The sequence below is a fragment of the Nicotiana attenuata genome, unplaced genomic scaffold (genome assembly GCF_001879085.1).
Source record: "Nicotiana attenuata strain UT unplaced genomic scaffold, NIATTr2, whole genome shotgun sequence".
NCBI classification, from domain to species: Eukaryota; Viridiplantae; Streptophyta; class Magnoliopsida; order Solanales; family Solanaceae; genus Nicotiana; species Nicotiana attenuata.
The window spans coordinates 1,337-73,200 of record NW_017671111.1 but is presented as its reverse complement, the minus strand read 5'-3'; the positions used below and the strand labels follow the sequence as shown (position 1 = coordinate 73,200).

Genomic DNA, 71,864 nt, shown 5'->3' with positions numbered 1-71,864 from the left:
CGGTAAAGCAGAAGCTCAGAAAGTTCAAGCCAGATATGAGTTTTAAAATCAAGGAAGAAGTCACCATGCAGGTCAAGGCCAAGGTTCTCAGGTTAGTAGAATACCCGACATGGTTAGCCAACATCGTGCCTATACCAAAGAAGGACGGGAAGGTCAGAGTCTGTGTCGACTACCGGGATCTCAACCGGGCTAGTCCTAAAGATGACTTCCCCCTGCCAAATATACACATCATGATTGATAATTGCGCCAAGCACGAGTTGAAATCATTTGTAGATTGTTTCGCTGGATATCATCAGATCTGGATGGATGAAGAAGATGCGGAGAAAACGGCTTTCATTAAGCCGTGGGGAATGTACTGCTACAAGATGATGCCATTTGGGTTAAAGAATGCAGGGGCCACCTACAAGAGGGCTATGACTACCATTTTTCATGATATGATACACAAGGAGATCGAAGTGTATGTAGACGACGTTATCATCAAGTCCAAGAAGGCCATTGATCACATGGAAGATTTGAGGAAGTTCTTAAACAGATTGCGAAGATACAACCTAAAGCTGAATCCCGCAAAGTGTGCATTTGGGGTTCCTGCCGGAAATTGCTTGGGTTTATTGTGAGTCGCCGGGGAATAGAACTGGATCCGTCAAAGATCAAAGCCATTCAAGAATTGCCACCGCCAAAGAACGAGAAGGACGTGATGAGTTTCTTGGGGAGACTCAACTACATCAGCCGGTTCATAGCACAATCTATAGTTATCTGTGAGCCGATCTTCAAGATGTTGAAAAAGGATGCCGCCACCAAGTGGACCGATGAATGCCAGAAAGCTTTCGATAGGATCAAGGGATACCTGTCAACACCACCAGTCTTAGTCCCGCCTGATCCAGGTAGGCCTTTGCTACTCTACATCGCAGTGTTAGATGCTGCCTTCGGTTGCGTCCTGGGGCAGCATGATGAAACAGGAAAGAAAGAGTAGGCCATCTATTATCTCAGCAAGAAGTTTACTCCGTACGAAGCCTGGTATTCTCTGTTAGAACGCACCTGTTGTGCTCTAACTTGGGTGGCCCAGAAGCTGAGGCACTACTTCTGTGCCTATACTACATATCCCATATCGAGGATGGATCCTTTGAAGTACATCTTTCAGAAGACCATGCCCGCTGGCAAGCATGCCAAGTGGCAAATCCTATTGAGTGAATTCGACATTGTCTACGTAACTCAGAAAGCGATCAAGGGGCGGGCACTAGCAGATCACCTTGCCGAAAACCCTGTGGATGGAGAATAGGAACCCCTAAAGACGTATTTTCCTAATGAAGAGGTATCATTCATAGGAGAGGACATTGCAGAATCCTATGATGGTTGGAGAATGTTTTTTGACGGAGCAGCAAACTTCAAATGAGTCGGTATAGGAGCAGTCCTAGTATCAGAAACCGGTCAGCATTATTCGGTGTCTGCCAAATTCAGGTTCCCCTGCACCAACAACATGGCCGAGTACGAAGCCTGCATCTTAGGGCTCAAAATGGCTATTGACATGAACATCCAAGAACTGCTAGTAATCGGAGATTCATATTTGCTAATACATCAGGTACGAGGAGAATGGGCAACCAAGAACTCTAAGATACTCCCGTATCTGCATCACGTGTAAGAACTGAGGAAGAGGTTCACGAAGATAGAATTCCAACATGTTCCCAGAATCCAGAATGAGTTCGTCGATGCATTGGCTACCCTGTCATCCATGATACAACATCCAGACAAAAACTTCATTGATCCCATTCCAGTAAAAATCCACGATCAGCCAACTTATTGTGCCCATGTTGAAGAAGAAGCAGATGGAAAGCCTTGGTTTCATGATATCAGGGAATATTTGACGAAAGGAGAACACCTAGAACCTGCCAATCATACTCAGAAGCGCACCCTTCGGAGGTTGTCCAATAATTTCTTCCACGGCGGAGGAATCCTATATAGGAGGACTCCTGACTTGGGGCTACTAAGGTGTGTCGACCCAAAGAAGCATCCAAGATGCTAGAGGAAATCCATGCCGGGACCTGTGGTCCACATATGAACGGCTTTGTCTTAGCCAAGAAGATCCTCCGAGCTGGTTACTTTTGGATGTCTGTGGAGACAGACTGCATCCAGTATGTCCGAAAATGCCACCGCTGCCAGATACATGCAGACATGATAAAGGTACCTCCAAACGAGCTTAATGCAACAAGCTCACCATGGCCTTTCGCTGCTTGGGGAATGGATGTTATTGGTCCAATCGAGCCTGCCGCTTCAAACGGGCATGGGTTTATCCTAGTAGCAATCGACTATTTTACCAAATGGGTCGAAGCAGCATCTTACAAAGCAGTGATTGAGAAATTCGTGGCAGACTTTGTCCGCGACCGTATCGTTTGTCGATTCGGTATTCCAGAGTCAATCATTACTGATAATGGCTCCAATCTCAATAACGACTTGATGAAATCCATGTGTGAAACCTTCAAGATCAAACATAAGAATTCTACAGCCTACAGGCCTTAGATGAACGGAGTCGTAGAAGCCGCCAACAAAAACATCAAGAAGATATTGAGGAAAATGATAGAGAAGCATAAAAAATGGCACGAAAAGCTATCATTTGCGCTATTGGGGTATCGCACCACTGTCCGCACATCAACCGAGGCAACTCCCTATATGTCGATTTATGGTACAGAAGCCGTCATTCCCGCCGAAATAGAAATTCCTTCCTTGAGGATCATACAAAGAGCTGAGCTCGACGACGCAGAATGGGTGAAGAGTCGTTACGAGCAGCTAGCCCTTATAGATGGAAAGAGGCTAAATGCAGTTTGCCACGGTCAGCTTTATCAAACAGAATGTCCAGAGCCTTCAACAAAAGAGTCAAGCCGAGACAGTTCACACCGAGGCAGCTGGTGTTAAAGAAAATTTTCCCGCATCAAGATGAAGCCAAAGGGAAATTCTCTCCCAACTAGAAAGGTCCATACATGGTTCACCGGTTTCTGACAGGAAGAGCCCTTATACTTGCAGAAATGGACGGAGAAGTTTGGCCAAAACCAATCAATTCAGATGCAGTCAAGCGTTACTATGTGTAATCTTATGCTTTCCTATATGATGTAATTTGAACTACGTCTGACCTGATTCCCGTTTAAGAGGGGATACATAGGCAGCCTTATGGGTTCGGTCACAATTCAATAAAATTTTTATTTTCCTCGCAATTGGAAACTAGGGCAGAATTTTGAGGAGGACCCTCAAAATTCCGAAGTAATTTCAGCCAATCATCACAAGCAACCTTCAGAAGCATCAACCCGTTAAACTGGGGAAGAATTTTGAGGAGGACCCTCAAAATTTCGTAACAAGAGAGGTTGCAATGTCTTGAGCCACATCACAGTTGTCGGCTCATCTAAAGTTATTTCTTAAATATATAATTATGCCATATTTTTTACAAATTCATCAAGATCGCCTTGTTCAGCAACGCTACCCCCAATAATACGCACCGTGTCACCAGATCAAAGACGAACAGGTCAAGCAAGGCCAGCGGGGATACGAACTAACCTCCCCTCTGCAAAACTCACGATTTTTCTTAGGATGCAGACACTTGGATTGCGAAAGCATCTGACATACTATACACTCACGAGACGAACGTTGTTCCTGAATACAACTCCCAGGATTGTCGCACTTACCGGTATTTGCCATCCACACACGCCAGTGGTATCCCCTATATCACCATATCCCCAGCGATCCCCGCATCGAAACTTGTTATCAGCTAAGAAACTCTATTACCATCTGCCACTTTATTTTATTTCTGCATTGCATAACGCTACCATTCTGCCTTCCGAGACTAAACATTGTCTCCATCTGCATATTCTGCATTGCATAAGGCTACCATTCTGCCTTCCGAGACTAAACACTGTCTCCATCTGCATATTCTGCATTGCATAAGGCTACCATTCTGCCTTCCGAGACTAAACACTATCTCCGTCTGTATATTCTGCATTGCATAAGGCTACCATTCTGCCTTCTGAGACTAAACATTGTCTCCATCTGCATTGCATGGCTGAAAGATCGCCATTATATTTACGCTTGCATGGCTGAAAGATCGCCACTTTATTTACGCCTGCATGGCTGAAAGATCGCCACTTTATATACGTTTGCACGGCTGAAAGATCGCCACTTTATTTACGCTTGCACGGCTGAAAGATTGCCACTTTATTTACGCTTGCATGGCTGAAAGGTCGCCACCTATTGCATTTCATGGGCTGAAAGATCGCCACCTACTGCATCTCATGGGCTGAAAGATTGCCAAATCATCCGAGGGCGTCATTGTTCGGAGGCACCATTGTCATAGCCCGAGAACACCATATCATGGCCTGAGGACCCCTTTAATTTTTTGCATATCATTATTCAAAGGCATCATGGTTCGGAGGCATCATTCTCATAGCCCGAGAGCATCATTTCATGGCCTGTGAATCCTTTATTATACGCTTCATAGCCCAGGACATCATGGTCTGAGGACGTCATCCTAACCGTCCAAAGACAGCATTCATGGTCCGACGGGAACTTGCATCACATTTAAATTTACGCAATATATGTTGGTATTGCTTATTTGCAGGTAAAACTGGCGAGCAACGGCCATCTCGGTAGGAGCGATTCCGTTCCAGTTCCCGCAACCCTATTAGACCTTAACCATTCCTCCCAACCAGAATATTGCGTCCGTTCTTGAAAGGTCTCCATCGGCATACTCCGCCGACGGATTCCGAACTACATATGGCCCGATTCCTGTAAGACCAAGGATATGTAGGCAGCTCAAAAGCCAGAGCACGGCCAAACCTCTTCAAGCCGTTTCATCCGGTCAAAATCGGTCATCATATCTTTACCCGACAACTCTTTCATCGTTCCCAGGTAAAGAGGGGCAGCTGTTAATACCCAATTTTCCCTGTATTTTTTAAATATGCAAATTACCTTCAAAATAGCCTATATAGGCATATATAAGTACATCCCAAGGTTTTATTATTTTTCCTTAATTTTTCAAAGATTTTTAAACCAATTTACTGCCCTATTTTATCAAGAAAAAACTAATAATTGTCACCAAATTATCATTTTTGGTGAGTCATTTGTTGGGTTCTCATGTTTATATTAAAATATAGCTAAGATATTTTTCACACATTTTTACAAATTTATTTGGTATTTTTTAAGGATAAAATTGCATGATTGCAATATTAGCTATTTTTAGGTTTAAATTCGTCTCATGTTTATAAAATGGGATTTTATATTTTTAAATTGTTAATTATATATTATAAATCATTTTAGTGCTTTTAATTAGTTTTCAGAAATTTATTTACTATTTTTATAAATTAAATGGGAAAAAGGGCTATTTAACTTATAGCCAGATTTTGGCTTTTTAATTTAGCCTAAATTGAACCAACCCATATCCCCTAATTAAACCAGACCAATAGACCCAAGCCCAATTCCAGATCTACTCGACCCAATCTGATTGTATCTTGGCCGTTGATCAATTTTGATCAACGGTCCGGATTCTTTCTTTCCAAATTAAACCAAACGAACCCCCCCCCCCCCCCCCAAACCCCTCTCATTCCTCACTCAACTGACCCTCTCCTCTATCTCTCTATCTCTTGTTCTCTCTAGAACCTTCCCCCTCCCCTTCCGCTCTGATGAGTTTCATTCACCTTCTCCGGCCACCTCCTGGCCTAAATCCATGGTGGCTTCACCACCCACCGGCCCTCTAGGGTTCCTACACACCTGTTCGCTGAGGTTTCATGGTCTGACCACGAAGAAGCTTCATCCAGACCTTGTTGATTCATGTTTTATGGCCATCTCCGGCCTTGCTCCGGCAAGCCATGTCTGTTTCGAGCCTGGCTTCGACCCCTCCTGCTTAGATCAACATCTATCCAAGCCTTTCTCACCGTTTGGTTTCCTTTGAAACCCTAGCTTTTGAGGTTCTTCTATTTTCTTTAGATCTGTTCTAGATCCATGTTTTCCCTGAACTTTTAAACAATCTCTTAGTATTTCTTTCAAAAGTTATGCTCTCAAAACCTTTATATTTTTTTTCGATTTAGGGTTTTCTTTTCTGAGTTATTTAGATATTTCCTCTACTGTGTTCTTTATATGTTTCTTTTTTTTTGAGTTCTTTATATGTTTCTCCTACTATGTTCTTTCTTTGTTTCTTCTACTGTGTTCTTAATAAGTTTCTCCTACCATGTTCTTTGTATGTTTCTCCTGCCGTGTTCTGATTAGTTTTCTTCTACTATGTTTCTTATTAGCTTCTTCTACTATGTTTCTTTGAGTTCTTTTTTCTGTGTCTCGCAATTTGTTCTTTTACTATACTTCTCATGAGTTTCTGCTACTGAAAGAACATGTTAAGGGTCTCAGTTCCTTTCTGAAACCTTTGAACTAGTTTCGATTAGTACCTTTCTTCTTGATTGCTTGCCCTCTCATCTCTGCTCTCAATTGGTGGAAGAAACCCTAGAATTTGGGGGTTCTTCCGAGTTTTGAAACCATTGGCTATGTGAACTGGTTTTATTTCAAAAACCCTAACTCTTTTAGACCTATTTCGAGTTTCTGAACTAAGTTTTGAAATCTCTGTTTCTTTAAGCAATTCTAATTCTCTACTAAAACTCTTCTAAGGTCCTTATACTGGACCCTTTGTATGCTATTTGATACTATCTCTTCTACATTGCTGACCTATGTGACTACCTACTGATTTTGCAATGTGACATTTTTCTTTGCCCTAAATTCAGCTTAGCATGTTTGTGTACTCTTTATACGTGCTGAACTTCCCTCTAAAATGGCTTTCAATTTTGATTGATTTCAGACTTCCTTGTATAAGTTTGATTGATTTCTTTCCTTGTTTGCTGATTTCCCCTGTTACTCGATTTGAGTCAAAAACTTTTCTTAGCCTATTCATGAGCCAGTAATTTCAAACCTCTAACCCCTTGATTTACTGTATATTGATGGATCCTTACCTTATTTGTTTTAACCGTGTATTTCAAAATTCTTCCCTTAATTAAAACCGCTATGTATTTACCCCTAATTGCCTACTTTGCAAGAGATGTTTATTTGATTTCTTTCCTTAAATAGTTTTACCGTGTGAGTATGAATTCCTTAATTAAAGGAAGTATTGTATTGATTAATTTTTTAATTGATATTCAGTTCCTTAATTGTTTCTTTACCTTGTTTCTGCCTGTTCTTCACACTATAAATACACGACCCTTTCATTGACATACACACACAATCACTGGTAGTCTTTCAAAAACCTACACTTACACTCAAAAAGTATTCTCTCTTGTTTGCTTATACTGTGGCCTATTACAAGACCTATTGCTTGCTTTCTCTCTATTTGTTTCTTTGAAACTGGTATGTCTTGATTTATGTTTCAGCACCATAACAATGTGCTTATTTACTGCTTTTTGTATCCCTGTTTATTACTTATGTATAGTTCAACACTCATTCTAGCATGCTGATTTCTTTCTGCATGTTCTATTATGAATCCCAAACCCCTGCCCTCTATGTGTTTAAGCTATGGTTTGAGGCATGGCAATATGCAAGTTATTGTCCATGAATTGAACTTGATCCCCTAGGGATCCTAGCCTCTAACAGTATGTGTTCTGGCCGGCTTATAGGTGTGCTAGCACTCCCCATTGCTGGGCATGCCTAAATTCTGTCTTTGCCTAAGCAACAGGCTCTTTACAATTCCCTATTCCCCTGAACCCCTTTGTGTGTGCTTATCTGTAGTTGGTTCCCTCTCCCTATTCCCTTTTAGCACTCTATTCTGCACTAGCACACTTTCTTAGTCTTTAAGTTCTGCCCCCTCTTGTGAACCTTGCCTTGGGACCCTTTGAGTTCCCTCTGAACTTGGACACTTGAGGGCTGACCCTTCCACACTGCACCTGTCCCAATCTGATAGTACATTTGGGTGTAAGCATTGCCTGGAGTCCCTTTGAGGTTCTTAGGGAACTTTGACACACTCAAATGGGAGAAAGGCTTTGGATCATGATCTCATGGAGTTGGTTTACCTCATATTTCAGACATGAAGTCTGAATCAGGCTCTCCTTAGTTGTACTTTTATTTATATTTTTCTGATGTATTTTTTACTTTATTCTGGGCTGTAATAATTTGTAATAAACTCTTGGGATGGCTAGTGAAACGGGCGGGTAACTATGTATGCCAAAAGGGGTAGATACCATGTCTATAGGTATATTCTTTTAAATATGCATGCGTTAGAAATCATGCCTATAGATTTTCAAATAATTTCTGCACTTAGAAATCATGCCTATAGGTTTTCAAATAATTTCTGCACTTAGAAATCATGCCTATAGGTTTTTCAAACAATTTCTGCACTTAGAAATCATGCCTATAGGTTTTTAAAGCAATTCCTGCACTTAGATATCATGTTCGTAGGTTTTAAAGCAATTCCTGCACTTAGATACCATGTTCATAGGCTTTAAAACGAATTTTCTGCATTTTATACCACGTTCAAAATCAACTACGCGTACAAAGCATGCCTATAGGAACTCTTAATCGAATCTGAGCCGCTTCATTCACATATGGAACTAAAATCAGTAACAACGAGTACCGTTAGCTATAGAACTTATAATCTTCGCTAAAAAACTGGCCTTTCTCTTAACCTGACTACCTTTTTAAACTAGTACGTGTCCAGTTTACTTTAAACCTTGTTATTTCACTGCTTTCTGAATTCAATAGTTACCATGCCTATATGATCCTCGTCCAACACTTAGGCAAGCCTTAAGGAAAAGTTATAAATTGAATAAGTTCTGTTAATAACTACAACCAGCAGGCAAGCCTGAGTCGGGCTTCCTATCTGAAATATGTAATAAATCCGTCTGCCTCAACCTTTAATCTCTTTTATGTTTAGTACTTAATCAGACCTTAACTAGTACGTATAAGTCATGCTAATTATGTGCTTCTTTGTTAAAAGAGGTATATATGAGCTTTGCTTGTTATGTGTTTTCCCCAACTTGCTATACGTGTTTTTTGTATGTCGCCTTAGAATTTTTTTCCTTTAAAACCACAAATAAGCCTAACATCCCTCCCCCTTTAGGATTAGTAGTCCTAAATGCCCCCGGGACTGATAGGAGTGGGACGGGTAATAGCATGCAATAAGTAAACGAGACCATTCCGCGCTTTAATACCTTAACGGGGTGGGAAGGGTAGATATGGATATGATGACCACGCGATAATGCCACGCGTAGCCCCTCATTGAGGAGTGATTACCGGGCATTGTGCGGGGTTATCCATATTACTAATAAACCTAGGACCCCCCTTTCCCTTTATTTCTTTGTTTCTTTTAAAATTTCAAACTCTCTCTTCTAAAATCAGCTTTCTTTGAGTTCTTTCCAACTTTATTTATTTGTAAACCATTATGTGAAAATCCCCTCTTATTTGAAATTTTATTTGCCTACATATTTATTTGCACCTAAATTCACAATAAAGTCTGGCCGGGAACCACACTAGTGGATTCTGAGGGGTGCCTAACACCTTCTCCTTAGAATAATTTCAAGCCCTTACCCTATCTCTGGTTACTCAAATCAAAAATCTCTCTTGGTGTCCTCATGCACCCTAATCATTAGGTGGCGACTCTTTAAATCAAACCCAATTCCCAAAAGGAATGAGTTGTCCTCTCAAATGTCATAAACCCGATTTCGCGAGAAAAAGGGGGCGTGATAGCTGCCACAGACCACCATTACAGGTCATGGACCTTGTTGAACCAGGTTCCTTAACAGTTCCCTTCTTTTGTTTTCTAGACCCTTCTGCAGACTTTCCTTTCCAAATTGCCATCCCCACCGTATTGTCCTTAGATACGACTAGCTCGGTTGAACTCCGTTTAGACTTGCTACTGTACTTCACAGATGACCGTTTGTGTTTCTCGACAGTTTCATCAATGACCCCTTTTATAGATTGTTGAGTTGCCGTAGATCGTTGTACTAAGGAACAAGGTTCCTTTGAGGCATCTTTGTCTACTTGGTTTACTGACCCACTCTTGATGAAATCTTTTGGATTCATTTTCCTCTTTTTCCTTGTCTTGACACTCCTCTTACTTTTCTGAAATGAGGACTGAGAGCTCTCTTGCTGTAGTGACCTGATAGTGAGTGATTTAGAGGAAGACTCTAAGAGCTTGAAGTGAATGGGAGGTACAAGAGTGAGCCTGCATGGAGGAGAAATGGGTTCATTAGAAGGCTTTTCTGGGAATATCTCATGAGCCAAGGACTCGAGGAGTTCTATGGTTCTTGCATTTCCTAGAAGTGAAATTTCTTCCCCCTGATACTCAGACGAGAGATCTTCATCAGACTTTCAGCAGCTATAGCCATGATGTTATGAGCTGCTTCCTTTTCAGGTGACTCCTTGAGAGTCACTAAGTCCAACATGGAGGAGTTTATATACTGGTCAGGATCATCCTCAGGGGCTTCTGACGCCTGAGGAGTAAAACCTTCTTTATGTTCTTTGATGAGATCATAGGATTGATTGGACATAGGGTTCTCAAAATAATGGTAAACAGGGTTTAACAGAAATGGGAAGACAGTAGGAGTGGAGGAGAAACCAGGAGTGGGTAAGGTGGTAAAAGGCATGATATAGTGACGCTCTGGGGTTGATTCAAGGAAAGCGACAAAGTGGGAGCGGTGCTAAAAGTGGTAGACTGAGATGACTGTTCCATCGCCATTAGATGAGCACTTGGCAGACGAGTAGATAAAGAAAGAGAGAGATGAAGATAAAATCCTAAATATACAACAGAGATGAAGGTTCATGACTTGTCGTGAGAGGGAAGCGAACTTTTATTGGAAGAGGAGCTAATGATGACTGGAGAAAGAAACATGTTCTGAATAGTCCTGAAAATGGCGGTAGGTTTGTGGGAAAACGTTACCGTGCAGAGGGGATAAAAGGATTTGAAAGACAAGACATGACATACAGATGTTGCAAAGTCGGATGATGTGGCATTTGAATTTATTTTGTTAAACACACATTTTTTTGTTTTTGAGAGGGCATGTAGAATAAACACATTACTACTAACCTGAGATACAGGAACCTGATGCTGGAGCAATCTTTTGAACAAATTTTTAGTAGCTCTCCTTTCGCATTTCATAGCTGTACCTTTAGCTTCTATGATCGTCATGCGCGTTTACCTACAATGGTATTGAAGTGAGTTAAGCTTGGTTAGAAAACACTTTAGCTACCTTTACCTGACGGTGTCTTAGCCAGCAAATGGAGGATCAGGTTCTGCATAAGATTTTTGTGACCCCATCTTCACCTTGATTTATCCGAAATATTTCTCTACTTGAGGCTTTGATGTAGATATCTGGAGTTTGGTCTTCTTTTCTGCAATGCTTTCCACCGATCAATCCCTTCTTGATATTAAACCTCAGAAGAAAATCTCACCCTTCAATGTGTTTGTAATTTCTCTCCCGTTGTTGATGAGGTCATTTCGTTTTGCTTTCTTATCTCCTAGAAGATAAGGCATGAATCATGATAGGTGCCCTCAGGTTCTTTGTGAGACGTGGAGGATGATGTTGCGTTGTATTTGCCTAGTCTCTTTCATCTTGGTCACTTTATCATCCTCCCTACTTGAAACCTCAGCTATTTCCCAGAGACAGGAATGGTTCATCATATTGATCCTCATCGTTTCTTTCTTGGCAAGGAAGAGTGTTTTGTTGAATACCCCATGATTATTTCCTGTTTGTTGGAGACCTTGTGGCCTTGTTTTGTGGATTGTTTACCAAAAGGATTCCTTTGCTCGTCTTTTTCCATTGAGCTTCCTAAGCTGATCCTTCCTGTTGTCAAGAACAAGACACTTTCTTCCAATTTGCAGCTCCTGGTGAGTTTTGATTTAAGAGGGACCTGGTCCGATACCTGTTTTCAAGGTAGAGAGCAGTATTCATTCCTTTTGCGCAGAGTTTCTTAGTGATTCCAAAGGCGATGAGCACCATCCATGTAGCATTTTTTCCAGTTCCGTTCTTTCTTTCAGCTACGCCAGGTTGTTGTGGAGTCTTTGGTGTTGAGAAATTGTGCATGATTCCTTCTCCCCCTCTTTTATCATTTTTGTGAACTCATGTCCAGATGACACTTGAGTTTGGCAGACCACGGACCAGGTCCGGCTGAGTTAATTTATTCGGAGGTGAGAAGTTTGCATATACCAATCCTTCATGCCATGGTAGCTATTTCACTCATCTCATACTGTCAGCTTTGTGGAGATTAATGATTAGCAGGAGTGACTGTTCTTGTCTCCTTTGTTCACTGAGACTACTTGGATAGTGATCCGATTGGTGACTGCACTTTTTAGGCCATTCACATAGTGATCGTTCCCACTCGAGTGCCAAAGGAACCTTTCTGCCTTTTCGTTCACTGAGAATGTACCCTTTTACTTCCTTCTTAATGATATATTCCCTTCCTGCAGGGCTTTCGGTAAAAAGAAGTTCTCAGCTGCGTGCATTAAGCATCCACTGTCAATAGTCCATCGCAGTCCGCTTCCTCTCACTGCTCGCTGCTCATGCACATCAAGGGTTAGATTTAGGAACCCAAACTAGTTTGGGTCCCTTGTTACTATAAAAAGGATGAATGAGGGATTTCCTAGTCCACGCAGGCAGCATCCACTTTTTGCGAGTGGTACCTGGTCCTTTGCTAGTATTCACTCTATCAGAAAACACCTTGTTCTTCTGAGTAGACTGAGCCCTGCCCTGGCAATTTTCTTTAAAATGCCCATTGTCCTCACAGTGGGTACAAGCCAATTATCAAGTATAGTGACATACTTGTTGTGCGGGTTGTAGGGAGTTTTCTCCCTTTGGAACCCGATGCCATGCTTGCTTCCACTATTGTTGAGATACATGGCAGTGACGGCATCTGATGACCAGGTCCACTTTCAGGATTTTTCAAGATCATTTCTTACTTTCTCCAACTCAGCTTGGAGTTGCTGATTCCTCTCAAGTTCACTGCAGAGATTGGTTTTTACAACAGCTAACTCCTTTTTAAGCAAGATGTAAGACTCACTGGCTACTTCCTTCCCTTTCCCAAGACTTACATTCCTATGTTCTCTATTGACTCCCTCAACGGTTTCCTCTAGATCAGTGGATATTACTAACAGGTCATCCCTTTCCTCTTCAGTAGATGCGACTCTTTCTTCTAACGTGTGCTTCTCATTGCTAAGGCCTTCTATTGTTTCTTTTGGATCAACAACTACTACCATCAAATCATCTCTCCCATTCTCCACACTAGTTATTCTCTCATTCAAGGCTTCCTTCTCTTGTTCAAGATTAGCTATGGTCTCATTTAAGTCCACTACACAGACTACTAGATCATCTCTAGATTGTTCGGCCTCTCCTAGTTCTATGGTCAGGATCTCCTTATCATTTTCAAGACTATAATAGGCATCAATTAGGACATTTGATAAAGACCTTAGCTTCTTAGAAGAGTAGGATTTCAGATTTCTCTTAACAGCCCTAAAGTTTACCTCATTGTCTTCATCTTCATCATCATCATCATCTGACTAGGCCATCAGCGCGAACAATGAATCGTACTTCGTTGCTTCAGTTTCCACTGCCATCATAGAACTATTTTCTGCATCTGATTCCCTTTCGGATTCACTCGAGGAGCCTCCCCAAGCAGCAAGAGCCTGCTTAACGATATTTTCTGCAGCACTTTTTTGATTGAATCTTTTCTCTGGAACCGGGTTCCTTTTACCTGCTTTGTCAGGATTTTGCTTGTATTGCTCATGTTTCATGAGTGGACAGTCTTTGATGAAATGCCCTGATTTTCCACATCTGTGACAGAGATCGTTTTTCCTTGTTTTACTTGAACTGCCCCACTTTGGTATGCCACCATTTCTTCGAACTATTTTTTGAAATCTCTTAGTAAGATAGGCCATGTCACTATCTTCATCACTTGAATCACTACTTTCAACCTTAAGCACCGGGTTCTTTTCCTTCTTAGGCTCTCTTCTTTCACTGTCTTTCTTTCTTTTCATCTCATATGTTTTCAGATTACCAATCAGCTCATCCATGGTCAGAGTCTGTAGATCTTTAGCTTCAGTGATTGCATTTACCTTACTTTCCCAAGACCCAAGTAGAACACTGAGAATTTTCCTGACAAGCTTGTTTCTGGGAATGACATCTCCAAGTGAGTGAAGCTCATTTATGATGGAGGTGAATCTGGTGTGCATATCTTGTATGGACTCATCATCCTTCATCGTGAAGAGCTCATACTCAGTGGTGAGCATGTCGATCTTGGATTGTTTGACCTGAGTAGTTCCTTCGTGTGCGGTTTGTAAAGCTTCCCATATTTTCTTGGCAGTATCACAAGCTGATACTCTGTTGTACTCATCAGGTCCTATACCACACATCAAAATTTTCTTGGCACGATAGTTCTTTTACAGCTTTTCTGTCAATGTCGTTGTACTCTCTTCTCCCTTTGGGTACCAATGGTCCTGTTTCTTCAAGTTTTTTCATGGTAACATGTGGACCATCACAAATGATGTCCCACAGCTCTGAATCTTCTGCCATAATGAAATCATGCATCCTGGTCTTCCACCAGCCGTAGTATTGACCATTGAATCTGGGAGGTCTATAGGTTGATTGTACTTCTTCAAAGCTTGGTGGAGCAGCCATTGAGGATTCTTCCTAGGTGTTAGCCTGATAGGAGAAACCTGCTCTGATACCAATTGTTAGTTTATATGAGTCCACCAAACTATAGAGTACCTGGTCCTCTATGAGATAATACGTAGAATGCAGTAAAGACTGAATGTAAAGAAGGCCTAAGATTTTCTACGTGGAAAAATCCCACACAAGGGGATAAAAAAACCACAACCTACACCTATAGGCTTTAAACTCAACTAACCTGTAATCTACCTTTTACAAGCCACTTTGCAAACACCCTATTGCAAAGACTTCAAACTAACTTGTGATGCACCACCACAAGCCACTCTATAACTCTCCTAGTTACAAAGGATTTAACTTATGACTATCCCTAGTCACAACATAAACTCAGAAGTTTACGAATTTGATTTGTTCCTAACACAACGCTTCTAAGAAAGCAAACTAGGAATTATAATGACGAACAAATAACAATATTACAACTCAACTATGGTTGTACATACAAAGATTTAGAAACTGATCCTTAGTGGAGTTGTCTTATTGTTCTTGACACACCAGTGACTTCAATGCCGGATAAAAGCTTTTTCTTCTTGAGAGAATATCACTGAATGCACAAGTGATAGTGTGTCTTGTACCAGGTTGTTTTATTACAAAAGATAGCACAATGCATAGTGATGTCAACTCTTGGTGTACGCTTCTTCCGAATGAGAAGTGACTGATGTACTGTCTGTACAGCCACTTCTGGGCAGTTGCGTTCCAGCTGGATAGTGGACTTTGTACTTCTGTCAGGACACGTCATAGGACCAGGTCCTAGTTGTGTTCCTCTTTGTGACAGTTTCCTGATGGTCACTTTCTTGTGCTACGTTCCAGCTGTGTACTTGACTTGTACTTTTCTCAGAGAACCCAAAGGGAGCAGGTCCTTGTTGTGTTCCTCGTTATATTAATTTCGTACAGTCACTGATCTGCTATGTATATCATGTGGGCCAGGTTCTCTATCTGGTTCTTCATGACAAGTTTGTTAGATCATTAAAACATAAGACGCATAAGACTAAGTCATTGAAAACCCATCAACCTATTCTATTGTCGGGGTCACTAGCTCGGAGACAGCATCCACCGAAACTACATCTTCGGTGGTCTGACCTTTGGCAACCTAATTTTCGGGGGCCTCTTCCTCCTCGGGAAATTTCTCTTTGTCCTCCCCATTCTCGGAGCCGCTGACAGAATCTTCATTAGTAGAGAGCAATACAACTGCCTCTTTTTCCAAAGCCTTCACCTTCTCAATTTATGCAGAGAGGTCAAAGCCTTTGGCATGCACTTCCTCGAGAGTCTGCTTTCGAGATTCTAGCCGAGCATGATTGACGGCGCAAGATAAATTAAGCTCAGATGCAACAGATATCTCCCTAACCTGAGCATTGGCAGCTGCAACATCGGTTCGATATGAAGATACGAACGCATCGGCTTTGGACTTAACCTTGGACAACTCAGCGGCCATCTCAGTATGAAGCTCCATAAATTTACGACCCTCCTCCTTTGCAATCCGAAGCTGGCTCTCGACCGAGGCTAACTGTTCCCAAAGACTGTCTTTTTCGGAGGCCAAGCAATCCATACTTTGCTTCCACCCGAGGGTTACAGCCTCTTTGGTCTTAAGCTCCTCCCGAAGTTGCTCAGCCAGGTCGGCCTTCTCCTGGAACTACAAAGATGGAACATTAGACGTCAAAAAAACAAGTACAAAATGTGCCGACGAAGGCTATATTACCTTTTCAACAAGCTCGGCTCACTCTTGGGAAGCTTTCGCCAAACTTGCTTGAAGATCATTGAGTTCACACTCTCTTTTGGCATAGAGAGCCTTGAGTCCGTCCATTCTGACATAAGCTTCCTGAGCTCGTCTTCACATCGGGCAAACTCAGCTCGAGACTTGGAAAAATCTTGATCGAAGAGCATCGCAGACTAAACACAAAGGAAGGAGGTCAGAAAAGCAAGAACCTAACTCTAAATGTAGTTATCAAGTCAAAGTTTACCTGCTTTCGAAGCTTTTCGACCTCTTCAAGGATGAACGAGGCATCAAGGTCGGGGCCCTACTTGATCCCGGCAAGGCATTCGCCAAAAATGTCATTCTCCCCGTGGGATGTTCCCACATTAGGAGTCTTCATATCTTGGGCATCCCGTATTTGCCCCTCAAAAAACGATGGGCCTGGTGGAGAGTCGTTCACGTCAATCACCCTGAGCGGCTCAATTAGGGCCTTCTCCTACCTTCGAGGAACCTCAGGGCTGGGTTCTCTGAGTTCATCGACCGAGTGCCCTTCAGGACGGGGCACTTTCTTAGTCGGTTTGAGAACCTTGCTCGAGCTCCCCCCGGGAACTTCCTCAACTTGAGGTTGAACCGCTTCGGTGGCCTCCGACACAGCAGCCTTTGAAGGATCGGTGCCTTCTCCTCTCCAAGTTATTAACGGGCGAGCATCTTCGTCCTCGGCCTTATCTCTCTCTTCGTCCTCAGCACGAAGACGTGTAATAGTTTCCGTAGTCAAGGCCCCCGTATCGGCCCTAGGTTTTGGAAGCTTGTCCCTTTTTGGCTTCGGGGACTCTGCCGGTGACCCTTTCCTTCTTTTCTTTTCCTTGGCAGGTTTTTGGGTCTCTCCCTCGCCAGGTGGGGGCGGCCTCATCGAAACAACATATCCGAGGCCTGCACAAGCGTAAAGTTAAGTGAGAAGTATTTCACTAAGGGATTTAAATATGCAAATAATAAGGACTCACCATGGTTTTTGGCCTCTCATTGGCCTTTGGCTAAATCGTGCCAGACGCGCTCGGCATATGTGGAAGTGGAAGCTAGTTGTCGAACCCAGCCTGCAGAACAAACTTTTAAGCTCTTCAAAACCCATGAACGTGAGTTGGTGAACAAATACAATTATGTTGTTAGCTTGTGGAGAAGAATTTCAACTGTCAGCGGAGAATTGCATTATGTGGATGCCTTGAGACTTCTCCATACCTTAGAGGATGCAGCAAAAGGGTTCGTAAATTATGTTGATACAACTCTAGACAGTCTCCATCCAATACATTGCACCGGGCAGAGGAATGTTAACGTCGAGTTTGACATGACAACAATACCTGCATTCCTAGTTGTGTTCTTTGTTCTTTGGTTTGTGCTAAAGCCTAGAAGAGCCAAGCCTAAGATCAACTGAGAGATTCATGGTGCCGTGCCTTGAAAATACGAGTTAGTTATGATTTACTATCAGATGCCAGGAAAATCTATTGAGCCAATAGAGTTGTCTTATAGAACAGGTGATAAGAGAGCATAGGCAAGACAGGTAGAATAGCTAGGTCAAAATCATATGGTGTTGTACTGTCTTTGGTTGTAAATTATCACCTCACAGTATTGTTACATCTGAGGTTTTGCCCTGTAACCTCAAGTCTTAGTTTTCATGTTGGCAATTATTGTAATTGTGCTCAGTGCATGCATCAATACACTGTACATCCGAACACTGATCTCATTGATTACAAATTTACAATAGCAATCTGAACTTTGCGGCACTTAAAAAAAAAAATAAGGTCCACAACTGCACCTGGATACCAATCAACGGCCGCATCATCAAAAGGGAGTTAGTTCAAAGGAAAGGGAAAATGTCTAAGTAATGTAACATGCTCGATAGGTCTGTACTTATGCTTCGTATTCATTCCTCGGGGAACGACATCTTTTCAACGGGAATCAGGTCGGAGGTCTTGACTTCAACGAAGTGGCTCATCTACCCTCGGTCTTTATCCTCATCGATGCTAGCGAAGAAAGACTTCCGAGATCGACGTTGCAATTTTATCAAACCACCTCGATAGAGACGAGGGCTGTATAATCTGACCAGAAGGTCGAGGGTAAAAGACATCCCCTCAACTTCGCTCGAAAAGTACCTAATTAGGTGAAAAATCCGCCAGAAGGAAGGATAAATTTGGCCGAGTGTCACTTGGTATTGTCGACAGAAATCGAGGATCACTAGGTCCGAAAAGGGCAAAGAAGGATCTATGGGACCTAAGGTAAATGGGTATGTATATACGCTTAGGTACCCCGCTTTGTGAGTAGTAATATCCTCATCAGGTGAAGGGACCTCCACGTGCACTTCATCTCCCCAACGAAAATATGTCTTCACATGTTTGAGTTTGGTTATTAAGCTAATATACTGAGACATGGGTTCATATCGTCCTGGAACCGAAGCAGGCTTGTCGACCTTGAAATCGAAAGACATATCACAAAGCCCGGGGGTATACTCCTCAATGCGAGGAGGTACCACGAGCGTGAAGAGGAAGATGCCTTCTCTTTTTATGGAACTGTCTTAGAAGTTTTTGCCATTTTTGTTGTGAAAATTCAGAAGAAGGAGAAGGAGCTGGTTAATAAATGGGCACAAGGAAGGAATAAGTGCAGACATGATTTGATGATATTGTAATAGTAAAAGTTTGAAGAATGAAGGATTGAAGTATTTATAGAGGCTGTCTAAGCGTGTTGGAGAAGCTAAACGGACGACCAATAGCCGTCTTTCATTGAAGGCTTTTCGAAAATTGTGTAGGCATTACTTTTGCACGACTTTTCAGTCACACGGACCGCTGACCTCACTAGACTCACATCATGATTGTGACATCGAAGGGGAGGGAATCAGATTGTTTCTTATCTTTTCATTCTAAGAAACGCGGGGACTATCTGTATACGGACGAAATCGGAGAGCTAGATTTCGAGGACTTAACGGTACCCCGGGCTCGAGTTCGGGCAGCACGAAGTAAAGACCAAATCTGACTGGAAAATACATACCTCGAGGGGAAAAATCGGAGACCCATCATGATCTGCCTCGAGGACAATACAATTTCGATGACACTCAAGAAAGAGCGGGAATTTCTCTAGGACACGTGGATTAGGGCATAAATTAAGGGATAAGATTTGTACGAAATAGTACGTGAAAAGTGTTATACAACTGTACCAGTAGAATTCTTTAACATAATTGAAAATGTACCATATTAGGGTTTTCCCCTTCTATATAAGGGGGACTCCAATTATTTGTAAAGATCATCTCATTCCCTGCAATAGAACATTCTACTCTGCTTTTCTCGTTTACCGTGCTCCACAATTGTTCTTCAACTTTATTGTTTTTACTTTACTGTTCATACTTTATTTGCTCTTAACTCACCTCGAGGCCCCCGAGATAATCGAGCTCGAGGTCCTCATTGCTCTAACAACACTGGTTTGGTTCATTAATTCCTCTTACTTAAACCTAATATTACTTGTATCTTCACTAGTATTGAAATAAATCATGTATCTTTAAGACCACAAATCACCTTTAATTGTTACTCATATTTTTTGACGTAAACAAGAATCATCACGAGACAACGGTGCATTAAAAACGATAGGAAGCTACAACACAAAGAAAGGAAAAAAAAGGGGTAAAAAATGGAATATAAAAACGAATACGAAAAGACATAGAAAAACAGAAATTCATAACAAGGGGAAAGCGCGTGAATATTAGCTTGTAAATGGGGCAAAAAGAAATGACTCCTCAAGAGTCCTAAATATGTGCTCTTAAACAAACTTATTACTATGAGCCCGTTTGGATTAGCTGATTTGGACTAGCTGATAAGCATTAGGTGCTGAAAAATATTTTTAAGTGCTGAAATTGATTTAATAAATAAGCAGTTACGTGTTGGGTACAAGTGCTGAAATTGATAATAAATTGTTGCAGTATTTGATAAAAAAAGGGCTGATAAGCTCTTTTTCTATTAAAATAACTTAAATAACCTTAGAACTATTTACACTTATAAGGGCGCAATTTGAGGCAGTGAATATCGATGTAGGAGTTTTGTTCTAAAAAGAAATATTTTAAGGATAAAATAGTAAAAATCTTGGTCAAACTTAAAGTGCTTATAAGCTAAAAATTCATAAGCTGGGGGTGACCAGCTTATGACTTTTGGCTTATTTTGGCTTATTTTTGACTTATAAGCACTTTTAACTTTACCAAATGCATAAATAAACCGAAAAGTGCTTATAAGCTAATTTGACCAACTTATAAGGTTAGCCAAACAACCTCTATATCTAATTAACACACACAAACGAAACCCAACCCCCTTTTGCTTATATCCTTATACACTAAGATTTTAGATATGTAAATTCCTTAATTCACTCCCATAATAAAAACAAACGTTCAGTCCATTTGGAACTTTGTCCCTTCTTGGGTCTCTCTGGCTTCTTCGAGCAGAACCAGTTGAAGAAACCAAAGCAACATTTGCAACAAGTGAATCGTCCTTTTGCTACTTCAGTTTTTGAGACAGATATCTGGGTCTGATTCAAGTGAGTTAAAGATGTCTCTTTTATATTGTTTTCAAGATTTTGATTACTGACCGTGTTGGTGATATTTCTCTGCTGTCTGTCTATACTGGAGTCTAGGGTTACTGTGTTCTTTTGCTAGGTTTCTGTTTCTATGTTTTCCCCTTTTGGAGCCGAAATTGGAGAAAAGTTTGCTGCTTTAATATTTTTTTCATCTGCCTTATGTATATAGTATACATGAGTAGAACTGCATGTATTCTGCAATGAGTAACAAAAAATTCGGATTGAGTCAATTTTTGTACATAAGCAAGTGTTTCATTTCCAGTTAGGGATTTATTGTGTATGTATTGGACCTTGTGGATGCAGGTTTGTTCGTTTATAAATTAATTATGGGAGACAAATTTGGACAGCTAAAAGTGACTGTTGTAAAAGGCAGGCGTTTGGTGATTCGGGACTTCAAGAGCAGTGATCCTTATGTCATTCTCAAGCTGGGTAATCAGGTTGTTCCTGACGTTTCTTATATTTTTCTCTGTTCTTTGACCTGTAAAACTAGCTTCACCACTTACCATTCTGAATTGAATCTTAGTACTAACTTGTTTTCGCCATGTCAAAATAAACAATAGAGCTATTAATATTGTATCTCTTTTTCATATATGGACTTTGCGACGTCTCTTTTTTTGACTGTTCTTCACATTTGAAGTTTTCTGTATTCAGTGGCGTATGCAGGATTTATCTTAAGCGGTGTTGGCGTTGCTCCATCAAGCTTTTGCCCATTACGGGAAATTTTCCCACCACTTCCTCCTGACGTTTAAAAAGGAGAATTAATGAATCAATTACGTTGACAAGATCATCTTAATAAACTCATTTGAAATAAATTGGCAGAATTGCCCTCGACGAGTTCTCTTTTTTAGAAATGTATTCATGATACTCTTTTGTCTTCATTCAATTTAATGTACTCTCTTCCTAGAGCATCATGGTCGAACTTGGGGTATCTTCGAATTGCTAACTTTTTTCCCTGGTACAACATTAAAGCATCTCAACTCCTTCATTTTGTCTTTCAAAATGAAACAATTGTTCTGATTGATTGTTATCTCTTCTAAATTAGGTGAACTTTTACCGGTTGAACTTTTTTTAAAAGCTTGGAAGACATAGCAAAACCTGTCTCAATTGGATCTAGAAAGAAATTTTACATTCACATTCCATTCTGAAGAAGTGGTAAAGTAAATCTTTACATTACAAAATCTCAAATTATAGATCCTAAGAACTAATCCCAAAAGATATCTAAAAAAGATAGTTAACTCTTTCATGAAGAGAGAAAAAAAGAAGAAGCTAACATATATTAACTCGTTGGAGAATCGCACGTGATGGATGGCTCGAAACTCAAGGGCGGATCTTGGATTTCGAGAAGAAGGGTGCACTATTACGTCGATGTGGATCTAGAATATAAATTTGACGGGTTCAACCTTTAGGTTCTTTCTATTGAATCCATTACAACTTTGAACCACTTTTTGCAAATATATATATATATATATATATATATATATATATATATATATATATATATATATGTGTGTGTGTGTGTGTGTGTGTGTATCATGTCGAAAATGTTGGATCAGTTGAACCCTTCGGCTATACACTACATCCTCCACTGCTACTTGTTTTGATATATAGATTTGTTTTAATTATTTAAAATTTTGAGATGACAAAAGGAAAATAGGGATTTCAATGTGTTATACCAAAGAAAGAAAGAAAAAGAAGAAATACTTAATTAATGCAAGAAAGGAAAAAAAAAACAAGATATACGTAGGATTTGAACCCCCGACTTCACTTAGAGAGGTTCACCCAATAACTATTGCACCATATGACACTTTGAGCTTGGGTGCGCATGCACACACGTGTATATATATATATACTTTTGAAAAATATAGCATTGCTGTATGGAGGAGAGCTAGGGTGCGCGTAAATCGAGGCCCCCCATCTAGATATGCCACTGCGGAGACTAAAGCGGGAGAGAAGGGAGTGTGGCATCCAAGTTGGAGTAAAAGTTAGAGAGTAGATGAGCGAACAATATGGAGTATTTATGGGAATATATTAAGAAATTAAACAAAAAGAGTTATTGATTTTTGAGATATATAGTCTTTAATAATGAAGTGTCTTTAGAGCCATGATTGATTTTGGAAGGAAAATTAGAGTGATGGTTGTGTTTGTGCTTTCTTTATTTTTTCTTCTTGGATTTCCTTGAATTGTCTTTGTTCGTATAGCCGTTTTGTGTCATTCTGAGGATCTTGTTTGTATGAAAAATTGCATGAAGCACCCATCTACAGAATCGAACTTGTGTCCTTCCGCTTGAAAAGGCACCAGTGTGACCATTGGATAGGGACGCTTCACTTTGCCTAGCGGTGTCATCCTAATCAATTTATCTTCTAATTTCTTTTTTACACATAGTTTTAGTTAATTTTTCAGCCAAGTGGTATCGGATGACACTGCTTGGAGCAACGTGCATCCCCCCTTGTCTGTATTTTCAATACCGAACATAAATCTATTTCATATGCAGGGAATTATTTGATATTTTGTATGTTGTATGTCACGCACTCATGCCTTATATATTTGGCTGGGTGATGTGTAATGCTACTCGTCACGTTCATGGCAGTTATCGAAGTTGATTTCTAGTGCTTATTTTATACTGCATCTATTTGTTGTACCAGACTGCAAAAACCAAGGTCATACATAGCTGCCTTGATCCTGTTTGGAATGAAGAATTTGATTTCTCCTTTTCAGAACCTGCTGAGGTTCTCAAATTGGTATGTGTTTCTACCTTTGAATTTCATGTACTTTATGTTGTTATTCATAGGGTTTAATTAGACATACTGCATGCTTATATTTTCCTAAGTTTGCATATCAACCGGCTTATCTTGGATTGTTACTGGAGCCAGTCTGATTTTCCATGATTAGGCATCATGCGTAAAAGTTACAACTTTGAAGGTTGGGTAAAGGTGTCCATAAGCTCTACATACTTATGATGTTTGTATATCCGAGTAGTAGAATGTGATAAACGGAAATATTGGAATCTAGCTGCGGACTAATTTGGAAAGGGGCCATTTCTTGAGTGTTATCTGAGATATATCCTCAGAATAAGTGTATATATATCATTAAGAACTAAAAAAATAATAATATAATTTTTTTTTCTTAAAGGTATAATTGGATCCTATATGTTTCACTTGGGGAAATGACCAAGAATTACTAACTCTGAGTTAAAAGGCCAAGGACGATAATTAGATAATTGTTGATGCGAGACCAAAAGCTTAATTTTATACATCTGACAGGTAAAAAACCCAGAGAAAATTGAGAAAAGGAGAAAGAAGCTAACGAAGAGAACAACACTCATACCCAGAATATTCTCACAGTGTGGGGGTCTAGGGAGAGTAATGTGTACGTAGATCTTACCCCTATCTTGTGTTTTCGGTAGACCCTTGGCAAAAAAAGTACTCCCTATGTTTCAATTTAGATGAGGTAGTTTGACTCAGCACGGAGTTTAAGAGAAAAGAGGGAGACTTTTGAAACTTGTGGTCTTAAAAGCTTAAGGGGTAAAAACTTTGTGGGGCCATGACGTTTGTGCGGTTATAAAAGCTTCTCATTAAGGGTAAAATGGGTAAAGTGAAAATTTTAAAGTTGAATTATTTTCAATTATAGAAATGTGTCATTCTTTTTGAAACGGACTAATACGGAAAGCGTGTCATCTAAATTGAAATGGAGGGAGTATTAAAGAAGCCATTTTGAAAATAATGAAGACAAGAAAAGTAATGACAACAAAATAGCACGCAATAAGAAAACCGAAATAAGAGAAAACAACTGGTAGTAATAGAAATCAAAGACTAAGATAAAACGAGAACTGTCATAATAATACTACTGATATGGAAACATGAAACAGATACGGTGTCCCAAACTTGACTATCTACTAACCTTCTACCCAATCCTCAACCTCCATATCCTTGTATCAAGGATCATGTCTTCGGTAAGCTAAATATGTGTCATGTCCTGTCTAATCACTTCTCCCGAATACTTCTTCGGCCTATCTCTACCTTTCCTAGACCCACAATAGTCAACCTCTTACACCTCCTTGCTGGGCATCTGTGCATCTCCTCTCCACATGCCCAAACCATCTCAGTCTCGCTTCCCTCGTCTTGTCAACCACGGAGGCCACTCCCACCTTGTCCGAATATCTTCGTTCCTAATCATATCTCTCCTAGTGTTGCCCACACATCAATCTCAGCATCCTCATTTCCGCTACTTTCATTTTCTGAGCGCGAGAGTCCTTGATTGACCAACATTTCGCCCCATACGGCATAGTTGGTCTAACAATTGCTTTATAGAACTTATCCTTAAGTTTTGGTGGCACCTTCTTAGTACACAAGACAACTGATACGAGCTTCCATTTCACCTACCCCACTCTAATACGATGTGTGACATCATCGTCAATCTCCCCATTTCCTTGGATTATTGACCCCAGATAGTTGAAAGTTATCTCTCTTGGGGATGACTTTTGTATCAATACTCACTTCCACATCTGCCTCTTGCGTCACGTCATTGAACTTGCACTTCAAGTACTTCATTTTGGTCCTGCTCAACCTAAAATTTTTGGATTTCAGGGTCTGTCTCCAAACCTCCAGCCTAGCGTTAATAACCACGTTTCTCGTCAATCAATACTATGTCATCCTCAAATAGCACACCATGGCACCTCCCCTTGGATATGCTGCTCAATTCATCCATCACCTAAGCAAATAAAAAATAGGCTAAGAGCTGATACCTGGTGCAACTCCATCACTACTTGGAAGTGCTCCGAGTCTCCTCCAATTGCTCTTATCCGGGTCTTGGCTTCATCATACATGTCCTTAATCGCCCTAATGTATGTCACATGTACACCTCTAGCCTCCAAACATTCCATAGAACCTCCCTCGGAACTTTGTCGTATGTTTTTCTAGGTCCATAAACTAATAAAGAGAACATGAAATGAAATAAATAGAAGAGGGAAAACTAAATTGGAGTGAGTGATTGGAAAGACAAAGAGAAGGGTCTTACAAGAAACAGCACTACTCAAAGTTCCATCTTTTGCAGTGCAGACAAGATTTTAGTACAGTAAGCTGATGCTGTGTGGTCTTTCTCCAATGTACTCGCTAGAGTTTAATAAATTTTCTTCGCACAAATCGAGAAATGGTCCAAACTTTTCCTTATAAAAAAAAGTTTAATAAACTTTCATGACCTGGCAACTTCTCTTTTTGAAGCAAAGGAACGTCTCTGTATAGTATCAAGGCTTCTATTATCTTTCATGTCGAGAGAAGTGATATTAATTTGCTGCTGAGATGTTATAAAGTAGCTTTGTGGGAAAAATTATATTATGAAGAAAGTGCACACGAACTTTTCAATGTTGCTCAAGGTGTACATCTGGTTGAAGCGGCCATGCAATATATTATCATTCATAGGAATCTGTCTCTGGGATTGTCCATGCTCAAGAATTACACCACGATATCGAGTGGACAAGAAAATGTGATGCTTTGAAGTAATTCAATAGGAGTTAACCATGCGTTTGAATGCAAAAATATAAAAGGCACAAAAGGACTATTTTTAGGACGTTAATTTGGTCCTTTTTTGAGAGGTGGCAACCATCAATTTTTTTTGGATAAGGTAAAGTATTTTGTTTAATAAAGTACCAAGATAGTACACAAAAGTACATGAAAGAAGGCTCAAAGACAGCCTATTACAATTTCCTCCCTAGCATCTATAGAAGGTCCAAGTTTCATTCCACGTTTTCCAATATGCTACGCTTACACAAAAAAAAAACAAATTATGTAGACATTTGTTCTTAATTCTAGAGATATGGCTTCCTTGTCCTTCAAAACATGACTTGTTTCCTTCCAACCATAATGACTAAAAGATGCATAGATGGATGATTCTTAAAACTGCTGTTCCCTCTTTACTGTACTTTGGCTCTGCCAGCTCTCCAAGTTACACCGTGAGCATATTGTAACTGTGTGAAAGATTATATAAAGGCAATTCATGAATGGGTGAAAATTAGTGATTAGGCACTTTGGAATAGGTAAACATTACATTACCCATTTCTTACTTAATTTTTCCACCTCTAAGTGGTGATCAGGCAGATAATTTGATGAAACCAAGCAAACGAAACAAATAGAAAAACAATCAAGCAGGGGGGGTGGGGGGGGGGGGTTACAGGGTAGGGGGAGAAGATAATATCAAACCACCCCTTTTAGCTGGTTGTCCAAAAATGTATTCTTCTATACCACGTCGATACCATTTTGTACTAACTTGTTTCTACTTTCATGGTAAAGTTTGTGATTTGGGAGCCGGAGTTATAAGAGGATTTGTCATTGTTACTTATTAAAGAGAAAAAAAAAGGAGATGATCTTCTCATTATAATGATACCATAGTTTTATTTTCTTATTCTAATGTTTGAACAGATAAGTTAGCCGAACAGGTCTTTAGGTTATCCACAATTATATTTAGGGCATTCTACGAAACTAGCTATTACTGAGCTGTTGCTCCACTATTCCGTGATCCTGCTTTGTAGTTGCTGGGCACGCATTTTGCATTTCTATGCTTCCATGATGATTTTCATGTATGTTAAAGATATACTTAGATGTACATAAGGTACTGTTCTATGCTAAAAAAAAAAAAAAATTCTCCCATGGCTTTATGCCTTGTCTTTAGGGTTGTATATTTTTCTACCTGAAATGGGGTCATTTTAATGTCCTGAGCAGCCATTTCAAAACTTTATATAAGCTTCTTTTCAACTTGTGAAATTTTTATTGTTACAGCAAGTGTTTGATAAAGACCGTTTCAAGGCCGATGACAAAATGGGAAATGCTCATCTCAGCCTTCAGCCTTTAGTTGCTTCGGCTAGATTGAGAAAGATTCTTGGGATTGCCAGTGAAGGGACAACACTGAGGAAGGTTATCCCAGAGAGCGATAACTGTCTAGCAGCAGACAGCAGTATCAATTGGGTGAATGGTGAAGTTGTGCAAGATGTTTGGTTGAGGCTCTGTGAGGTGGAGTCTGGGGATATAGAATTGAAGATCAAATTGATCAATCTTCCCTCTGCAGCTCCCTCCAAGTAAGACAGCGGTTGATCTGTTGAAGTTAGGGTTGTTTGAGCTGTGGAAAAGATGCTTTTCTGTTGTAGCTGGAAAAAGATGTCAAAGATTTAGCATGTGTTTATCGTGTGATATGTCCAGTAGCAGAGCCAGAGCTTGTAGCTTCTGTTGGAACTCAAATGTCCATATCTGTAGAATGTACTCGAGAACTAGTTGTGCTCAAGCTAACTCTTCGTCAGAACGTTACTTCTCCTAGTCCTTTACAATAGCTAACGGCAGCCAGATGGAATCAAAACCATTTCTGTGTGCTATCACACTGATTTGGTTCACTTCTCGAAATAGGTTTTGCTATTCTCCATTTTCGTTTAAGGTCATGAAAAATGGTTAAAAGGTTTCATATATGCTCTGTATTTCAATAGCATAGGGAAGGGGTACCTTATCACTTGAAGACCATCCTTTGCGTTTAGTCCTTGTTAAAAAATATAGCTCATTTTAACAATATAAAACAAGAAGATAAGTAATAGAATAGTAGAAGAAGAGATAACTTTCTTATTTCATCGCGAGTTCAAGTCTATCTAATATCAAATTTCATGCCTCTATTTATACCACTGCATCGAAGGTTACAAAAGGGTTGTCTTAACACATGTCGTTAACAATCGAGATAATGGGGGAAGATCATTAGGAGGGGTTATGGAGGTGTGGGAGTTACATTGATGATAGTGATGAGTAGTGGGAGGTTATTTACATTATGGGTGAAAATAATGGGAGTAGTGGACATCCAACCTTTCCTTCGTTAGAGGTCTCAACATGGTAGCCATTTTGGCGAATAGCTTTGAAACTCAACAAGTTTCTTTGACTTACTACAATATAATGCATTAATATTAGTCAATATTGTTCCTCCAGGAAGTAATAAGGTCTCTCTTCCAGAGCCCTTAGTTAATCTTGTACTATCAGATATTGTATTAATATTGGCCTTTTTTTATAACCAAATAAGAGAAAAATTATCCAAAAGACATAAATCTTCATTACTCATCTTGGATCCATTTGAAGACTGAAGAATTTTATTTTTTTGATAAAAAATAAAAGTACACCATAAGAAATACGGAAAGACTAACAACACCAACAACAACATAAGACAACTTAAGTACTACTTGAAAATAAAAACAACTTTAGAACGAGACCGGAAAAAAGTTCTGAAAATAAAATAACAACATAATTGCATTCCACAGTAAAATGATCAAACTTTAGTTTTGATCCCCAAAGAAGTCTTCGACTTCCAAATGAGTAAGATCATCGAGGCCTTCAAAATCATCATCATTCAAAATAAAATTTGCCTCGGCATTATCATCATTTTTGTTTGAAGGCCCTGCCTCAAAATCAGTTTTAAAGGTCAAGTTAGACTCCACTAGGGTATTAGCAGAAGATGCTCCAACAATATTTGCCTTTCTTTTGATAGAGCCTGACAAAATGCTCAGGTGCACGACGTTCAATTTTCCAGCGACCTTTCATGCCACAGCGATAGTAGTTACTGCTTTTTCCTCTTGAAGGATTGTTTTGAGAACCCATAGTATTCTCTCGTTTTCCATGACCACCACGATGACGATTATTATATCGTCTCTTTTCATTGCCTTGTCCACGTACATTTATATGGTCATGATAATTATTCTGTCTTTTTCCAAATTTATCACGTCTCGCTACCATATTCGCTTCAGGAATTGGAGTTGACCCTGTCGGACGGGCTTCATGATTTTTCATCAAAAGGGTATTATGTTGCTTAGCCAGTAGAAGGCATGGGATCGATTCAGAATACTTTTTAAAACCCTTTTCACGGTATCAACCATTTCCGCTAAAGAGTTCTCTATTGCAATAGTTTTTGGCAGGTCACTTTCTTTTGAAAAGAGACTGCTGTAATACCATATTTGAGGCATGAAAAGTCGTAAGAGTCTTTTCCAACAAACCCTCATCATCCATAACATTCCCACATAATTTTAATTGAGAAGTTATTAGGAATACAACAATGTTATACTCACTTAAAGTCTTAAAATTTTGCAATCCTAAGTGCATCCGCTCATATCGAGCCCCTGGCAATACTGTAGCCTTAAGGTGATCATATCTTTCTTTCAAGCCAATCCACAATTCAAGTGGATCTTTCACTGTCAAATATTCAACCTTCAAACATTCATCCAAATGATGATGAAGGAAAATATGGCTTTCGCTTTGTCCTGGCTTGATGCCTCCTTACCCCAAGTAGTGGTGTCACCAAGACCTTTAGCGGCTAATTACTCTTTCCAGAAATGTCAAGTGCCAAGAACTCAAGCTTTGATAAATTTGACATAGTGAACTATCAAAGAAGATAAATAATTAAAAATTATTAGGATAAAAGCGTAAAGAAACGATTGACATAATATCAATTTTTTTTATCTATATACACTAAAAGTGATAATTCCATAGAAAAGAATACTATTTTTTCTTCAAATTATTAATATATCTTTGATGTTAACTAGAACAAAAATGTCTTCTAACTTTTAACATAATTCAATTGCCGAACAACATAAAACAAGTATTCTTCTCTCATTTCATTCTATTAACATGAAAATTAGCAATTTTGACGTGACAATCATGTAAACAACTTAAACTAAATAAACATAGAATTGTCTACTTCTACACATGTTTAGAAATATGAGAAATTATTAAACTGCATATTAAAGACAATAATCATAAAATCAAAATATACAACAAAGAAAACAGAATGAACAAACATACTTGAACAATGAAATGAGCTCAACTTCGTGCTGATAACGTGTTAAAAAATATAGCTCAAAGTAACAATATAAAACAAGAAAATAACTAATAGAATAAGAGAAGAAGAGATAACTTTCTTATCTCATTGAGTGTTCAAGTGTTTCCTATATTACATTTCATGCCTTTATTTATACTATTGCATAGAAGGTTAAATAAGAATTATCTTAAACATGACAATACCTATGAGATGATGGGGAGGAGTTATGGATGTGTTGGAGTTACAATCACAATTTATGTATAATTAAAAGCCAAAGAAAAAGGCACCACATTAAGGAGCCGTTTGGCTTAGCTGATTTAGAGTAGCTGATAAGCATTAGGTGCTGATAAACACTTTAAAGTGCTGAAACTGATTTAAAAAATAAGCAGTTACGTGTTTGGATAAAAGTGCTGAAATTAATAATATGCAGCTGAAGAACTGGGTATACGAAGAGTTTTGTTTTAAAAAGAAGTATTTTAGGGATAGAATAGTAAATATTTTGGTCAAACTTAAAGTGCTTATAAGCTGAAATTTGATAAGTTGGGGGAGACCAACTTATGGCTTTTGGCTTATTTTTGGCTTATAAGCACTTAACTTATAAGCATTTTTAATTTTACCAAACGCGTAGATAAGCCAAAAAGTGCTTATAAGCTAGTTTGACCAGCTTATAAGCTTAGCCAAACACCCTTTAAGCCAAGTGGTAGACTAGAAAAAGCTATATGACATAATTGGTTATTTAGTTAATAGTAAGTTGTTGGTTATTATTTTTGAATTAAAATATCTATAAAATAATAAAATAAAATACTTTGTAATAAAAAACAAAAATTAAAAAGTTGTCCATTTCAAAATTAAAAAACCTGTCCATTTGTTGACTCCATCTGAGTCAAAATACCTTCTAAATTCAAGCAAAGATAATTTTCGATCAAATGGTTCTTCTCAAAATGCTCTCGGCGCACTTAGTTAAACGTACGGTGAGCTTATAGCCATGGCGAGAGGAAGAGGCAGAGGTAGAGGACGACCCCGTAAACATCCACTAACAGCATTAGAGAACCTACTAGCAACAGTTAAGCAACCAATAATGGAGAAAATAGCTCCATTAACCACTCCACCAGCTACAGTTCAGAGCATAGATCCATCTACTGGAGGTACTGCATGTTCAATTGGCTCAACATCGCACCAGTCTAATGTCTCTAAGAAGCTGGATTTGGCATCTCCAGCTCCACTTGGAGCAGTACCAGATCCGATGAAAGTCTTAACCAATGGAATAGTAACCATGCAAAATCCAGCGCAGATCCAAGTCAACTCAGCAGAAGAACCAGTGGAACCAGTGGTAACAAACAAAAAAGCAGAAGAACCTAAACATTCATGGGCAACACTCTTTCAGAAGAACAGATTTGCTACAAATGGTATGTCACTAGATTATATTCCACCGCTAATTGTAGATGGGCAGCCTATAGTTCAATTAGACAAATTAGAGGTGGAAGAGGAAGAGAGCAAGTGGAAATGTGCGTTGATTGCTTACATTTTAGGAGAAGGGCCAGGGTATAATGCGATGAAGAGATACATCAACTTGCATTAGTCACATCTACCAGAACCAGATCTATTCTATCATGATGAAGGTTACTACATAATCAGATTCAAAACTATGGAAGATGCTCACGAAATTCTATGTGCTGGACCTTATTCCATAGCTAATAGACCTATAATTCTGAAGCCGTGGACCCCTGATTTTTATTTCATTGAGGAATTTCCTACTGTTATCCCACTATGGGTTAAATTTCCCAAGCTCCCTATGTCTTGTTGGGGAATGAGATCATTGAGCAGGATAACAGTGTGTTTGGGAGGCCTATTTTTGCTGATGAGTGCACAACCAAACAAACTAGAGTTTCCTATGCTCGGATGCTTATTGAGATTAATGTTACCAAAGAGTTGCCAAGTGAAGTATGGGTGATGGATCCAAGTGGGAAGAAATTCTTGCAAAATGCTACTTACGATTGGAAACCTGCTTTTTGTAAGAAATGTCAAGTAGTAGGACACAGGTGCTCAAACCAAGTGAGACCTATTACACAACAACCTAACCAAATGAAGAAAACTAAAATTACACAGGAATGGAGAACCAAGGCCCCGGTACCTGCAACACCTATTCAAAGAGAAACAACCACAGCTGAATCACAACATGTTACTGTTAATAAGGTAACTGATGTTCAGAGTCCTAAGGAAAGCTATGATCTATCAAGTCTGGTTCCAAATGTTGAAAGGCAGGAAGACAAAGGAAAAGCAGTCCAAAGCCCAGAATTGAACCTCATTAATTTTCCTCCCCTGTCACCCATTCCTGTGAGAAATAGATTTGAAGCAGTGTCCAATAGCAAATATGAAGTGCCACCTTGGGATAGAGGTGGAACAAGTAATCAACAATGAAGTGGTTGTTCTGGAATATTAGAGGTGTAAATAAAAGGTATAAACAGAAGGAAGTTAGGGAGTATATTAGAAGCAATAAAATAAAGTTAGTAGGATCAGTAGAAACTAAGGTAAAAGAAGATAATGCTCAAAGAATTTCAAATTTTCTTGTTCCTGGATGAGGCATGCTAGCTAACTGTAATGAAGCTAGAAATGGTAGGATATGGATTACTGTTACTGGACTTAATGATGATCCTCAAATGATTCATTATCTAGTTAGAAGTATAAGGGGGGGATATAGATTGCTACCTCACTGTTGTTTATGGTTTCAATGGGATAGAGCAAAGAAGATCACTATGGGAAAATTTGCAACAAATTTCAAGAAGTATCACAAATTCATGGTTAGTTGCAGGGGATTTTAATGCATTGTTATATCCCAATGACAGACTATCTTGTAATCCTGCTAGTTATTCAGAGATTCAAGAATTTGGTTACTGTCTTCGGCAAGCAGGGCTATCAGAATTGCCTTGGAAAGGAGATTACGATACTTGGACAAATAAACAACCTGGAGCTGATAGAGTATGTAGCAGGCTAGACAGAGTTTTTGGCAACTATGAGTGGATGATGACTTGAAGCCATGTGGAGACAATTTATGATCTACCTCAAATTTCTGATCATAATCCTATGGTATTGACTCTAGCAGCTTCTTCTTCTTGGAAAGGAAGGGTTCCTTTTAGGTTCTTTAATGTATGGGTTGCTCATGAAGATTTCCATCAGATTGTGGCATCTATCTGGAACTCTTCTAGTAATTCTGGTTCTCTGAAAGCAACATGGACTAAGCTTAAAGCATTGAAAATCCCTCTGAAGGCTTTGAATGCTAAGGATTTCAAGGGCATTACTCAGAGGATTGAAAAAGCTAGATTGGAACTGAAAGAAATACAAAAGCAACTTGCAAGTACCTATTCTGATGGCTTACTACATAAGGAAAAAAAGACATTACTCAACCTTGAAAAGTGGTCTCTAATTGAAGAAAGTGTGTTGCAGCAGAAAGAAAGAGCAAAATGGATTCAACTAGGGGATTTTAACACCAAGTATTTCACTACAGTTATGAAAGAAAGATCACAAAGCAAACAGATTAGAGAAATTACAAATGGCCTAGGTGATAGGGTAACTGATTCTGCAGATATTAAAAGGGAGATTCTGGGATTCTACAAGGCACTCATGTGCTCAATAGCTAAATCTCTTCCTGCTATAAATAGCTTATATATGGCTAATGGTCCTACTCTATCCCAGCAACAAAAAATGGAACTATGTGCAGAAGTAACTGATCAAGAAATCTTGGAGAGTCTTAAAGCCATTGGAGATGATAAAGCTCCAGTAATCGATGGCTATAATGCTGTTTTTTTCAAGAAGGCCTGGAGTATCATCAGCAGCCAAGTTAAAGAAGCTATTAATGAGTTCTTTTTAACTGCCAAGATGTATAAACCAGTGAATTGCTCCAACATCATTCTAGTACCTAAAGTTTCCAAGCCCACCACAGTCAAGGACTACAGACCAATTGCTTGTTGTTCAATGCTGTATAAAATGATATCCAAAATCTTAGCTGCCAGACTACAAAAGGTCATGCCAAGTATAATATGTGAAGCCCAAGATAGTTTTGTTCCTGGCAGAAAGATAGCTGATAATGTAATTCTGGCTCATGAGTTAGTCAAATCCTATACTAGAGCCCATATATCCCCTAAATGCATGATTAAAATTGATCTCCAAAAAGCATATGACTCAGTGGAATGGATTTTTCTACAACAGGTGATGGAGGAGATTGGCTTTCCTACCAGTTTCATTAAATGGACTATGGAGTGTATTAAAACAGTTAGCTATACTGTTCTTGTAAATGGAGAATCTACTTAACCTTTTGAAGCTGCTAAGGGACTCAGACAAGGATATCCTATTTCTCCTTTCTTATTTGCAAGTATAATGGAATATTTGAGTAGATCACTTGCTGAGCTGGGGAAAGAGGCCAAATTCAATACCATCCCAGATGCAAAAAACTGGACATCACTTACATGAGCTTTGCCGATGACCTCCTTCTATTTGCAAGATGAGACTCAGCTTCCATTGCTGCTATGTACCAGTATTTCTCTCAATTCTCTGAGGCCTCAGGACTACAAGCTAACCTAGGTAAAAGCTCAGTTTACTTTGGTGGAGTGAAGCAGGAAGTGAAGAAACAGATTTTAGATCATCTTTGATTTGTACAAGGAGAGCTACCATTTAAATACTTAGGCATTCCTCTATCCACTAAGAAAATTGCTTTGATCCAATGGCAACCTTTAGTTGATAAAATCACAGCCAAGATCTCCTCATGGACTGCTAAGAAGTTATCATATGCTGGTCGAGTGCAACTAGTTCAATCTATGATTTTTGGCATCCAAGCCTACTGGGCTCAGTTGTTCATCCTTCCAGTTAAAGTGATGAAGATGATTGAGGCTATATGTAGAAGCTATATATGGTCTGGCAGCAACACTATCACTAAGAAAGCATATGTGTCTTGGGAAAGAATGTGTACTTCTAAATCTGCTGGTGGTCTGAACCTCATCAACCTTCTTCTATGGAACAAGGCAGCAATTGCAAAAGTGTGTTGGGATTTAGCTCATAAAGAAGACAAGTTTTGGATCAGATGGATTAATGCCTACTATGATAAACAGCAACTGAAGGACATGCCAATCCCAAAACAGGCTAGTTGGATGGTTAGGAGGATAAGTGCTTCAAGGGATATTCTACAACAAGCTCAAAGTTCAAATGATCACATTGGCACCATCAGACAGCTATACTTACAGCTATTAGGAGATCTACCAAGAGTAAGTTGGAAGAATTTGCTTTTCCGGAATTCTGCTCGACCAAAGGCTGTTTTCAACTTATGGTTACTGCTACAAGGAAGATTACCTACCAAGGATAGATTAGTCAACTGGGGATTGAGCATTAACCAACATTGTGTTCTATGCCAAGGACATGTGGAGACAAGAGATCACCTCTTTTTGTTATGCTCATATACAACAATGCTGTGGAAACAAGTAATGAGGTGGATTCAAGAGGATCAATCGAATAATCACAATTGGGATCAACATCTTCAATGGATCATCAACAAAGCCAAAGTGAAGTCAAGTAGGGACAGCATTTTCAGATTGGTGGTCACTGAAGTTTCATATGCATTATGGATGAAAAGGAATACACATTTTATTATGAATATAGATATCGTAGCAGTGAAGTGTTAGCACGAGAAATAGCTTATATATGTAATGTTAGAGTAGTTCCTAGAGCTAGAAAACAAATGCAACAATTTTGATAGTAGAGTAGCTTAGTATAGCTATTTTATAATTTAGTAGATTAGTTGATGATGAGATAGTCAGCAGAGTTTTATGCTGGAATATGGATTTGTAAAGCCTGATCTTTATTGATTAATACAAAAGAAGTTAATTACCAAAAAAGAAAAAGATAATTTTCGATCGCATTATTCTTTTATCATTATTATAAGTCAAGACTAATCTCTATCTCGTACGGAACTTTTAAAATAAAACACATGTTTATAAATGAACCACTTTATGATTTTCTTTACGAATTACACGTAAGAATATCCAGAAGATTGTAAGATTTTTTATATCCATTTAATTATAATGTATTCTTATTCATTTTAAATTAATTTATATTTTCAATTTATTTGAAACAACCTATATAATTGTGATATTTGAGTATCATCTAAAAGTTATTTGATGATTATATGACTAGTTTAATTTAATTATATCGAACTATTACAATAGGGTAGATAAGACAATAATTATAATTTTATTAAAACGTATGATGCAACGTGCTCAAATAAATTAGATCATACTTTGATATGACTAATATTCTTTAATAATATTCGTGCATGGCGTGGATACTAATACTAGTAGTGATGAGTATTGAGAGGTTATTTATATCATAGATAAAAATAGTAGTAGTGGACATCCACATTTACTAATAGTTTTACATCATGACTTTATTTTTCGCATCAATCTGTTTTTGTGGTTAACATGGAATATCGATAGTTAGATCTACTACGCTTTAATATATATATATATATATATATATATATATATATATATATATATATATATATATATATATATATTTGCAAAATTTATTCAACAAGTTAATGCTCAACTAAGAAAATTCCCAATTACTGTGCCATGAGCCGTACATTTTCTGAAGGTTGTCGTTTCTGCGGCCATTTCTCCTGAACTACCATCTGTATGGTGAGCAATGAAGCCATTCTTTTTGCGCTTATTCTGCAAATACCTCTAAAAATTCTTGGAAGGGAAGTGCTGTGTCCAACAAATAATTAAAAGAAAAGAAAACAAGATCTCAAACCTCGTATATTCCTAAAAGTAAAACGGCTGCTTTATGCCATTGCATGATGCAATAAAACACTTTTAGATATATGAACCTCCCTCCTCCTAACCATCTTCGTCTTTTTCCCTTTTTTGCGATTCTTCGTTTTCTTACCGCTATTATCATTTCTCTTCCCAACACAGAGGATTCAAGGGGAGAAAAGACAAGGACCTGAAGTTGCAGCTTTGAATTCTACCACACATCTTACGTATATATAACAACAAAGGCATCTTGACATCATTGAGATACCTATGATAAAACATTAGCCATAATTAAGGCAGTCTGTTGGATCCTGACATCTCCTTCTTTTTAACGAAGAAGTGAGCCACTTGCTAACCTGTCAGGTTCATTTTTACCTTTCCTATATTCCATCTTTTAGTTATATCTGATTTATTGCATTAGTGCAATGTGAACATAACGATCTCATGGTTAGCATTGGACACCATAATCTCGAGTGCATCTCCTTTCTCTCATGGTTGGTTAACCTTATTAGCAGTACAATTTCCATCTGCAGATCTTTCAATTCTTGAATAGGAACATATTGGCTCTGGGAATGGGAAGAGTCAAAATTTTGGAATAATTATTATATTGTATATTGGTTCTAGATGATGAGTTTTTTTTTTTGGTTTGAATCAGAAAACGTAATGACACGGGTTAGAGCCTTGAAGATTGTCAAACTTGTTTTCGATGGTTTTATGATCCATTAGTTTTAAAACTTGGAAACTCATAATTCATTTAACATGCCATGGTATGTTTGATGTTTTGCAGGATTCAGCAGGAGGAATTACAAGAAATACAATGTTGAGAAACCGGCGGCAAAATGGGTCAGGCTCTCCAAGATCTACAACGTCGAGTCCAACAGGTTCGCCGAGAATAATAGTAACTCGAAGCATAGGTGGTTCCCCTAGAAGCGAGGTGGGAGAGATTGATACGAGATCACCTTTCCAATCCGTCAGAGCTGCTGTTAGTTTGTTTGGCGAAGCTGGTACCGGTTCCTCCCCCAAGGCTAAGCCTCTTACCTTTAAGAAATCAAAAACCGCTGAAGAGGTATGTATGCAATAACACGTTTAGGAGTACAGTCAAACCTCTCTATAACTGTATCTCTATATAACAACCATTCACTACAAAAGCCAAGCTTTTTCGGAACTGATTTTTATGTTATGTTATAATATATGTCCTCTATAATAACACTTTACTGTAGCAGCAGAACAAACGAGGCTGTTATAGAGAGGTTTGACTGTACTAGCTATTATATATTAAAGTCAATCTCACATATACTAATAAATAACACGTGACTTGATTGTGGTTTTATAGAAGGAGAGTCAGCTTAACTTGGCCCTCAGAGAACTTGATAGCCTCAAACAACAGATAAGAAGCATAGAAACTTCAAAAAGTCATGCTCTCCATGAGCTGGAAAATGCCAAGACAACTCTGCAGGAACTCACAAGCCAGCTCGATACGTTATGCAAATCAAAGCAAGCAGCCATTGAGGCAACCGAAGCTGCAAAGGCACGAGCCAGACAACTCCAAGATGAGAAATGCAACAGTGAGCACCGATATCTGCTTGTTGCAAATAAAGAAGAATCTCCTCTTAGGACAGCTAAGGAAGAAGCAGAGAAGAAAATCAGGGACGAAAATCTAGTGGAGAAGCTTGAGGAAACTAATAAGGCGATTGAAAGCTTGCAAGAACAACTCAACAATGTCCGTGCCTCGGATTTGGACTCTTTTGCCAAAGCAAGTTCAGAGCTTGATCGTACTAAAAAGGCATTTCAAGAGATAGTAGCCGAAGAAAGGTCGTCCAGAAGCCTGGTGGATTCCCTTCAAGCAGAATTAGATAGCTTCAAGGGCCATAACTCTCAACTTAAAAAGAAAGCAGATGAAGCAGAAGCCCTTGCTGAGAAATTGCGGTTAGATCTTGATAACAGCAAGAAAGAGCTTGAAGCGAAAACGCCAAAGGGAGACATCCAACAGTTTACTTCCGAGGCTGTTCAGTTTCTACAGGAAGCAGAAGAGATGAAGAAGAAGGCGGAATTACTCAGACAAGAAGCTGTAACAGCACGAGCTGAAGCCAAGGAAGCAGAGGAAAGACTGAAAGTTGCAGCTGCAGAGAAGCTCGCAAGTGATCAGATTCACAATTCATCGATAACAGAAGACGCTTCTGATCTGATAAGCCCAGAGTCTAACAGAAAGATCAAATTGGCAGTTGAGATATACGAAGCTTTAAGCAAAAAAGTGGAAGAAATCAGAAATGAGGCTGACATAAAGGTTGCCACTGCCATGGCTCAAGTAGAGACCATTACTGCCAATGAAAAGGAAGCACTCATGAAAGTGGAGGCAGGTCTGAAAGAGAAGCGGGACATAGAAGTTGCAATCAAGGAAGCTTTAAAGGCAGCAGAGATGGCTGAGGCAGCCAAAAAGGTCGTTGTGGGACAACTGAAGAAAAAAACATCAAAAGCAGTAAGATCACGTAGCTGGAGAATCTTCTAATAGAAAGGAAGTGACAGTTTTGTGATCATCCATGCACAATATGAGAACCAGAATTCAAGTTGAGAACCTTTCTTTTTTGATAAACAAGTCTAAGATTTTATTAATAAGGCAAAAGGCGCACCGACTGATTGCTTGTACATAACTGAGAGATACAAAAAGCGAATTTCCTACCTCCCATATGGGACATTTGTTTTGTTTATGCTGCATTTCTGTAACTTTAACCAATTTGTTTGCACTTTGCACTGAAACTATGTATAAAATGTCTTTAAAGCAGCGTTCTATTCTTTTTGCTTCAGTTAGTATGATGTCTTTAGCTAAACTAGCTTAGCAATCTTCATTGTTCCCATCAATATGCGAAAGACTGCTTACAAATTAGTCTGGTCCTGTCATATTTCACAATAGCATAAACAAAAAAATAGATCTGTGCGGATCATCAACCAGCTTTGAGGATTAATTGAACATTATTGCTATAATACCAATACATAGTATATAGAAGGACCAACATCAGAGATGGATAAACATTTATTAATACATGCGATAACGAATAGTATCTCCTACAAGAGCTCGACCAACATATACCTCTATATACATCTAATATAACGATTATAAATGTCAACCACGTATCCCTATACTTAGTGGTTTTATGTTGAAGACGCACCTTGTGCAATTAGAATACATAAAAATTTGAGGCTACTAATTAGAAGAAAGCCCTCTGTTGACTGCATGAGCTATTAATAAGTATACTTGCATGAGGATCCAGAACTGTTAGCCGGTAAAATGCATAATGGCCCAAACTCTTATTTTAGGATGTTATCGGACCAGAACTTTCTATACTCGATGATCATCAATATTAAGGTCATCTAACGACTGAACGAGCCCATTCTGATTTTCAAATTTTTGAAATTCTGATGCTAATGTCTGAACAAACTCAGTCCCCTCGGTGACCTCATCAGGAAAATTCACATGGACAGAGCCCTGTTTAATAGGCCTAACAGGTTTACGAAGCAAAGCCTGCTGCTTTATGTAATTGTAAAGTTGCTGGTGAAATGGATGATCCAAGGAATAACAATTCTGATTCGAGCTGCCTGAGTATTTGGAAGATCCAGAACCTTCTCTCCGGCAAAAATGGGGGAGCGAGGAATAGTCCATGATCTACACATGTTATCAGACAAGATGATTAGATCTCTCAAATAGATCACTGAAACCAGAAGTTGTTTATCCAAGTGGCACACTCATAATCATGAATTACACTACAAAGGAACCATAGGGGTATATTTAGGACAAGTGACATATTTTTCCTAGTTACAACTGATCAGTGTTGCTTGTATCTCTAAACCAGTGTCTGGATGGCTATACCATTTTCTATAAAATGGGAAATCTAAATAGCTGCTTTCTTTATTAGTTCTCCACCAATTTTCTATAGCCAAAATGTAGCTACATCCTCCTAGAAGAAGATGACAACTTAACAATGGTAAAAGAACAGCTACCTTCAATAAATCATCCTGTCCACAACCTGATAAAACCTGAACCTTTTTTCTTGTCCTCTCCTGCAGCAGAGGCTTGACGACCTAATGAATTCATATGTTACAGCAGATTAGAGAATTTAGTCATTCAAAACATGTAATCTCTACAAAATTTGCAAGAAATAATTGATAATAGAGTATACTGAAAAAGAAAAAGACATAAAATAAGAGACAAACCTTCCAACAAGCTGAAAAGATATATGGAGCATTCACAATGTAGTATGTAACTACCTTCTCCGGGTAATTTAGGTCATCAATGGAGGAAATTATAGTCAACAGCTGAACGAGGGAAATAACATTAAGTTAATATATTTTGCTCCAAATATTAACAGCAGTGGCTCCAAGGTAATTCTCAAATAAGTATATGCATCTGTCTATATGGTTAGAAATAGTCTTGCAACTACATATTCTTCTGGCAAAACAAATATTCTTGTTCTTTGCTCTATCTGGAAAGTTTTTTAAGAACTGAAAAAAACTAAAAGTGAAATCTTCGAGATCAACAATCAGTAACATTAGGTATTTTCCCACAATTTCATTGATCAAATAATACTTTGAAAGAGCGTAACTAAAGGAGAGTTTACTGGAATATACCTTTATTTGGTTTAGAGCTGAAAGTTTTAAGCCGGTCATGTCTAAAACCTTCAGACATTTGCCTATGTGTTTCCCATACTTCTTACTTGCAGCAGGCTGTGACAGATGAACCAACTTAGTAAAATGCAAGGGATTATAAGTACTCACACACAAAGGAAGGGATTTATGAATCCTTTTTACCAGAACCACGCGATCTCGATATTCATTAATCTGAATGTGCGATTGGACGTAATAATGGACCTGAAATGAAGAACTCTTGTTACTTCTTTTATCAGCAGAACTATAGTTACTATAATGAAAGAGTCAAAACAAGCAAAAACCCAAGAGTTCCAAGCATAAAAACCACCCTCCCCCAGGATAAAACAAATAAGACAATGACACTGAGAACTAAATAACCAAAGCTAAAGAAAAACGTCTTACCGGAGGCATGAAATTTTGCAGAAATTTCCAGTCATGTCCATGAGGTAACAAGTCAGTACAATTTTTATTATAGACATATCGGGGGCATGATTCATACGTCAAATGTTAATTAAGTCATCCACCAAACTATTTCACTAATGCAACGTGTAAAATTATAATTACCTCGTGGAACATAACTATCATGAAAATCTGATCCTAATTCGACATAAGCCATTTAAAATTATATTGCGCATGAAATTGAATGTGGAGGTTCATACACAGGATGAGGGATTATTTGATATATTTTTAGACAATCATGAATACTTGCAATTTTCTGGGTAGCTGTAGGCCATGCAAGAAAATTACTTATATTAAATAAAATGTCCTGTCCAATTTGTATTTCGTCCACCATTCTGTCGTACTTCTTAATCTTCAGAAACACATGTTGAACTTATTCGTCTACAAATAATATCTCCCCCCCCCCCCACCACCCACCACACACACACAAAAAAAAAAAAAACAGAGAAAAAGAAAAAGCAAGGAAAATGCAGCCAATAGAGGTTCTATAATCTGAAACTAATCCAATGAGTACACCTCCATTATCCACAAATCAAACACCCTACTCGAGTCTCGACAATAAGTTCATGAATAAGTAAATGCACATGAAATCTTATAGACTAGAGGAAGATAAGAATCTCAATGACCCTTACAGATGCTTTGTCATATGTGCTGAGACCTGCACCAAAAGCGAATACCGGAAGGCCCTGAAAAAGAGGATAACGGCATTCTCAAATAGTTATGAAGCCCCTAGGAGCATCAATAGCAAAAGATGACAATAATGTGTGTTACAACTGTGTGTTACAACATAATTTCAGAAATGGGTACCTCTCTCGTGTAACCTGACATCCCTATTAGCTGAGAGTCACGAATTGCTCTGTAAAGCTCAGTAGGAACGATAGGCTTCTGAGGTAGCAAATAAAGAAGAATCAACATTAGACTCAATTAGGTAATAATTTGGAAAGTAGCAAAAATTTTCAGGATACATTCAACAATAATTAAAATATAATAGGTTAAAATACAATTAACGCGAGCATATAAGAATGTATAATAGCATAAAATACAACCAACTCTGGTGAAAAAAGTATGTATGTGTGCACAGTTTCAACTGCACTCCTAAGCATAATAGAAGAAGCACAATTCAAAAGGTATCTGAAAAGATTTTCTACTGGTCTATACCACCATAAAACCCACATCTAAAGTCTAACTCAGTTAAGTTCCTGTTTTACAAGCCAAACTAGTAGCACGGTGTTAGGCTCTTAGCTCTATAAATATTAAAGACTAGACTTGATAAGGACAGGAACCTTTAAAACTGATTGCCACAACAACAATATTAAAATTCTAGAATACTCACCGCTAACATATCATCTATCTCACTTTGGACCCTCCACGTCAAAGAATCAACCAACTGAAACATTAGAAAATATAAGTATCGGGTATGCAAGATCATTTACTCCAATACATGGAAGGCAAATTTAAAAGTCTTAAAAGAGTAGGTTTTGACCATTTTATGGGCCTTTTCAACATTGCCCTCTCTTGCCATTAGGAAGCGCACATATGTGTCCCTTGGACAGCCTTGATGAATATTCTGCAAGTAGAGAGAGAAGATTATCTAATGAACCACTCATTAATTATAACACAATGGCGTAGATGCAAACTTGAAATGAAAAATCAATCCAATTTCCACTGATTCCTATCATCCACTTCAAAGTTTTAGCTAAAACTAAATATACTCACACACAACAACAGATATGACATGAACCTTAGGTAGCAGTGCAGAACAGAATTGTTATAATCCTTTTGTTTACTCATTTCCTTGTACTTTTAAATAGGCAAAATACCAAAACCAAATTTACAATTATTGCGATTATTGTATTTTTGTAGTATGTTAGTGTATTGTATTTATCAGCTAGTTAGTTAGTTGTAAAAGGGTAGTATAGTCAATATATTCATTAGCTGTGATTTTATTTTCCACACGTGTATATATGCATTGTCTCTTAACAGTTACAAAGTAATAGAGAAAATTCCCGAACACTCTCTCTCTCTTTCTAGAATCTTCTTCTTCTCTCTATGGAAGCTCGAGGTCAGCTAACAATGGAGGTTGGCCTTATACGCTAACTTCATTTCGACATGATATCAGAGCGCAGCTCTAATCGCTCATCTTCTCTCTTTCTCTAATCTCAAAAAATCTGTTCAAATCGGAAAGATACAAGTCCACACTTGACGAAAGGGGTTTCTGAAAATTCTCACCCAATTTTTTCAAAATTTTGGTAATCAATTACTCCGATCCTCTGCTAATTCACCTCGTTCAATGGCCGGAGACAAGGAAGATCAAAACACAGCTGGTAGCATGGATCTGACTAGTCCGTTGTACATGCACCCGTCGGAGAGTGCCGGAACAACGCTAGTTCCTGTTGTTTTCGACGGAACTGGGTATAGGTCCTGGAGAAGAGGAATCCTTAGGGCTTTGTCAGTAAAGAACAAAGTCGGATTCGTCAATGGAAAGTGTAAGAAACCTAAAATCGATGAAGTGACCTACGACCAGTGGGCTCGTTGCGATGACATGGTTACGTCCTGGATTTTGAACTCACTCTCGAAGGATCTAGCTGACAGCTTGCAATATGTCAACGACGCTAAGGAATTGTGACAGGAACTCGAGGATAGGTATGGTCAGACTAATGGAGAGAAGTTGTATCAACTACAGAAAGAAATTAATGACCTTAGCCAAGGCACTTTGGATATCACAGGATACTATACAAAAATGAAACGACTTTGGGAAGAACTGAACACCTTGAACGCACATGCACAGTGCAATTGTCAATGCACTTGTGGTGCAAACGCGAATATGCAAAAGGCTGAGCAGGATCGTAGGCTAATTCAGTTCCTAATGGGCCTAAATGAAGTTTACACAGTTGTGAGAGGCAGTATATTGATGATGAACCCGTTGCCCAACATAGCTCAAGCCTTCTCTATCCTGATCCAGGAGGAAAAACAGAGAGAGGTTAAGACGAACAACAAATTAGTTATGGAATCAACTTCATTAAATGCAAATGGACCTGGAAATGCTAAGTTCAGAACAAACTACAATCAGAGGGGAGGTAATACAGGGGCAAACTCATACAATTCTAATAAATCAGGCTATCCACCTGCTAGGACTCGGATGTTCTGTGACTATTGCAAAAAGCCAGGACACACCAGGGACATTTGCTATAGAATTCATGGATTTCCGCAAGACTTTAAATTCACAAAGGGGAGAAACGTTGCATCTGCTGCAAATGTTCATGTAGATTCTGAGGAAATGGAAGGAGGAAATCAAAGCCAGGGGCTTCAGAGCTTGACAAAGGAGCAGTACAATCAATTGCTTAACTTGTTGGAGAAATTTCCTGGGAGAAACACAGGAGAGGGCCTCGACAACAACATGACTTGTGGAGCTGCAAACTTCGCAGGTATTCTAGCTTGTTCCACTTATAAGGAGATTGCTGAAACAACTGTGTGTAGATGTTCTAAATCAATTGCTGACCTATGGATAATAGATAGTGGTGCCTCAAATCACATGACATACAGAAAGTCCTTTTAAAAGAATGTTAGAACCTTACCCTATCCCTTCTTAGTCACCCTACCAAATGGATATAGAGTAAAAGTGACAAAAATTGGAGATGCATCCCTTGGTCCCATGTTAACCTTAGTTAGAGTTCTCTATGTGCCCACTTTCAAGTACAATCTCATCTCTATTCATTCCCTAACTGATTATCTCAATTGCATAGTTAATTTTAGCAAATACCTTTGTATGATACAGGCCCCTTCAATGAAGAGGCCTATGCAGATTGGTAAGGCAAGGAGTGGATTGTACTTCCTTTGCCCTGAGTGTCATGGATCTTCAAACTCTGGTTCCTTTTCTGTTTCTGTAAACCTTTATTCTCACCCTTGTTTTCCTATGTTGTACATACAGGAAAGAGTCACAACTCACCTAGGAAGTCCTTGTCAAATGTAGATAAGTCATCTCAATCACACAACAATGTCAATGTAAATACCTTTCACTCAAGAAATAAAACTGACTCTTCCTCTAATGAGATTTCTCTTCTGTTATCCTTATCATCGCATAAAGACAATAATGAATATCTATGGCATAACAGACTAGGCCATGTACCTTTTGTGAAAAATGAGAACTATTTCCACCATACCTGTTGAATTTTCCCACAAACAGCCTTTCACTTGCCATGTCTGCCCCATGGCAAGGCAGACAAGATTACCCTTCAGTCAAAGAACTTCATCTACCACCAAAATATTTGAACTTTTGCACATAGATCTTTGGCGTCCCTATCACATAACAACCCATGACAATTACAAATACTTCCTTACAATGGTTGATGACTTTAGTAGATCAACTTGGACTCATCTCTTGAGCAGTAAAAGTAACACTCTCCAAGCCATCAAAGCCCTCATCTCCAGGATTGAAAACCAATTTGATGAAAAAAAAAACAATTTGATGCATCAGTTAAGGCTGTTAGGTCAGATAATGGGCTGGAATTTGTGAATAATGAGGCCATGTTATATTTCCAAGGAAAGGGCATAATCCATCAGAAAACTTGCCCATATGCACCACAGCAAAATGGTGTGGTTGAAAGAAAACACAAGTATCTATTAGAAACAGCCAGAGCATTACTCTATCAATCCAAATTACCAATGAAATACTGGGGAGAGTTTATTCTGACTGCTACATATTTGATAAATAGACTGCCTTCCTCAATTCTTAACAACAAATGCCCATTTGAACTTCTTTATAACAGAAAACCAACCTACTCACACCTTAGAAGTTTTGGTTGCCTGTGCTATGCCACTACACTCAAAACTCACAAAGACAAATTTGAACCTAGAGCTACCCCTCATGTGTTTATAGGGTATCCTTTTGGGACCAAAGGGTATAAAGTTCTCAATTTGACCACAAAAAAGGTACATGTGTCTAGGGATGCTATATTTCATGAAAACATTTTTCCCTTTGCTATTTCTCCTGAACACTCTTCTTTTCCTTCTGTGTTAGACATGATAAATCATAATTCCACTTGTCCTCAGTCCACAGTAAATTCATTTGACAGTCATTACAACCATGATAGGGATGCACCAACTTCAGTCACTGAAAGTCCCACATTTGATGTACCAGACATTAACCATCTGTCACACCCTACAGATATATCAAACCACATTCCATATGAAAATCAAAATCCAGAACCAAACTCAACTTAAGTGCACCAAGAACCACATATAACACCATCCAACCAAGCATCACAAGACATGGAGCCTAATGTTAATCAAGTAACCAATTATCCCAGAAGATCAAACAGGACCCTTAGCACACCCTCACATCTCAAAGACTATATTTGTACATTACCAAAGTTACAAACAAACAATCACTTGAACAACACTATAAATCCTGAACAGCAGCCACCTCATAATTCATTAACTGCTCTTTTCTCACATAACCATTCTGTCTCTTTCAACTCATTAAGCCATGATAGTCAGGAATTAATTAAGAACATCTCACATGATTGTAAACCATACTCTTATGAGGAGGCAGCTTTGAATCCTGCCTGGCAAGTAGCAATGACACAATAATTTGATGTTTTATATGCTAACCATACTTGGGACCTAGTTAAGTTACCTGCAGGTAAGAAGGCCATAGGGTGCAAGTGGGTGTACAAGATAAAGCATAAGGCAGATGGCAGTGTGGAAAGATAAAGGCAAGACTTGTGGTAAAGGGTTATACACAAGAAGCTGGGATTGACTACACAGAAACTTTCTCCCCAGTAGTGAAGATGACCACTGTTAGAGCCCTGATCAGCACTGCAGTAAAGAAAGGATGGGACCTCTATCAGTTGGATGTCAACAATGCATTCCTGCATGGAGACTTACATGAGGAGGTCTACATGGAGATTCCACGTGGTCTGAAGGTAGAAGACACACAACTTGTGTGTAGATTAAGGAAGTCCATGTATGGCCTTAAGCAAGCCAGTAGACAGTGGTATGACAAGCTAGCAGAGTCTCTGTATTCTAGAGGTTTCAAGCATTCAACCAATGATTACTCCTTGTTCTACAAAAAGCAAGGTGAGTCATCAGTTTTTGTAGCTGTATATGTTGATGATGTGATTCTTACTGGAACTAATCTTGAGGAAATTAAAGCACTGAAGACTTACCTACACAACCAATTCAAAATAAAAGACTTGGGAAAATTACATTACTTTTTGGGGCTAGAGATGCTTTACAAAGATGATGGAGTGTTGATATCCCAAAGGAAGTTCATCACTGATCTTTTGAAGGAATATGACTGTATGGGGTACTCTGCTATTTCATCTCCATTGGATTCATCAACCAAGCTGAAAGCTGAAGAGGGCCCCTTAATGTCTGATCCATCCTACTATAGAAAACTAGTTGGAAAGCTTAACTTTCTCACAAACACAAGGCTAGATATTGCGTACAGTGTACAGCATCTAAGTCAATTCATGCAGACACCAAGAGAGCCTCACTTGAAGGCTGCCATACATGTACTCAGATATCTGAAGAAAGACCCTACTCTGGGCATTTTTCTGTCCAATGATCCTTCTTACAAGATCACGGCCTACTGTGATTCGGATTGGGCAGCATGTCCTGACTCAAGGAGATTTGTAAGTGGGTATCTAGTGCTATTTGGAGGAAGCGCCATCAGCTGGAAGCCGAAGAAGCAAACTACTGTTTCATTATCTTCTGCAGAGGCAGAGTATAGATCACTGAGAAAGGTGGTTGGGGAATTGGTATGGGTGCAAAGGTTATTGGAGGACCTCACAGTCCCATGTACTGATCCCATTCAAGTGTTCTGTGACAGCCAAGCAGCAATACACATTGCTAAGAACCCAGTGTTCCATGAAAGGACAAAACACATAGAGGTTGACTGTCGTTTTGTGCGTGATAAACTACATGATGGTTTGATCACACTTCACCACATTTCCACTAATGATCAATTAGCTGATATTCTAACAAAGGCTCTCACAGGAAATCAAACATTCAGATCTTCTACACAAGTTGGCAGTGAAACCTTCACCTCCAACTTGAGGGGGGTATTGCGATTATTGTATTTTCGTAGTATGTTAGTGTATTGTATTTATCAGCTAGTTAGTTAGTTGTAGAAGGGTAGTATAGTCAATATATTCATTATCTGTGATTTTATTTTCCACACGTGTATATATGCATTGTCTCTTAACAGTTACAAAGTAATAGAGAAAATTCCCAAACTCTCTCTCTCTTTCTAGAATCTTCTCTCTATGGAAGCTCGAGGTCAGCTAACAATGGAGGTTGGCCTTATACGCTAACTTCATTTCGACAACAATTTTATATAGCAGTGCGAAGCAGATACGAAAATTGTTATTTAAAAAAATTGGAGTTTTAGAACCATCGCAAGGCTAGATGGTGAATCAGGGATAAGGTTTCAATTATAATCTAATCCCCAAAGTATGACTGGTCTCAACCAACAGCAATAAGTCCTAAAACCAGACATAAATTAAGAGTTCCAACAACAAACATATCACTAATCATTATCGGTTTAACTCCAATATTAAGGAAAAAGTCAAAAGATATCTGCTTTATTAACATCCTTGAAAATTAGGCCAAAAGCCAAATAAATTAAGATATATCAAACAATTAACAGCAAAATGTCGGTGCTAGTGACAGGGAAGAAGAAATGTCGCAGCAGGCTAATATAAGAGAATTTTTTAAAAGAAAGTAAGGAAATTAAACCCTACATAGTGTTAAGAGGGGCACGAAGAAAAAGGGGCGAACCTGAAAAGTAGTTTTGAGTGCTTCATCAACTACTGCGCTCAGAAATGAAATGGGTCAGAAAACAGAAAAAAACGACTAGTCAATCAGTGTTAAAAGGAAGGAAAGATTGTGTTACCTTGCTCCATTAAAGCTGTTTCAAACTGGGTGATCGTTTCTTCTGAAATCACACACATGTTGCTAGAGTTCAGTGAATTATCACTGCTCTCATTCAATCTCTATGACTCACTCCTATTTAATAATGAACAACAGCAACAGAGAGAGATAGAGAGAGAGAGATGGAGAAATATAAGTAAAGATTTCACCTTTTTGTGTGTGTGTGTGTGACTGTGAGAGGGGGGAGGGGGTGGAGGAGAGAGTTTTGATGTTTTATGAATGAAGGGTCAAGATTCAAGAAAGGTATGCTTTTACTTTTCTATCTTTCAACTTTCCATCAATGCTCTCATCCTTTTTTTATCTCTTTTCTCATCATGGAAAATAAAGGGACAATAAAGATGGCTTTTGTTACAAAACTGACGCAAGGAGGAGACTTTGAATGAAGCCTTGAGATTAAAAAAGGAGAATGCTGAATAATTAATGTGAATGTATTCTAGCAGTCTCTCTACTCAACCAAAGTCATCAAAATTTCTAAATATATGTTCCCTTTTAAAGAAAAAGACACTAAATGTTCACGTTGTAGGTGTGGCTATTTAGAACCACCACAAGTCAAGATTTTCAGTTTATTTTAAGCGACACCACACCTAATTGACGCCAAGCCCTCCAACCGACACTATTAAATAAAAGAAAAAGACACCACAGTTTTAACTGAAAATTATTCTTATTTTGTGTTTATTACCGCATGATCATAAACTTATGACTAGTGTCATTACTATTGGTAAATTAAATAAAATTGATGCATGCACCATAAGTAAGTATTTAGTCCTAAAATGATCACCAATTAATGTGACGGTATGCTCAAGTTACAGCTTGTTTGGATGGTTGTTCCCCATTGTATCGTATTGTATTGTTATCTTAAAACAACGTTTGTTTTGATTGTTTCATTAAAATTGGTTGTATTGTATTGTTAAATCCATTGTTCCGGAACAATGGAAAGTCCCATTTTTTGAAACAACCGATTTGGTGTGCTGGGATTGTTTCTTATTTTCCTCTTCAATTATGCCTAACTTATTACTCCATAATTCTATTTTACCCTTTAACTTTTTTTCTATTTTAACTCCAAATCTCCAACATATAACCTACTTTATTTGTTTTCAAAACTTCTGCCGCCTTCTGTTTGATTTTTTTTCTCCTAATTTGCTTTTAACTCAATTCTAATTAGTTGTGTTCCTTTGTTTTGCCTTCTTCTGTCTTACTCCTTTGTTCTACTTTTTTAAGGTGTTTTGCCTTCTTCTGTTTTATTTTTTAAAATTATTTTTATGCATAATTTTTGATAAATTTAATATTTAAACAATTGATGGTATTTTTAGTAAACTTATCAGTTACAGTACAGTACGATACAGTCAAACCAAACAGCAAAATATTATTTAACAATAACAAACAATACAATCTATCCAAACATTATATTTATAAAACGATACAACGCAATACGATACAATACAATACAATATATTATAAAACGATAAGGAACAGTAATCCAAACAGAGTGTTAATTGACTTAGTTAGGTCAAATACAAAATGATAAAGAGAAGAAATTACAAGCCTACTTCCTCAACATTAAAGTTTGCCTCAATTATTTGACCTCTTTCCAGTGCCCCCTAGTTTTAGAAGACAATTGCTTGTCCTCATCTTTAAAGACAATTATCATTTCAAATTGTAGTACGCACGTAACTCCAATTCTTTTAAATATTCTATTCTATTATATTCTATGGCTTTATCTTAGAAGATGCATGGATGCACATGCATTTGTATTAAATCGATTACATTTGATGAACTATATTTCATGTGAAAAAATATTGGAAAGTCTGGGTAGTAATTACATATTATTATAATTATAATGACATGTTTTTTGTCATGATGTAATTTATGTATAATTACTTGTGTCATATTTGGTTGTACACGTATAATTATATAGATAAATAAATATTTTTTCATATTAACATGTACATAATTTTCATTATATGATAAATATTTATATGTATAATAGATATTAAAAATTAAATATTATTTTATATTAAGAAATGATTTGCCTTTTTTTTTAATCTTTCTTGTTTCCTATGAATAATATAATATTGAAAGAAAAAAAGAATTTGAAAGACTTGTAATTACATCATGTAATTACACCCAATTCTTTATCCCTCCCCCTTTGAGATTAGAGAGTGTAATTACTCCCTCCTAATTACACCCAATTCCTCACTAACCAAGTAATTACTTAGTCAAACAAATATGCCAAAATATATAATTACACTCAATTAAAATCAATTCCAATTCTCACGTGGCTTTCCAAATATGCTCTAAATGGAACTCCTAGTTAAGAAAGGGAATTTTGAAATCAATATAGGCATGCTTTGACATAAAAACTAGTCATCACTTTTCTTGAAAAAATATAAAATCAGATCTTGTGAAATTTTCTGTGTATTATTTCATCATCTGTATCCAATATTTATACAAGTAGCTAATCTAACAAGAAGAGAAAAGATTCTATAATCTGTACACTTGTACAAATTCTATTGCTAACTCTGTAACAGAAAAATAACTAAAATATTCCTTTACAATGTATTTACATGTGCTGTATTATCCTCTTGCTCCAGCTGTCCAAGATGTGTAATCAATGGCTGAGATTTATCTTCAGCTTGTATGCTCATGATCTTCAGCCTGTAACCAATAACAGGCCCAAATAATAAAGGCAATCATAGAGGCCCAAGTAATATCGACAACATAGAGGCCCAAATAATAGAGACAACCAAATAATAGAGGCAACATAGGTACTATCGAAAACCTATCTTCTTGTCTGAAGACCTATCTATCTTCTTCTTCTTCTTCTCTTCTGTAAATTAATCCAAAACTCTTCTCTGATTGAAAAATCTGGCTATCGACATAGAGCTTCCTTTTCTTCTTCAACATCCCCCCTCAAGTTGGAGGGGAGAGATAAAACCCCCAACTTGCTCAAAATAAACCGGTGGGAAGCTCCAGATAAAGGCTTTGTAAATAGATCAGCCAGTTGATGCCGGGATGGAACAAAAGATAGGCTAATCAAACCGGAAAGGAACTGTTGCCGCACGAAATGGCAATCTAACTCAACATGTTTGGTCCGTTCGTGAAAAACAGGGTTACGAACAATATGTATAGCGGCTTGACTGTCAGAGTGAATCGGAACAGGAAGAGGTGGTGAAGATGAAAGATCGTCAAGGAGACGAACTAGCCATGTGATTTTAGCTGTAACCCGTCAACGGTACTCTGCTTCAGCAGAGGAAAGGGAAACAGAAACTTGCTTTTTAGATTTCCACGAAATTGGTGCTCCCCAAGTGTCATGAAGAAACCACTGATAGACCTTCGAGATTCCTTGCAAGATGCCCAATCCGCGTCGCAAAAAGCGAGCAAATCAAAAGAGGGTTTTGAAGAAAGAAGAATCCCCTGGCCTGGATCTTGACTTAAATAGCGGAGAACACGCAATGCAACTGAGAAATGAGATGTACAAGGGCGTTGCATATATTGACTGAGAGAAAGAACAGCAAAACACAAATCCGGTCTTGTGTTGGTCAAAAAATTGAGCTTTCCAACGAGATGCCGATACACAGTAGGATCTGCTAAAAGAGGACCAGCATCTGCCTGCAATTTACATGTGGATCAAGTGGAGAAGTAACAGCAGCTCCAGAACAATCAAACTCTTGCAAGAGTTCCAAGGTATATTGTCGTTGACTGATAATGAATCCTTGTTTTTCTCGCAAAATTTCCATTCCCAGAAAGTAGTGTATATCCCCTAAATTTTTGACTTTGAACTCTGTATTTAGAAAATCAGTAATAGACTTGATTTTCTTGCAATCATCCCCAGTTAACAAAATGTCATCTACATAGACTGCAATAATAGAAACCAAATGCCCATTGCGTTTGAAGAATAGAGAATAGTCATTAAGCGAGCTAGAGTAACCTTTGTAACTGAGAGCTCCTACTAATCGAGCATACCATTGTCTAGAAGCTTGTTTTAGACCATATAACGATTTTCTCAAAAGACAAACCTGACTTGGCTTAGGGGGAGTCATCCCAGTAGGGAACCTCATGTAAACCTCCTCTTGTAAGTCGCCATGTAGAAAAACATTATTAACGTCAAGCTGGGAAACTGCCCAGTCTCGCTTGACTGCCACTGTGAGAAGACACCTTATTGTTGTCATTTTGACAACAGGTGAAAAAGTCTCAGAATAATCAATTCCCTCTCTTTGAATATCCCCCCTTACTACCAATCTTGCTTTTAACCTTTCCACTGAACCATCTGCTTTGTGTTTCACTTTATAAACCCATTTACAAGGCAATGGCTTCTTACCTGGTGGTAGGTCCACTACATCCCAGGTATGATTTTGTTCAAGAGCAGCAATTTCTTCTTGCATAGCTTTCTTCCATCCTGGATGATTAGAAGCTTGTGCAAAAGTGGTAGGTTCTGATATGGAATCCATTCCTTGTATAAGTTGCTGATTTTGAACTAATAAAGCCCCAAAAGAGAATATAGTTGGTTTAGAGGGTTGTGCAAGACAAGAATTGGTGAAATCTGAAAGATAGATGCTGCTGCATATGTAATCCTTGAGATATGCAGGTTTTTGACTAATCCTATCAGACTTTCTTAGAGGTGGTGATAAAACAGGAATAGGTGTGTGAGAAATGTGTTGTGGTGAAGGAGTGGGACTTTTGTATAAGGACTGATGTGGACTGCTGTGGGAATTTTGAGTAGGAAAAGGAGAAGAAGATGGACTAACATCAATATGTGAACTAGGCAAAGGTGAATCAGGAGGACTAGGAGGAGGGGAAATAGGACTGGAGGTAGCTTGGGAATCTGAGGTAGGATGAATATTTGTAGGAAGGACATTTTGAACTCCTGAATCTTGCACAACTGGAGTGTTAGGAAAAGGAGTGTTAGGTGAGTTGATGTTCAGTTGTTTGAAAGGAAAGTTGTTTTCATAGAATACAACATCTCTAGAAACAAAAACCTTGTTACTATTGAGCTCCAGAAGCTTATAACCTTTTTGGTTAGGCGCATAACCCAAAAACACACATTTGTTGGCTCTAGGATCAAATTTCCCTCTATTGTGTGCTAGAGTGGAAGCATAGCATAGACATCCAAAACACCTAAGGGAATCATAAACAGGTTTCTGCCCAAATAACATCTCATAGGGTGTTTTTCCTTTGATCACACTAGAAGGGAACCTGTTTATTAAATAAGTTGCAGTCAAGATGCATTCTCCCCAGTAAAGAATAGGGACTTGTGATTGGAAGAATAGACCTCTGGCAACCTCCAAGAGGTGTCTGTGCTTCCTTTCTACAACCCCATTTTGTTGTGGGGTTGCTACACAACTTCTTTCATGAATAATACCTTGGCTTTCAAGAAAAGCTGCTTCTTGACTTCCTCTCCCTAGCTCTAATGCATTATCTGATCTTATCCTTTTTACCTTCACATTGAACTGTCTTTCCACCATGAGTAAAAAGGATCTCAAGATTGAAAATGCATTGCTTTTGCAACTCAATAAGAAAGTCCAAGTAGCTCTGCTGAAATCATCCACAACTGTTAAAAAATATCTGAAACCATTGTATGTAGGTGTCTTAAATGGTCCCCAAGTGTCAATATGTATCAATTCAAAAACAGTTTTGGTTTTGATGTGACTAATAGGAAATGGCAATCTAGTTTGTCTAGCTTGATGGCACACATCACACACATGATCAAAAATTGATGGAAATTGAATGAAACTAAGTTTTCTCATTACTGAAAATGGCAAATGTCCCAACCTGACATGCCATTGAAGTACAATAGAAACTGAATTAACTGACACAGGATTTTGGAAAGTACAAACACTAGGAACACAACTGGAATTACTTCCTTTTGGAATAGAAACTACATTTTGAGCTAAGAAACTGCTAGACTCTAAATTGGTTGGCTGCAGCAGGTAAAGGCCATCTCTTATCTCACCAAAAGCTTGTCCCCTCCTCATTAAAGGGACCTGCAACATACACCCAGTGGAGGTTAGATTTAAAGAACAAGTGAATTGTACACAAAGCTTGTGAACTGACAACAGATTGTACTTAAAAGAAGGCACATATAGTACTCTCTGAAGAATCATATCAGGTTGGATGGGAACTCTTCCTATATGTGTGACATGCAATTGAAAAGAATTAGGAAGATTAATATGCAAAGGGATAGGTAAAGGAGTTAGTTCTAGGAAGGAATTGGAGTCAAAACACATGTGTTCAGAAGCTCCTGAATCAATAATCCAAGTTTTAGTGTTAAAAACTGCTAGACAGGTTCCTGAGTATTTGAGTACTGTACCAGCCACTGCATTTGCATTAATCTCTGTTCCTCCATTCCGTGTATGTCCTGTTTGCACCTGCTTGATTAGGTTAACCAGCTCTGAGAGTTGTTCCTTGCTGAAATGTTGATTGCAAGTTTCCATTGAACCTTCACTAGGGGAATCATCTTCCTTAGCTCCAGTTACTGCATTAGCCTTAGCTCCTCCCTGATAAACATTTGATTTAGTGAAGTGGAAATCATCTGGAAAGCCTATCAATCTGTAGCAGTCTGCCTTGAGATGTCCTATTCTCATACAGTGAGTGCAACTCACATTTTGGATTATATTTGGGCCTTCCTAGGTCTTGAACTTTTTGCTGAGTATTACCAAAAGTTTTTTGTGGTGCATTCCAAGTCCTTTGAGTTTGATTATTGTACTTCTGTGAATTCCTTGTTTGTCCAGCTACCATAAAAGATGAAGCATCACTAGGGTATTGTGCTTCCTTTTGACCTTCATCCTGTAATAGCAAAGAGTAAGCAACATCCATGGTTGGAAGGGGGTTCATCATCAGTATGTTCCCCCTTGCCTGACCATATGTATCATTAAGTCCCATAAGAAATTGGATGATCCTTTGATCTTCCATAAATTTGGCTTGCTTTCTCTTTCCTTCACACACACAATCACAGGTACATCCTAAATGTGAGTTCAGGGAATCCAGCATATCCCATAATTTTTTCAATTGGGTGAAGTACCCTGCTATGCTGTTGTTTCCTTGAACTGATTTTGCTATTTCCTTCTGCAGGTGATATAATTTTGCCCCATTTGACTGGCCAAATCTGTGTTGAAGGCTACCCCAGAGTTCTTTTGCACTCTTTGAGTAGAGGACACTGTCACCAATGTCCTTGGACAGTGAATTGAGCAACCATGAAGTCACCATGTCGTTACACCTGCTCCAAAGTGCATACTCTTTGGAAGTCTGAGCTGGTGCAGCACAACTCCCATCTATGAAACCCAGCTTATTTTTGGCTGAGAGTAATATAAGCACTGATCTTCTCCATCCGGGAAAACCTCTTCCATCAAACGGTGAGTTGACAATGGTCATACCAGGTGCATCTGAAGAATGTAAAAAATAGGGATGATTTGTGTCATGATTTGGTCCATTGTTAGATGAACCAGAGGCAGTGACTGCAGGATCAGTGCTTGTTCCAGTCATAATTCAGTGATTGGATTGAATAAGCAAGATTTGAAGGAGAGATTGAATGGATCGAGCTTTAGCTCTGATACCATGAAAAAATGTAAAATCAGATCTTGTGAAATTTTCTGTGTATTATTTCATCATCTGTATCCAATATTTATACAAGTAGCTAATCTAACAAGAAGAGAAAAGATTCTATAATCTGTACACTTGTACAAATTCTATTGCTAACTCTATAACAGAAAAATAACTAAAATATTCCTTTACAATGTATTTACATGTGCTGTATTATCCTCTTGCTCCAGCTGTCCAAGATGTGTAATCAATGGCTGAGATTTATCTTCAGCTTGTATGCTCATGATCTTCAGCCTGTAACCAATAACATGCCCAAATAATAAAGACAATCATAGAGGCCCAAGTAATATCGACAACATAGAGGCCCAAATAATAGAGACAACCAAATAATAGAGGCAACATAGGTACTATCAAAAACCTATCTTCTTGTCTGAAGACCTATCTATCTTCTTCTTCTTCTCTTCTGTAAATTAATCCAAAACTCTTCTTTGATTGAAAAATCTGGCTATCGACAAAGAGCTTCCTTTTCTTCTTCAACATTTCTAAACACATGAACCACGATTAAACCACTCTTAGATTTCCCTACTAACAAATAATGGTAGATCGAAGCAAAACTACCGGAAATATCCATTTTTTTTCCGACCATTGATTAAGGTTTAGTCACAATTTCAAAAGTAATAAGAATTTGGTCACTTCTAAATATTTTGGAAAAAAATACCGCTAAATTTACTCTTCTTCTTCTTCTTCTTCTCCTTCTTCTTGGTGAGGCCGAGCCTTGATGCCAATGAACAAACATATTTCTGTGTCCAGAGGCAGATCCAGGATTGGAAAGTTTTGGGTGCCACACTGCTTTAGGCGTCAGTTTGATCTTTTTGAGTTTTTTTGATTTGGGTTATTTATCTTTTCTATAAACAAATTGATCAAACTTGGAGAAAAGCATAAAACTTCAATAGTATTACTACCATCAACAAAAATATATCATTCTTTACAATTATTCTCGTTAAATGGTTATATTTTAGAACTATCTGACTCTAGGATAGAACAACTAAAAGTAGAACTAATGCATAGTTAGATACTCAAAACAAAAAACTTAATAAGTACTTTGAACTTTAAACTTTAAAATTGAAACAAGGATCAATAAAATTTTAAAAAGTCATTCGGAACTCTAAGAGCAAAAGACTCAGGAGAAGAAAAAGAAAATAAAAGAAGAAAAAAGGAAAAGAAAGAAAAGAAGAAGCGCAAAAAAAAAAGGAGGAACGCATCTCGTGCAGCAAACAGAATATATTAATTTTCAAAAGGTGCAGGGTTGGATTCTATCTCAAGCACCTTAGGCGGAACTCTCATCCTCACTACTAGAAAACAGGCTTTTTCCGTCCAAGCCATACCAACCGAAATCGGTTGAAAATAACAGTATTTGGTCGTAAAAGTCAACAAAAAATTTTTCGGCACCGGAAATAATGGTCCCACAACAAAAAAAATAAAAAATCCGACCGAAATACCGGTCATACTTGTATATAATGTACAAAAATAATTTTTTATTCAAATTTTTCCAACTTTCCGACTGATTTCGGTCGGAAAGTTTGAAATTTTTATTTCCAGCCCAATACAAAAATTATATATATTTAATTAACCAAACGAAATACTTATAATTCAATATTTCCGACCGAGTTCGGTCGGGAAAACGCTTTTATACAAATTAAAATATAAATTTAATAATATTTGTGTGTGTAAATAACAAAGAGTTTTTAAATAAATTATATATATATATATATATATATATATATATATATATATATATATATATATATATATATAAATATATAAATATATATATATAGTCTTCAAAATCTCATTTATTCCTCCTCGATTTACGTGCGCAGTCCGAGCGTGTATCCAGAAAGCTTTTATGTGAAAAAAATGAAGAAATAATAATTTTTGACCTAAAAAGTTAATTTTTGTTGACTTCGGCCAACGGTTTGGGTAAACAGGCCCGGATCCGTGCTCTGACAGTCCCCGCAGGTCTGTAGTAAAATATGGGACCTGGGCGTGTGCCCGTAATCGAATTTCGAGGTCCCTAGCCCGAGTAATGAATTTTTGATGAAAATTGTAAAACCGTAATTTTAATGGTTTTGAGAAAATGGTTAATAGTTGATCTCGTTGGTATTGGGCCCGTATTTTGGTTCCGAAACTCGGTACAGGTCCGTTATGATATATATACCTTATCTGTGAAGTTTGGTAAGAAACGGGACTGATTTGACGTGATTCGGACCTTTGGTTGAGAAAATAGAAATTTTGAAACTATCTTGAAAATTTCATGCAATTTGGTGTTAAATTCGTAGTTCTAGGTGTTATTTTGGCGATTTGAACACGTGAGCAAGTTCGTATGATGTTTTAAGACTTGTGTGTATGTTTTTGGTTTGGAGCCCCGAGGGCTCGGGTGAGTTTCGGATAGGCTGCGGAGTGATTTGGAACTTAGAAAAGTTGTTGGTGTTCTTCAGTAGTGTTGCAAGCCTCAGACCTCGCAAACGCGAGGTCAAGGTTCACATTTGCGACTACTGTGGAGGTCGCATTTGCGAGGCTTTCATCGCAAATGCGAAAGAAGGCTAGGCCAGCAGTTCTCACATTTGCGAGGTTATATTCACAATTGCGAAGGGAGTATAGGAAGGGTCAAGATTGCAAATGCGATCTTTTACTCGCATTTGCGAGGTTCAGTGATCGCAAATGTGAGGACACTGTCCTCACATTTGCCAATATATACCATCGCTTTCTTACGCGGAGTCCGATCACGACCCGATCGGCTAGGTTGCCTCACTTGAGACATGTATCTCAATCACAATTTCATTCTCACTTTACGGTTTCAATATCAGCACAGTACCACCATGTGTGCGCATGGCGTCCGATCACTGCCCGATCGGCTAGGCCGTCACACCAAGACATTTTCATATTTCATAAATCATCTCATTTCAAATTTATTTCACATATATGAGTTCATCGGCATTTGGGGCCACAATTATCACATCATACTTGGCACTAGGCCACATTTCATAACTCAAGCTCTTTCCACATATTTCACACCAATATCAATTTCAACATTAAACATTTTAATTCAAGATAATAGGCACATACGAGAGCAAGTATAGATCGTAAGCATAAAGAGGATTTCACACATTTCGGCATAACCATCTCAAATCAAACTCGACTTGAAGTCTAGGCGTTTTAGCACATGTTTTACATTCTTCACACATTCTCATTTGACAAAATAGCATATTGAAAGCATTGAGACACATCTTGCACCTATATTCTTGCAACACAAATTCATTCTATTCATTTCAAACATCTTTATAGATTACCAACATCTAGACACAATCAATCAAATACATTTGGTAAACATAAGAGCAATTAGGAGTATCAACCATATCGAGTTTTCTCACACAATTTGGCATACTAGCCTTTATTTGAAATACGACTCAAAGCCGTAACGTTTTAATACGCAACTTATACTTAGAATATATTTCTTTAATCATAAGGCTCATTTCGGAATAGTCATGTTTATGGGTAATAACCCGGAATATAAGATTTATGAACTTTGAGCCAACCATACTTGAACTTATGAAAATATTTATGGAATTCGATTCTAAGAGAGAAAGTTTAGCCAACATACCTCGTTTAAGCTTTTCTTAAGTTACCACAACATTCCAGAAATTCTAGCAATCCCAATCTACTTTGAGACATAACAAAATTGAACACAAATTAGGGAGATATTCATGGTTTCAGCTCATTTGAGCATTTAATCAAACACTAGTTGTGCATCTTGATTTCAAAGCTCTTCTACAAGATTTCCTTCATTTCCCCAACCCAATCTTTACTTATTTGTGTTTAACAATCTTCCCACAAATCTAATTTGTACATGCATGTATCCATAATACTATTACATCCAAGAATCATACTTCTCATGACCTATTTTTAATCAAAATCCCGAAATTGAAATTATGGGGTATGGAAGCTTACCTCTTTGATGAAGAACTTGTGATTAAGTTCTTTGATTCTTGAAGATTTATGCAAGATTGGATGATTTGAATGTTGGGTTCCTCCTTCTCTCTCTAAAATGCTCTCACCCCTCTCTAGAATGCTCATAAAATCACCCCAAAATGAACCCCAAAGCCTATATATCAAAATGGGGTCAGGTTATGAAAATAGGAAAATTAACCCTTCGAACTCGGGTCTGCGGTCGCATAATAGACCGCACAATTGCTATGCAGGTCGCATCAATTATGCGGAAAGCATAATGGTTTTGCGATCGCAGAATTGCCACGGGATCGTATTTTGCCAGCCTTTGATAATTTGAACATAACTTTGTGTAGGAATGTCCAAATGACGAACGGTTTGAAGCGTTAAAAACTATACTCAAAGATCTTTCATTTGATAGATTTTTCATCACATAATCTTAATATATATTTATATATTCTCGTCCAAAGTGGGGACTTGTGCGAACTCATTTGGAATTTTAGCCTATTGTGAAATTTTCCAATTTGACTTAGACTTAGGCCTTTCCTTGGACCCCAAATTACTTATTATAAGACTTATACACTTATTTACAAATCCAATTGATGTCCATCATGTTAATAGCACGTAAAATATTATAATTAGTCTACCTGGCACCACGAAATCCTAAATTACTTAGCGAAATTTTTCCGGGGCCTTACACCTAAGTCTAAGTCAAGTTGGAAAATTGCATAATAGGCTAAAATTCCAAATGAGTTCGCACAAGTCCAAACTGTGTGTGTGTGTGTGTATGTGTGTGTGTGTGTGTGGTGTTATGTGATGTACAACCTATCAAATGAAAGATCCTCGAGTCCTGTTTCTAACGCTTCAAACCATTCGTCATTTGGACATTCCTACACAAAGTTATGATCAAATTACTAAAGGTTGGATCTACGATCAATTTTGAGACCGCAAAACGGTTCCGCGGACCGCATAAGCATCGCATAGTGGAGCAGAGACGGGAAAACTATTATGCTGTCGCATATTGATTATGCTGTCGCATAATTGATATGCTATCGATTATGCTATCGCATAATTGATATGCTGCAATTCTGCTGCCCACAAAACGATTATGCTATAGCATAATTGCACCACATAATTGGCTTCGGGGGTCATTTTTGGAAATTTTCATATCCGATCCAATTTTGATAAATAGGCTTTGGGGCTTTATTTGGGGCTATTTTCTAATGAATCTAGAGAGAGGTGAGAGCATATAGAGAGAGAAAGAGGGAACCTATCCTTCCAATCACCCAATCTTGCACAAATTCTCAAGAATCAAGGAAGCTAATCTCTAGCTCACTATCTTTCCGGGTAAGTCCTACTTCTAAGATTTTATATAAGATATTTTGAGTTCAAAAATACATTGTGGGGTTAGAAATAGGCCATGCATGTGACATTAAGTTATAGTATGTGGGATTAATGAACTATTTTGGGTTGTTCTTGTCAAAATTAGTTGGGGAATGAAGGAAATCTTGTAGAAGAGCTTTGAAATCAAAATGCACAACAAGTGTTTGATAAAATGCTCAAATGAACTGAAACCATAAATATCTTCCTAATTTGTGTTTGGTTTCGTTATGTCTCAAAATAGATTGGGATTGCTAGAATTTCCGGAATGTTGTAGTAACTTAAGAAAAGCTTAAACAAGGTATATATGGCTAAACCTCTTTCTTCTTAAAGTCGAACCACTGGTGTTATTGTAATCGGTGTAAGTCCCTAAATCGATCATACTAGAATTGACTGTCCCAAATGTGTCGTGTGGAATGATATGTGCTCAATATTTGTACTAAATGCTTATCATGTCATATTTTCCTTTGTGAATATGTTTAAAAATGTGGAATATGTGTTGAGAAAGGTTAAGAATTCATGTCAAAGAAATTAAATAAAGATTGTTGTGCCAATTTGTATGAAAAGCCTCTATATGCATAGAATTTCCAAGATTTCCCTTGTGTGTGAAAATGCCTTACATGATAGGCCTTATTGTTGCTTATGATAATGTTATTAAATATGTAAAAAGGGAAACTTGAATTATGAAACGCGTCCAAGTGCCAAGAATGACTTAATAAGTTAAAGCAACTCGTGCCAATGTATTGAAATATGGAATTGTGGATTTGGTTGATGTCTCAAGGGAGTTGGCCTAGCCTATCGGTCTGTGATCTGACGCCATACCGCACACATGGTGGTGACTGTGCTGGAAATGATTGATTTGGATTTGTAGATTTGGTTGACGTCTCAAAAGAGATGGCCTAGCCGATCGGGTCGAGATCGGCCTCCGTGTAGGAACACAGTGGTATTGAGGATTGTGGCTGTAAGCACGTGATTTTTGCCCTATATGAAATACTCCTATAAAATCCAAGAAGATAGATTTTTTTTATAATTATTTGCCATTTTTAGGAATTTTTATAGATTTTATTAATAGGTTGCATTTTTTCTTGCATGTTTAATTATATTTAAATCATGAAAAAAAAATACCAAAAATGTCGCGCATTGCATTTAGGATCTAGTTTTATATTTTTAGGATTAACCAGTAATTATTTGTTTTATAAAAATTAAAAATCACAAAATGTTTCATTTTTACACTTTTACCTTTTATTGATTTTTTTCACTTTTAGTAATTAGATAATTAGTTTAATTTCACTTTTGGATGATTTCGAATTTTTAATTTGTAGGTTTTTAATTAAAAGAAAAAGGAAAATTAGAAAATAAAAGAAAGAATTGGAAAAGAAAGGTTTGTCTTGTGAAATTGGGTCAAAATTAATGCTGAGCCCAAATTCTATACCCAAATCCTCTACCCAAATACCCATTACCCTTTACCCTACCCCTACATATAAAAAGACAATTTAGAAACCACAAAAGATGAGATTTGAGGAATTCCCTCACCTAGGAGAACGGCGCAGGGGATTTTCCTTCATTCTCCATTTTTGCCTTTTTCTTCTCTATTGTCACATTCACTCTTCTACATAACTCACACACAATAGCAGATAAAAAAAAAGGGGCTAGAGATTTTCAAATAGAGATCCGAAAACCAAAAGAAAGAAGAAATTTCGAAACCAAGTTGATTTCTGACTGAAAATCGAAGCTGGGTGCTGCTGCTTCATTCACCACTGCTGCTGATCTCCATCGGTATTATCAAGCCTTTGTTTGGCTATTTGGAACTTTGTTACTGCTGATTAAGGTATGAATCTTGTTCTCGAATACATGGGTTAAATTTTGATGTAATGGGGTTAAGTTTCTGTTCGTATAATAAGACATTTTCATAGCATATCACTTTTGTTTGGGAACTCTAAGTTTGTGTTAGTATTGCTGAATGCCGTTTTTTTTAAGTAATTTTTTTTATATTATAATACATATAGCAGATTTGATTTTTTTTTTAAATTATAAAAATTAACGTTTTCCACGTTATGTCATGGATTGAGTTAGTCGTTACTATAGAAGATGATTTCATATTGCATTTCATTTCGAATCAACCAAACTCTGCCTCTAATATACAACATGAATTTTTCTTTTTTGTCCTATTTGGTATTAAAATTCACCGAGACAATTTGTTCCAACCAGTTTCAGATGAGTTTTAAGGGCACTTGAGCTACTAAAATATAAGTTGTTAAGGAGTTGAAGCATTTGATATTGTTAAACTAAGTTTGAGTATTTATTTTAATTTTTTGGAATATGACATTGGAATTGTTGGTAAGATTTTTTCTTTGACTTTGAGTCATTTGAATTGGTATCTAGCTAAATCTTGTTTGTTCACTGAAGTAAGTTTGAGTACTTAAATATAGTTTGTTGCCTACTGGAAGTTTTCATATTGATTTGGTGTAGAAATTAAACTTTGGGAGATTCCTTGGTAATATGAGTAACATTGTGATAATTGCCCGATTTGTTGCCCCAATGACTTTGTAAATAACTTGATTATTCAAAATTAGGTTTCATTCTTTAGGCAATTAGATTTGAGGCGTGCCATATTTAACAAGATATGATTTATGGCCCTCAAGAATTTAGTTTGAATTTTCTTTTTTTTTTAAAAAAAAATAATTTGAAATCGAGGTGCGCCGCGCCAAATAAAATCACAAATTGCGTGGCCCTCTTTAATTATTTTCTTTAAAATCTTTAGAACTCGGGACGTGCCATTTACCGAATTTCCATGGCCTCCCGCAAAGTTAACAACGCGTTAGTTGCTTTAGGCGCGTCTTTTAATAATATTACCTTCTTAAACTCGGGTGTGCATTTCATGTGACCCAAATCCAAATCTTTCAAAACGTTGAATAAGAATGTGTCGAGGATCCGGGTGCATTTCATGTGACGTGATCCAAAAACACGTTTTTAGACGACGTTCATTTTCTTAAAAGTTTTTAACTAAAAGCGGTTAAACAATTCTAAAATTGCACTATAGGTTTGAACATGTATAAAAATCAGTTTTTAGCCATTTATAATAATTTAAGCGACCGTGCTAGAACCACGGGATCCGGGGGTGCCTAACACCTTTCCTCGGGTCAACAGAATTCCTTATTCAGAATTTCTGGTTCGCAGACTCCAATTGGAAAGTCAAAATTTTCCTCGATTTGGGATTCAAGTTAAACCGGTGACTTGGGACATCAAAAGCCAACCCTATCCCAAGTGGCGACTCTAAAAACAAATAAATAATTCCATTTCGAATAATGTCACTTAAATTGGAAAAACTCCCTTATACTTAATCCTTCGGGGTAGGTGTGTAAAAAAGGAGGTGTGACAGCTCTGGCGACTCTGCTGGGGACCCGAACCCAGAATTTCGATTCAGGGTTCAAGAATTCGAGCTTAGTACAATCGTTATATTTGGCTTTATTTGATTTTCTACATGTTCCATGCTATATGTGCTAAATGTTTTACCGCTTTGATGTTTGTTGAAATAGTATATAAACTGTCGCGAATCCTTTCCTCTTCCTGAGTCTTCTACATCATGGAGAAGGGTGCACTTCGTGTAGCTTCTCTTCTGTTTAGAGTCTTTTCCCATTTAGAACGAGGTTGGATAAGTTGCAAAGCCGGCGGAGCTTCTGTATCCCCGGTACGCTGCCTCCCCCTCGGCTCGAGTTGTCTAGACCAATAAACCTAGGGTTAAACCTAGAAGAACAAAAACTCATGCCGGATCCCTAGTAGGACGTTTGCTTGCATCATGTGCATTTGACTTAGGGGACTCAACACAGGGGTTGGGTCCGTCTAGGACAGGTGACCTGAAATGAATTGACCATCCTGATGCATCTTACGTGCTACTTGCGCATTTATTTGCTCGGCTTTGCATGTTGACTGGCTTGTCTAAATAAGTGAAAATTGAGAAAAAGCAGTGTTAGGACTAAGTGAGGGTGACCATTTGTTTTGAAAAAACCCCAATGCCCAAATAGTACCGAAATGCTATCGGATTTGTGAAAAATGAAAAAAGAAAGAAAAAAGAAAAATATTTGAAAAAAAAGTAGAAAAAAAATTGTTGGTCAAAATAGTTTTGATTTTGGCAAATCTGCCCGAACTACGCCGGTTTGATTCTCACCGGATGTGAGATACGTAGGCAACCCTCATCGGGTCCAACCCTTCCTTTTTCAAAAATAACCAAAAAATGCCAATTTTGTGTCATAAATAAGTCGGGTGATGCCATTCCTGTTTAAATAAGCCGAATGTCCCCAAAAGGACGCCGGAAAGCCGTTTTGCAAGAATAGCCACCTTGAGTCATTTTAAATGGTTTGCGGGCACAGCCTTAAAATCTTCCTCCCAGAAGTGCTGAAAGGCCGTATTTGCAAATCCAAGTCCTTATTCTCTGAATAAAGAATTTTTGCACAAATAGCCATTTTTCAAAATAAATCATTAAGTTCCCCTAAATAATGTGCAGGATGAATTCAAGTGACATCGAAACCTTCTCAGTCCCGAGCGAGATCCCTTTGAAACTCCATATGTGGTGGCATGACTTGGGAAAAGGAAGCAGGGATTATGTGGTTAAAAGCCTGGGCGGTCTTGTAGATTTGTTGAAAATCAGACCAAGGAAGGATGTCATTGAGGCACTGATACCATTTTGGGACCCGACCCGTAATGTATTCCGGTTTTCAGATTTTGAACTCACACCCACATTGGAAGAAATTGCCGGATATGCCGGTATCAACGGGAACTTCCGCGGTAGATACCCTTAGGCCCCACGACCGATAACTCTTCATAGGTTTTTGGACTTGTTGAACATCAGTCGGGATATTCAGGACCCTCATCTGGCAGAAGGATGTTGTACACTACATTTCCTATATCACCGGTATGGTAACCCCAAAGGTTTTGAGGAACCCAATACAGGACTAACACATGCTGGAAATAAGGACAAATGGGATGCCCGACGGGGATTAGCCTTCATGGTGGCCTTTATGGGAGTGGTAGTTTGTCCTAGAAAAGATGGTCACATAAACCTTGGCCTAGTAGGAATGCTAGATGTTGCTATGAAGAAACCTACTAGCACAGTGGTTCCCTTGATTGTAACAGAAATATGCCGAGCTCTGACCAAATGTCGAGAAGGGGAGAAATTCTTTCAAGGCTTCAATTTGCTCTTGCAGTTATGGATACAGGAACATCTCTGTCACCGCACAGGATATATGAACTACGGCTTAACCGGGTTGAGTTGTATTGCGGAATTCAAGACCCGAATTACAGGTATTGAATTCCCGGAGGGTACTGAGGCCTGGTCGTCATGTTTAAGATCCCTCACTGCAGATAAAGTGGAATGGGCTTATGGATGGCTTCCTCCTACTGAAGCTGTATATACGTCAGCAGAGGTCCCTTATATTCTTTTGATGGGTATTCGAAGCATTCAGCCCTATGCTCCTTACCGCGTTTTGCGACAATTTGGAAGATTCCAGACGGTGCACAGCGATGAAGACCTGAGTGGGCAAGTCATTGAGTTAGGCCCAAAAGCTGCATTCCCTGAAGGCCGCATCCGAAAGATATGGAACGAGTGCAGGTACCTTGAGCCTAAAACTATAGTACAGGACCGGGCCAGAGGTGAGGTAGATCCCAAATACTCGGTTTGGTTCGGTAAAAGGTTTCAAATCCCCGAGAGACCCGCCAAAAGGCCACATGTGCAACAATTAACAAGCCCGAAGCTCAGGTGCAGTGGATTGGTTGGCTAAAGAAAGGGAGTACAAGCTCGAATTGGAGCATTAGAAAAACAAGGTTCAGGAGCTTCGCGTTCGAAAATAGCTTGCACAGCCGCAGCTTGATGAAGGTGATAAAAGCAATTGGCCCAGGAGAATGAAGCTTCAAGGCCCAAATTCAACAACTAAAATTAGATGCACGGAATCGAGAAAGAAGTCTATTCTGACGAGAGATTGATAAGAGGGTTGAAGAAACAAGTCCTGAACTGTCAGGAAGAATTGGAAAAACCGAGGGAAGCATGGGCAAAACTTCTGGGCTCAATGGGCAAAGAAGCGAGGAAAGGGCCCAATTTGTACACAAATGAAAGAAAAACTATGACGAACCATCGCCAACATGAAAAGAAAAATGAACACTCTTGAAGAAAAAGGCAGCCCGTCGGGAGAAAGAGTTTACAAGCCGAGAGGGACAAATGCAGTGAATTAATCGCCGATATGAAAAGGAAGTAAAAATTTACAGGATCTTCATTTCCAGGATTCTCAGGTGCTAGAGGCTCGCACTCAGACAGATAAGCCGCCTACTCCAAGAAGACAGGTCAAATCAGGGAGAGAATCAGAAACATTGCCAACTACATTGTCATAAAGTGTCAGGCGGCGAACGGATGGGTCGTACCACATTCTTTGCCTCCGTAATGATATTTGTTCGCCAGGTTATAAACGATTTTAGATCAGTTGCAAAAGGGTCTTGCACGCAGGCCCGCGGCGATGCCGAAGTGATGCCCCGCGGGCCCCAGGATTTGAGCTTTGATGTACTCCTAAAAATCGAGTCTGCAGTTTTCGCGTCTGGTTTTTGTACTTTCTATCTCCAAGAAAAGAAACAAATAGCCTAGTAGCTTTGTAATTGCATTTGTTATCAATGAAATTTGAAAATTCCCAAAACAACAATTGTTTCTTTATTTCTTGCATCTAGGTTTGCATTTATTTGCAAAATTACGCCTTGGTCTGATTCATGCGGGGTCATGATACGTAGGCATCTCCATAGGACTCGACCGTATCTCCTAAAAATAAAAACACGACGGATGAAATAAAAAAGAAAAAACAAGAGAAGAAGAGAAAGAAACGCAAAAGAGAAAATAAGGAATCGAGAGAAAAACCATGGCAGGAAGGACAGGGAAAAGCAAAAATGAAAAAAAGAGAGGAAAGAAAAAAATGAAAAAAAAAGGCAAAGAAAAACAAAGAGTGGAATACAAAAGAGAGAAAAATAGAAAAGAAAAGCCGGGGATGACGCAGATGCAACCAGTGCGAACATTGTAGACAACCGTTTAACTGTATAGGTGCATCACACCCCAATGTGCGATTACCTATCTGTTACTTGTCTCAAACTAACCGTTGTGTTGCTGATTTCCCAGCCTAGCTTTTAGAAACGGTGGTTGGTTGTTGTGAAGCTGTGCATCGCGATCTCAATACTTTACCAGATTCGAAAGGAAGTGTGGAAATGTCTACAAAAATGACTTTGCCCGCAGTCCCCATCTCTGAAGATAGCCCCATCTCGGGGGTCCCGGCCTCTGAATCTTTTACAGCTGAAGAAAATCGGATCTTGCGCCTGCGACTATATGATGGAAATGGGATGCTTGGAACACATGGAAAGGAACCCCCAAGCAATATTCCCAGATTCCCAGAGCTATTCCCTAGATCTGGGGGTACCTCCAATATCCCCATTAGCCACCCTCATACTCCTTTGGGACAGCCTACCATGACCGCTCACTTCGTCGGAACACCTTCTGAGGTCGCCCCCAGGTGTTCCCGGCAGGAGCAGCTCCTAACATCTTCAGTGCGTGTCCACCATGCTCTGCTACAATACAACCCTCACTGCCAGGGCCCGCTTTAATCCTTCCAGCTTTCACTTTCCAAAACCCTGTCTTTCCGGTGGACCCTCTCAATATCCCACATATATATTACTCTCAGCACCACCATTTGAGCTTACACCGGGGCAGGATAAAACTCCCAAAGCTCTCGAACATAGATGAGATGGCGAAAAGAATGAGGAGCCTTTTGAGCAGAGCTTGAAGAATATGCAAGGCTTAAGCGGGCAGAAAAGTGTCTTTATACTGATTTTCTGCATGTTCCCTCCGTGCACCTGCCCATGGGATTTTAAAACGCCAAAGTTCGAAAAAAAGTATGACGGCATGGCGATCTATTGCCCCACCTCAAAAACATATTGCAATACCATGCTGCGCGGGGCCGGCGGAAGAGGAAGAGTTGTTCGATGGCTTTATTTGGAGAAAGTTTTAGTAGGGCATTGCCTTCAGAATGTATATTGACCAGGATGTCTCACGATGGCACATTTTGGATGACCTTGCCCGAGACTTTAGTCCGACAATTTATCAGTACAACCTTAGACATTGCGCGGACAGGAACTCTTTGGCGAACTCGAAGAAAGAAACCGTCAGAAAGTTTCAGGGAATATGCTATTAAGTGGCGTGGCGTGAGCAAGCGTAGAGGGTGAAACCTCCATAGGATGAAGAGTGGAAATGGCCACCGTATTTCTTCAGGCCCAGGAAGCGGATTATTTCCAGAACATGATGTCAGCCATGGGCAAACCTTTTGTCAG

The 71,864-nt window shown here is 38.5% G+C and overlaps 4 protein-coding genes across 5 annotated transcripts; 3 read left to right on the top strand and 1 right to left on the bottom strand.

Moving 5' to 3' along the window:
* The first annotated feature begins 20,688 nt into the window (after positions 1-20,688).
* Positions 20,689-28,407, top strand: LOC109205984 (protein C2-DOMAIN ABA-RELATED 11-like). Its single transcript, XM_019368751.1, has 4 exons — positions 20,689-20,904; positions 21,247-21,380; positions 23,586-23,681; positions 27,711-28,407. Exons 2-4 carry the CDS (start codon positions 21,270-21,272, stop codon positions 28,008-28,010), a joined length of 507 nt encoding a protein of 168 aa, XP_019224296.1. The 5' UTR covers positions 20,689-20,904; positions 21,247-21,269; the 3' UTR covers positions 28,011-28,407.
* A 5,439-nt stretch (positions 28,408-33,846) lies between these two features.
* On the top strand, positions 33,847-36,431 carry LOC109205978. Its single transcript, XM_019368746.1, has 4 exons — positions 33,847-34,848; positions 34,969-35,049; positions 35,295-35,340; positions 35,443-36,431. The coding sequence occupies exons 1-4, from the start codon at positions 33,847-33,849 to the stop codon at positions 36,429-36,431; spliced, it is 2,118 nt and encodes a 705-aa protein (XP_019224291.1).
* Positions 36,432-37,535: 1,104 nt separating this feature from the next.
* LOC109205981 (WEB family protein At1g12150-like) lies at positions 37,536-40,370 on the top strand. 2 transcript variants are annotated; one of them, XM_019368749.1, is made up of 3 exons: positions 37,536-37,928; positions 38,353-38,631; positions 38,899-40,370. In XM_019368749.1, the coding sequence occupies exons 2-3, from the start codon at positions 38,383-38,385 to the stop codon at positions 40,069-40,071; spliced, it is 1,422 nt and encodes a 473-aa protein (XP_019224294.1). In that variant the 5' UTR covers positions 37,536-37,928; positions 38,353-38,382; the 3' UTR covers positions 40,072-40,370. The 2 variants fall into 2 exon arrangements, with proteins under 2 accessions (XP_019224294.1, XP_019224293.1); XM_019368748.1 differs by lacking the exon at positions 37,536-37,928 and adding an exon at positions 37,981-38,059.
* Positions 40,371-40,499: 129 nt separating this feature from the next.
* On the bottom strand, positions 40,500-51,056 carry LOC109205982 (phosphatidylinositol/phosphatidylcholine transfer protein SFH2-like). Its single transcript, XM_019368750.1, has 11 exons — positions 50,560-51,056; positions 50,445-50,476; positions 44,146-44,229; positions 43,996-44,049; positions 43,470-43,547; positions 43,295-43,348; positions 42,366-42,425; positions 42,186-42,281; positions 41,772-41,873; positions 41,559-41,639; positions 40,500-41,223 (listed from the first exon to the last, which is right to left on the bottom strand). Exons 1-11 carry the CDS (start codon positions 50,615-50,617, stop codon positions 40,900-40,902), a joined length of 1,023 nt encoding a protein of 340 aa, XP_019224295.1. The 5' UTR covers positions 50,618-51,056; the 3' UTR covers positions 40,500-40,899.
* Positions 51,057-71,864: the final 20,808 nt, after the last annotated feature.

What these genes read in the sequence shown, in the direction of transcription:
- LOC109205984 (XM_019368751.1), top strand. Translation starts at nt 21,270, where the DNA reads ATGGGAGACAAATTTGGACAGCTAAAAGTGACTGTTGTAAAAGGCAGG. An exon ending in TTCTCAAGCTGGGTAATCAG is followed by an intron (nt 21,381 to 23,585) that starts GTTGTTCCTGAC and finishes TTGTTGTACCAG; the next exon opens with ACTGCAAAAACCAAGGTCAT. An exon ending in CTGCTGAGGTTCTCAAATTG is followed by an intron (nt 23,682 to 27,710) that starts GTATGTGTTTCT and finishes TTATTGTTACAG; the next exon opens with CAAGTGTTTGATAAAGACCG.
- LOC109205978 (XM_019368746.1), top strand. Translation starts at nt 33,847, where the DNA reads ATGGTATTGACTCTAGCAGCTTCTTCTTCTTGGAAAGGAAGGGTTCCT. An exon ending in GCAGAAAGATAGCTGATAAT is followed by an intron (nt 34,849 to 34,968) that starts GTAATTCTGGCT and finishes TTTCTACAACAG; the next exon opens with GTGATGGAGGAGATTGGCTT. An exon ending in AGGACTACAAGCTAACCTAG is followed by an intron (nt 35,341 to 35,442) that starts GTAAAAGCTCAG and finishes TTAAATACTTAG; the next exon opens with GCATTCCTCTATCCACTAAG.
- LOC109205981 (XM_019368748.1), top strand. An exon ending in AATCAAAAACCGCTGAAGAG is followed by an intron (nt 38,632 to 38,898) that starts GTATGTATGCAA and finishes GTGGTTTTATAG; the next exon opens with AAGGAGAGTCAGCTTAACTT.
- LOC109205982 (XM_019368750.1), bottom strand. Translation starts at nt 50,617, where the DNA reads ATGTGTGTGATTTCAGAAGAAACGATCACCCAGTTTGAAACAGCTTTA. An exon ending in TGTCAGGTTACACGAGAGAG is followed by an intron (nt 43,349 to 43,469) that starts GTACCCATTTCT and finishes CCTCTTTTTCAG; the next exon opens with GGCCTTCCGGTATTCGCTTT. An exon ending in GACAGGATGATTTATTGAAG is followed by an intron (nt 41,224 to 41,558) that starts GTAGCTGTTCTT and finishes TAACATGTGTAG; the next exon opens with ATCATGGACTATTCCTCGCT.